The sequence below is a fragment of the Pseudophryne corroboree genome, chromosome 1 (genome assembly GCF_028390025.1).
Source record: "Pseudophryne corroboree isolate aPseCor3 chromosome 1, aPseCor3.hap2, whole genome shotgun sequence".
Taxonomy (NCBI): domain Eukaryota; kingdom Metazoa; phylum Chordata; class Amphibia; order Anura; family Myobatrachidae; genus Pseudophryne; species Pseudophryne corroboree.
In genome coordinates, this window is record NC_086444.1 from 754,079,581 (window position 1) to 754,151,669 (window position 72,089).

The 72,089-nt window shown below is 44.8% G+C and overlaps 1 protein-coding gene across 1 annotated transcript; it reads left to right on the forward strand.

The window, feature by feature from the left end:
* The first annotated feature begins 38,872 nt into the window (after nucleotides 1–38,872).
* Nucleotides 38,873–47,468, forward strand: SPP1 (secreted phosphoprotein 1). The gene is made up of 7 exons (XM_063932679.1): nucleotides 38,873–38,959; nucleotides 39,061–39,128; nucleotides 39,969–39,995; nucleotides 40,335–40,505; nucleotides 43,412–43,432; nucleotides 44,845–45,003; nucleotides 45,979–47,468. The coding sequence occupies exons 2-7, from the start codon at nucleotides 39,075–39,077 to the stop codon at nucleotides 46,183–46,185; spliced, it is 639 nt and encodes a 212-aa protein (XP_063788749.1). The 5' UTR covers nucleotides 38,873–38,959; nucleotides 39,061–39,074; the 3' UTR covers nucleotides 46,186–47,468.
* Nucleotides 47,469–72,089: the final 24,621 nt, after the last annotated feature.

The window sequence follows — 72,089 nt, forward strand, 5'->3', positions numbered from 1 at the left end:
TACTGGCTGCTTTATTTTTACACCGCAATTTAGATTTCAGTTTGAACACACCCCACCCAAATCTAACTCTCTCTGCACATGTTATATCTGTCCACCCTGCAGTGCACATGGGGGCTAATTCAGGCCTGATCGGTGCTGTGCGTTTTCACACAGCAGTGATCAGGTCTGAACTGCGCATGCGCCGGATTTTTACTCTGCAATTTAGATTTCAGTTTGAACACACCCCATCCAAATCTAACTCTCTCTGCACATGTTACATCTGCCCCCCCTGCAGTGTGTCATCACACCGATCACATGTCAGCGCTGATTCAATGTGCACCCCATCACCATGGCAACACAACGCTGGAACATGAAAGAAATTAGAAAACAATAACAGTACAAGCCAAATACATACATACAGCAAGTATCATATATCAACTCAATAAAGGTTACAGCTGGGATGAATACGATTCTAACCATAATCAAAAAATATTAAAATGTAGCTGCCCAAGCGGTGAATCCATTTGGATTCACATTGCAATAATTTAAGAGACCTATTCCCCCCGCATAACCTCTCTGGAATCTGGTCAAGCGATATTTAAGGGATAAAAGTGACTTGGCTACAATCAGTGGTGCAAGTATGTGGGTACGCTCGGATACAGCCTACCCTTATGAATTCGGCAGCAGGTAAGCAGTACCACCAGTATCACACGCCACACACTTTGCACCCATGACCGCCATTGCGACAGTTATAATGCGCCACCGAACAACAAGATCATGGTGCTTGGCAGCATGATGGAGCCTCCCACTTTGTCAGGGTTACTGGGAGCACGACGGTGACGTCATGATGTTACATCAGGCTTCCTCCTCTGGCGGCTGTGGCTGGCGTGAAGAGAGATGTCTGATTGCACTTTCCCGCGGCGTCCCTTGCAGGGAGCAGCAGTGCAACTGTTTCCATTCACTCGGCTTATGTGACGCATCGGCACTGAGCGGCTTCTGTTCTTCACAGGCTGGGCTGCCGGGCATGTCTCTGGCTTCACTGTGTGGGGTCATTAATTTCTAATATAATGTGGACACTACTATATATTTCTATTATTATGAGGGAAATACTATATATTTCTATTGTAATGTGGATACTACTATATATTTCTATTATACCAGGGGCACTACTACAGTATATATTCCTGTTATAATGGAGACATTACTATATAATGTTATTAAATTGGGGGCATTACCATATATATTTATTATACTGGGGGTATTACTATATATTTCTATTATACTGGAGGCATTACTATATATTTCTAGCCTTGCTTCCAGAGTGCAAAGAAAAGGGGCTGTGTCATGTGATCACGCCGCTAGTGTCATGTAGTCACTCCCCCAAGTGTCACATGACCATGCCCCCACACAACACATGACCACACCCATTTTTCGGCACTAAGTACCACTAAGAAAATATTTCTACTTGCACCCCATAACAGCTAAGGCTAGCCGTCGGGAAGGACAGTCAGTTCGGTAGTAGTTACAGCAACAGCCCCACATTAGTAGAATTGTACTGGCCCAGTGGGCAGGTGGCACCCTGCCCCTCGGCCCAGTCTGCCACTGATCAGCGGTCATAGGGGGTTATTCAGAGATGAACGCAGATCGTTGCATACGCAGCCAGATCTATGTTCATCTCTGCACATGCTGTGGGCCGCCCAGCATGTGTGAGGCCGCCTTTAATTGTGGACATATAGGAACTAAGGTTGACCCCTGCCAGCGTAGCCTGACTGCGCTGTCAGGTGGTCGGCGGACATTGTTTTCAGAGCGACTGCGTGTGACATCACACAGCCGGCCGAAAAAACCCCTCCCAACATGTCCCACCACCCAACACCGCAAAAAAGAAACCCCAGTGGTCGCCACTGTTAATCCTTCCTGAATGCGGCCGCAATGTGTAGGGTTGTGCACGCACACAATGCCTGATGCACGTGCGCAGACCACATGAATGCGGCCACTGCAAGTGACTGCACGGCTGCGTCCAGGTCTGAATCAGGCTCATAATACCCAAATAATCAGCAGGGCAGCAGAACCCAAGGGTTTGGTGCTGTTGTAGACAGTGGGGAGGAGATGATGTGTAAGTGAAGGAAATAAAAGTATATGAGGGAAGAGGGCCCTGCTTGTGACTCATGAGTGCTTACTGTACAATGGGCCTAATTCAGGTTGGATTGAAAAATTTGTGATTCGCAATCTGGGCGACTACTTCCAGCCTCTTTTTTAGCAAAAATTGTGGACAACCTTGCCTGCCGCAGATAGGAAAAATCTATGATATTCCGGTAATTGGGTATGATTTTGAGATCAGTCCGCATATTGCGATGCATTCACAAATTTTATGATGGGCGTTTTTCCTCTAGTTCTGGGCAGCAACTTTAATTTAATTTAATCGCAGAAACTGCTTTTTAGCAGAAACTGCCATCCTTACTGACTCAGGCCCAATATTTTTATAAAATATATATCACAGGAATATTATTGCACTTTAGATAATTGCAGTCTGTTTTCATTTGTATTCATGCTTTTATGGTCTTTATTATTGTGTAGCAGGGTTGGGGGGGGGGAATGTTGTTTTTTACAAAAGAACACAACAAAAAAAACTTTTTTTGGTTTAAACCATTTTCGTTTTTGTTTTTTAAACCAGTTTCTTTTACATTAATGTTTTAATGAAAACAAAAAATTAATCATGTATTAGAAACCGTGAGCAATCATGTTTTAGTGCTTTTTACCATTAATAATGATTTGATTTATTTTTCCTATTTTAATAAAACCAATTTTTTTACAGCTTATTATTCCTATTACATATATGTAGATAGACTAAACACAGAACACTCAGAAATAGATGACATTGAAAATTAAAACAACATGTTAATGTTAAGCATTAGTCCAACGTATTACTTTTTATAACTAAATAAATCTGAATATATAAAAGCACTTTTCAGAGAAACACACACAAAAGTAGGAGTTAAGCATTAGCACTGGGCATGCCACTGGCATTAAAAAAATTTTTTATAAAAACAACTATTTTTTAGTATAATAGGCTTTTTTTTTAGAAGTCACAGCACCGTGACTGTAGTCACAGCATAATAAAAAAGAGATAAGAAAACATTTGTTTTAAACCAGCCAACCCGGTTGTGTAGTGTTGAGATAAAAGCAGTTACAAATTTATATTTGTGATAACGTTGAATGTGAGGAGTAAAAAGGAGAATCAACATTTGGGGCATGCCTAAATAGTAGTATAGATGGCAGATAGGAAGGAGGCCCCCAAATCGCTGTCTTGCCAAGGTCTTAATCATAATCCAGCTATGCAGTAACTTGTTACCATGTTGCTCACTGTACTGTGTGCTTCCTCTTTGTCTAAAGGGGGGTATACACGGGAGAGATGTGTGCTGAGCGAACCGCTCAGCACACATCTCTCCCGCCACTCAGCACAGCGCGATGTGTGCTGAGCGATGCGGGGGGAGGACGCGGGCCGCTCACTTCACCCAGCGGGTGAAGTGAGCGACCCGCTAGATTGGCCTAGCAGCGGCGATAGCGATGTGCGGGGCCGCGCATCGCTATCGCTGTGGGGGTACACACGAGTGATCTGTGCTTAAATTCTAAGCAATCTAGTCAGATTGCTTAGATTTTAAGCATGGATCTCTCCGTGAGTACCCCCCTTAACAATATCATTAATGCTGATGCATATGTAGACCCATCAGTGTTGGACTGACCCACAGGGGTACAGGGGAATCAGGAATCCGGCTCCAGACCGGTGTTGGACTGTGGCGTGTAGGGCCCACCGGGGGAATGCAGTGGTAGGGGCCTATGTTAGGGGTGTGGTCAGTCTGCGGAGGGAGTGTTGGTTTTGACTAACCATTAGAGAGACATTGGTTTGACTAACCATTAGAGAGTGCAACGTCTGGACCCCTTCATAAATATATACAGTAAATTCAGCTGCTGCATGCATGATAATGTACCAGATTAATAACAGATTAATAACAGTAATGCACTGTATAAAATACACCATAGTCCAGTATAGGGTAACATATGTATAATGCATACTTGCCTACCTGACCCTCTCCATGAGGGAGAAAATGCTCTGTTCCTGGACTTTCCTGGTAATGTATGATTGCCATCACCTGTGGTGAAACACCTTTCTTATCAATTAACTAGCTCACCACAGGTGATGGCAATCATACATTACCAGGAAAGTCCAGGAACAGAGCATTTTCTCCCTCATGGAGAGGGTCAGGTAGGCAAGTATGGTATAATGTATAATTCAAGTGCACAGTCTGGAACCTGATCCTTAGAGCAGAAGGTGGGGCCCCAGGCAGTAGGGCCCACCAGTGGTTTCCCATGTACCCCTGTGGGCCAGTCCAAGCCTGTTCCAGACTGTGAATTAGACATTATATCCACTTCTTGGTCCTGTCCGACACTGACCCCCATCATCACCTGTTTCTTCTCTTTGTCCCCATTTACATTTAAAAATCAAGAAAAACTGATTATGGAAAAAAAAACTAAAATATCTGCAAACCTATCAGCATTATGAGTGAATTCATAATCATCCAATCAAAATCAGGTAGCTTGTGCTGGCAAATAGCATCATCGTCAGCCTTTATTTGCACCAGACCTCAGACACCTGCCATTGATAAGGTTCTGACAGGTGTATATATGTCTTTGTATCTGGTCACAATTACCATAGCTGAACAGGACCTTGCTTAGGCATGCACGGTACAAATATAGGTATTTTACACCACACAAACTGATGTACAGTACAGTTTCTCTTAATTTATGATTGCCATCACCTTTTTTGAACAGGTTAATGGATAAGAAAGGTGTTTCAGCACAGGTAATGGAAATTGTAAATTAAGAGGGAAGTCCAGGAGCAGAGCTTTCTGTCCCTCCTGGAGAGGGTCATGTTGGGAGGTATGCACAACAGTATGTAAGGGACCTTTAAACAGGTAGTAGTGGGTTTGTAATAATATCATACTTGCCTACCTGACCCTCTCCATGAGGGAGAAAATGCTCTGTTCCTGGACTTTCCTGGTAATGTATCATTGCCATCACCTGTGGTGAGCTAGTTAATTGGTAAGAAAGGTGTTTCACCACAGGTGAGGGCAATCATACATTACCAGGAAAGTCCAGGAACAGAGCATTTTCTCCCTCATGGAGAGGGTCAGGTAGGCAAGAATGAATAATATATAAACTGTATATTTACTATACACAATCTGATAGTACTTTATAGTGTTATTATATGAAAAAGTCTGTATTATTTATTTACAATAGTTGTATATATTGAATATTTAAAATAACATTATATACATTAGTCCTTTTTATCATCTGGATTTCCACCTCCTGCACAATCTGAATTACCTCTAGCACTAGTTAGGGTGTGCTTCCATTTATTGGTTTGTCATGAGTAAAATTCCCCCATGATGATGTGTCTAATTAACTGCAGCTCAAATAAATTAGTAGCTTAGTAACAGGAAACACTTCACATTTTCCAAGTACTTAGTGGCCTGTGAAACCACAGAGAATTTGATAGGAAAGAAACAACAATTCTGATATTCTTTTCATACTAAATCTCTTCTGCAATGAAGTAATAAATTCACAGCGAGTGGGTGCTGCGCCTGGAAATGAACTCATACAGGCAAATAAAGAGCCCACATACTGGATTTGAAAAACTCAGGAATAGTACATGTCAACAACCAGACCTGAGTACATAGCAGCCTCTCTCTGCACTTCGTGGCCGACCACACACAAACTTGTTCTGTAGTATACATGTTACCAAATGCCGTTGTTTACAATACACCTCAGACTGAGAATTTGCAGTTGTCCATGATATCTGTAGCAGACTTCAGATCAGGTACAACTGTATACATAAAAGTAAAATATGAACCTTTTATCAAAAGTTAAGAAATTGCTAAATATTAGGATTATGATAAATACTTACAGTGGACCTTGAAATTTGTGATTTTCACACATGTTTTAAAAGTATATAATACCCCTTTCAGACTGACAAAAATTTCCCGGGTTATTGCACATAAACGCGCATCAACCTGGGAAATTGGTCAGTGTGAAAGGGCACAGGAACAATATCCCGGGACGATCGTCCCGGTATTTCATCCCAGGTCTCGACCTGGGTTGAATCCGGGATCGTCCCCGGATGCGGTGCAGTGTGAACGGGTATGCCGGGTCAAGCCACCCCGGCACCCGTTCTCTGCATAAGAGGAGGCGGTGCTTGGAGATGATTATCTCCAAGCACAGCCTCCGGTAACGTCAGCGGTGACGTCACCAACCCGGCAATATGCCGCGTCGGGCCGCAAGTCTGAAGGGGTCTCAAGCCGGTTCGCACGTGGGAAGCACCCGTGTACACATTCCCGAGTGCGACCCTGCTCTTGTCAGTCTGAAAGGGGTATAAGTGAACCAGATGAAACAAATGAGACACAAAAAATTATACATACTCATTTTTTTATTGAGGAAAATGTTCCAAGATCACAAATCTGTGAGTGTCAAAAGTATGTGAACCTTAGCTTTCAGTATCTGGTATGATCCCCTTGTACAGCAATAACTGCATGTAATCGTTTTTGGTAAATGTTGATTAGTCCTGAACATTTATTTACAGTTTCTTACATAGCGCAGCATATTCTGTTGCGCTTTACAATTGGAATCAACAGTTAAAACAAACTGGGTAATAACCGACAGACATAGAGGTAGGAAGGTCCTGCTCGCAAGTTTACAATCTATAGGGAAAACACCGGCTTGGAGGAATTTAACCCCATTCCTCCGTACAAAACAGCTTCAACTCAGTTATGTTGGTGGGTTTCCTCCCATGAACTGCTCACTTCAGGTCCATCCACAACATTTTGATTGGATTAAGGTCAGGACTTTGACTTGGACATTCCAAAACTTTAATTTTTTTCTTCTTTAACCATTCTTTAGTCGAATGACTTGTGTGCTTTGGGTCATTGTCTTGCTGCATGACCCACGTTCTCTTGAGATGCAGCTCATGGACAGATGTCCTTATATTTTCCTTTAGAATTTTCTGGTATAAATCAGAATTCATTGTCCCATTAATGATGGCAAGACATCCTGAGCCAAATGCAGCAAAACAGGCCAAACCATGATACCACCAGCACCGTGTTTCACAGATGATATGAGGTTTTTATGCTGGAATGCAGTGTTCTCCTTTCTCCAAACATAACGCTTCTCAGTTAAACCACAAAGCTCTATTTTGGACTCATCTGTCCACAAAACATTGTTCCAATAGCCTTCTGGCTTGTCCAGGTGATCTTTAGCCAACTGCAGATAGGCAGCCATGTTCTTATTGAAGAACAGCGGCATTCTCCTTGCAATCCTGCCATGCACACCATTGTTGTTCAGTATCCTCCCTTGCTCCACCATCTTTCTCTCTCCCTCTCTTGACACCCTCTTTGTTTCTCACTTCCCCCACTCTCTCTCCTGGCAAAGTTGTGACAGCAGTGGAGTTCAGCGTAAATTTTATTGGTGGGGCCCCCCACACCTTTGTTGCCCGGGGGCCCCCACTAGCCTTAATCCGGCACCTGATAGAAGGAGTATGGAATATAGTAATCTAGACCTACTGTATTTGATCAAAGGACGTGTAATGCAATGGCAGTGCCGTAACTAGACATTTTAGTGCTGTGTGCAAGATAGGGCATCGGCGCACCCCCCCCCCTATGTAAAAAAGGGTCTGTGCGCACCATAGGCGCGCGCAAAATATATAGGGGCGTGGCTTCATGGGGAAGTGTTGTGGCCACAAAATAATACCAATTCATATTAAATATTATAGTAGTCTCCATTATTCAAATTATGCCGCACAGTAGCGCCACTGCACCAGGTACAGCCCCTCATACACATTACGGCGGACAGATTCCCCTTTTTACACATTACGGCAGACAGCGTCCCATTTTACACATTACGGCGGACAGATTCCCCTTTTACACATTACAGCAGACAGCATCCCCTTTTTACACATTATGGCAGACTGCGTCCCCCTTTTTACACATTACGGCAGACAGCGTACCCTTTTTACACATTATGGCAGACAGCGTCCCCCTTTTTACACATTATGGCAGACAGCGTCCCCTTTTTACACATTACGGCAGACAGTCCCCCTTTTTACACATTACGGCAGATAGTCCACTTTTTTACACATTACGGCAGAAAGTGTCCCCCTTTTACACATTATAGCAGACAGCCTCCCCTTTTTACACATTACGGCAGACTGCGTCCCCCTTTTTACACATTACGGCAGACAGCGTCCCCTTTTTACACATTACAGCAGATAGCCCCCCTTTTTTACACATTACGGCAGACAGCGTCCCCCTTTTACACATTGGGTAGACAGAACGATAGATAGACAGACAGACAGACAGATAGAATAGATGATACTTACCATCTCTCCGCTGGCTCAGGCAGTCAGGCTCCTCGGTGCTGGCAGATCCCGGGCAGGGGAGAAGGAAGAGGAGGGAGGGGGAGGAGGGAGCCGCAGCAGCGCAGTGTAATTGCCGCCGCTGGGATGAGGGAAGCGCATCAACAACTCTTCTTCTGAACTCCTTAGAAATATCCTTTGTTTGTGCCCTGATACACTTCCACAAACATGTGGTGTATATGGTGGACAATCCTGGGATCGGGATCAGCGGGATCCCGGGATTTAGGGCCAAAAACGTCCGGGAATCAATCCCGGGATCGGAAGCTCCAACCCCGGGATTGAGGGATCAGCATTGAGCATCCACAGGACGCTCAGATGATGCCCGGCTTACTTCTTCTGGCTCCCCAGCGCAGTGTGAGAGCTCACGCTGCACCGTCACACGCCGCTGGGAGACACCAGGAGAGCGGAGGATGTTCCCCACCCGCTCGCACCCAGTATATGGTGAGTTATGTGTGCGGGGCGGGGTGAGGGGGTGGCCACAAATTTTAAAGCCAATCCCAGGAATCCCGGGATTGGCCATTTTTCAATCCCGATTGAAAAAATGGCCCGGGATTGGCTTCTCTAGTGATGTGGACATCAGAATTTTATAGAGCCCTGTTCTATTAAAAAGACAGGTTGTCCACTCACACCTGATTGTCATCCCATAGATTGAAAATACCTGAGTCTAATTTCCCCTTCAAAATATCTGCTAAGACTAAAGGTTCACATACTTTTGCCACTCACAGATATGTTATATTGCAGGGGTGGGGAACCTCCGGCCCGCGGGCCGTATAAGGCCCGCAAAGCCGTTTGGTCCGGCCCACCCGCTCCTCTCAGTGAGACACGCCGCCGCACAGTCCGGCGGCAGCGTGTCTCAGCTGTCACCACACGGAGGAGAGCGCGGCTATTGTCGGGCGGCGGCGGCGTGTAGGACTTGAAACCAGCCGCCGGTTCGTGAGCCAATCAGAGCTCGCGGACCGGCAGCCAATCAGGAGCTGCGGCTGCCGGTCCACGAGCTCTGATTGGCTCTCGAACCGGCGGCTGGTTTCAAGTCTTACACGCCGCCGCCCAACATAACCGCGCTCTCCTCCGTGTACCCGCCGAAAGGAACGGTAAGCGGGACGGGGGGGGGAGACGGGGGGGGGGGGGGGGCATCTGTATACCTGACACTGTGGGGGTCATCTGTATACCTGGCACTGTGGGGGCATCTTTATACCTGGCACTGTGGGGACATCTGTATACCTGGCACTGTGGGGTCATCTGTATACCTGGCACTGTGGGGGCATCTGTATACCTGGCACTGTGAGGGGCATTTGTATACCTGGCACTGTGGGGACATCTGTATACCTGGCACTGTGAGGGGCATTTGTATACCTGGCACTGTGGGGGCATCTGTATACCTGGCACTGTGGGGACATCTGTATACCTGGCACTGTGAGGGGCATTTGTATACCTGGCACTGTGGGGGCATCTGTATACCTGGCACTGTGAGGGGCATTTGTATACCTGGCACTGTGGGGACATCTGTATACCTGGCACTGAGGGGCATTTGTATACCTGGCACTGTGGGGGCATCTGTATACCTGGCACTGTGGGGACATCTGTATACCTGGCACTGTGGGGGCATCTGTATACCTGGCACTGTGAGGGGCATTTGTATACCTGGCACTGTGGGGGCATCTGTATACCTGGCACTGTGGGGACATCTGTATACCTGGCACTGTGAGGGGCATTTGTATACCTGGCACTGTGGGGCATCTGTATACCTGGCACTGTGAGGGGCATTTGTATACCTGGCACTGTGGGGACATCTGTATACCTGGCACTGTGAGGGGCATTTGTATACCTGGCACTGTGGGGGCAATTGTGGATCTGGCACTGCACTATTGGGGGCATATGTGTATCACGTCCCATTTTAACTGGCCACACCCATTTTTTTGGCGCGCGCGCGCGGGGGCAGACTTGTATGGCCCCCGAAGGATTTTATAAATATCCAAATGGCCCTCGGTAGAAAAAAGGTTCCCCACCCCTGTTATATTGGATCATTTTTCTCAATAAATAAATGAGCATGTCTATTTTTTTTCTCTCATTTGTATGATTGGTTCTCTTCATATACTTTTAGGACTTGTGTGAAAATCTGAGGTAGTTTTAGGCCAAATTTCAGCATAAATAGAGAAAATTCTGAAGGATTTACAAACTTTCAAGCACCACGTTATGTAGGCTGTGACATTTAAATAATGCACAAATGATATTAAGGGCCTAATATGTCACCACCACCAGCCTGTCCCATTGATACATGGCAGAATGGATTCAGGGCTGGCCCGAGCCCACATATTTTACTAAGCAAATGGCGTCCCCCAAAGCAAGTACGCTTGTGCACGCGAACCTGAAATAATGAAGGGGGCATGTTCTCATGGAAAAAGCCCAGTTGTAGTGCCTCTTACACATTATGCCCACCGCAGTAGTGCCCATTAAATATTATGCCCACAGTAGTAGTTGCCCATACATATTATGCCAACAGTAGTAGTGCCCAATACCCATTATGCCCAGTTATAGTGCCCCTTACACATTATGCCTACCATTGTAGTGCCCCTTAAACATTATGCCCACAATAGTCTACACACTTAGTGACTTAAACAGTAATGCAGGTTTATTTAGTGAACACAGGTGACTCAGATGTAACACTGCTAGCAGTAATCAGGAGCCCATATATCACACCAGGTAACAGTATTAGGTAGCAGTCCTTATCAGGAGGAGAATTAAGGTTAAAAAAGGGTTGAGATTGCCTAAAAGGATAAAATAAAAAAGGGGCAGACTAGATGGGCCAAGTGGTTCTTATCTGCCGTCAAATTCTATGTTTCTATGTTTCTATGTCTGTGGTGGTGTAGCATGGAGGACTGCACAGCCGTGCAGTGTGACTTCCTGCTGAAGAGAAGATGATGCGGTGCCCGGCTCAGCATCAGCTCTGGAGCTGGGATGCATGCACTGGAAATGCTATGAGTCTCTGTAGCTGAGATCCGCTCCCAGTCTCAGCTCTGCACACTTGTACACACAGGACTCTGTCTCTCAGTCTCTCTGTGTATGTCACACTCTCCTCACTCTCTCAGAGATGGAGGAACAGGAACTACATCATATAACTCCGCCTCCGAGTGACTCCTGGCACTAGAGGTCTAACACTAGGGGATGCACCCATAGACTGGTACACAGAAGGAGACAGGCACAGAGTGCACCATATCCTAACAATATGCCCCCTGTGCAGCGCCTGTCCAGCAGAAAGGGCTTCTGGGAGTGGTAGTTTCTTTTGCATTTTCTGTAGTGGGGTGCACTGCCTGTAATGGGGTCTCTGGGCAGACACTGCACAGGGGGCATATCAGATAGGGGCAGGTTTGATGTATGTTGCTGGCGCAGCTGAACCAGGGTGCCCTCCTCTATGCTGCGCCCTACTCAGCTGCGTACCCAGCATATGCGTAAAACCGGCCCTGGATGAATGTTGTTTTCTGACTCTACCATCTGCATGTCAATGAAATTGAAATTTGTCAGTCTAGGTCGAGTTTGGCCAAGCTGTGGCTCTCCAGCTGTTGTGGTACTACACATGCCATCATGCCCTGTCACAGTTACAACATTCCCTATGGCATAACTGTGGCAGGGCATGCTGGGACTTGTAGTTTCACAACAGTTGGAGAGCCACAGGTTGACTAGGCCTTGTCTAGATGTTTTTTTTTAATCTTAAACAGTCCAGTTTGGTGAGCCTGTGTTGACTGTAGCCAAAGGTTCCTGTTTTTAGTAGTCAGTGCGGACTTCTGCTGCTTTAGCCCATGCACGGCAAGTTTTTGGGTCCCATTTATCATTGTATATTTGTGGTTATATCCCCAAACTTAGCCGCAAATATTAAGTATCCCCCGAATGTAAGAAGACCTGCTGCAATCCCTCCATTTCCGCAACATCCGGAACCCCTATAGGTTTCTACGGGAGATGCAATGCTGCCCGATTTACCAATATCCGGAATGCAATGCACTCCTGATAATGGCCCCAGCAGCTACCGCCATCATCATTTTCCACACACCTTCACTGGATTGTGCAATTTAGTGTGTTTTTCATGCTTTAATTGGATCATTAATTTTTCGTTTTCATGTTTTATTATTAAATGTATTACGCTATGTACGTATTTCTTCTCTTTTCTACAACATATTATGTTGATGATGCCTGGTTAAGTTCCCTCTTTTTTTGTGCCAGCTATAGCCTTTTCAGTTGCAGGTGGCTTAAGGGGGGTACACACGGAGAGATTCGTGCTTAAATTCTAAGCAATCTTACTAGATTGCTTAGAAGTTAAGCACGGAGCTCTCCGTGTGTTTGCCCCACAACGTCGCTATCGCCGGTACTAGATTGGTACAATCGAGTACATCGCTTATTTCACCGCTGGGTGAAATGAGCGTCTCCCCCGTCCTCTCTGCCCCTCGCTCAGCACACATCGCGCTGTGTGCTGAACGGGGGAGACGGGGTACGCTGATAACGAATGTTGTCATCAGCACAAGCTAGTCATCTCTGATTGGCTGATTACAAATTCACCTCTAAAGCCGATATGTGTTTACTTCATTATTTGTCAATATACTGTAGATATATTTATATATAGAGTTGTGTGTGCGTGTGTGTGTGTGTGTGTGTGTGTGTGTGTGTGTGTGTATATATATATATATACAGGTTGAGTATACCTTATCCAAAATGATTGGGACCAGAAGTATTTTGGATATTGGATTTTTCCATATTTTGGAATAATTGCATACCATAATGAGATATCATGGTGATGGGACCCAAGTCTAAGCACAGAATGCATTTATGTTTCATATACACCTTATACACACAGCCTGAAGGTCATTTAATAGAATATTTTTAATAACTTTGTGCATTAAACAAAGTATGTGTACATACACACAATTCATTTATGTTTCATATACACCTTATACACACAGCCTGAATGTCATTTAATACAATTTTTTTAATAACTTTGTGCATTAAACAAAGTTTGTGTACATTGAGCCATCAGAAAACAAAGGTGTCACTATCTCAGTCTCACTCAAAAAATTCCGTATTTCGGAATATTCCGTATTTCGGAATATTTGGATATGGGATACTCAACCTGTGTGTATATATATATATATATATATATATATATATATCTCAATCATTATATATACATTGTATATTACATGAATTGATTACTATTTTAGAGCACAACTGATGTCATTTTGTTATGTGCTTTATCACTAAGATTTATGATGTGTATATTTTGTGTAACAATTTCTCAATTTGAGTTGCTATAAACTAGAGATGAGCGGGTTCGGTTCTCAGAGAACCGAACCCTACTGGACTTAGCCTTCCGAGTTCGGTTCCGAGCCAGGCTCGGGTTTTCCCGCCTGACTCGGAAACCCCGAACGCGGCAAAACGTCATCATCCCGCTGTCATATCCTCGCGGGATTTGGATTCCATATAAGGCGCCGGGTGTCGCGGGCATTTTCACTCCAGTCACGGAGAGTGTATAGAGAGGACGTGTCCTCAGTGTTCAGTGACTGTGTGTTGGGGCGGGAAAGTGGGGTGGCAAGTGTTGTCCAGTCCAGTGTAGTCACTCAGTATATTGTGCTGCATCAGTCCAGCCAGTCACAGTGTTGGTGTCCTCTGCTGCCATATATCCAGTGTAGCTGTATAAAGTGGTGTTGTGTTGTGCTGCATCAGACCAGTGGTAGTGTCCTGTCTCATCAGTCATTCCAGTGACGAGTCAGTCACAGTGGTATACGCTGCTGCTATATGTCCACTGCTGCCGTAGAATATAATTATAACAACCACAAGTCCCTTACAGTGTTGTTGTGTTGTGCTGCATCAGACCAGTGGTAGTGTCCTGGTCATCAGTCATTCCAGTGACGAGGCAGTCAAAGTGGTATACGCTGCTGCTTACGACAGTGTGAAGAGCGCCCGTAGGGCGGGATGAATCACCTAGTATTATTATAATAGCTCCAAATAAAAAGGTTATTATCCAAATAAATTTTACATCTGGGCAAATTCCAGCACGTTTGTTTGTGCCGCACACTTGTGTCGCTTAGCTTAGTCATACAGCTACCTCATTGCACCTCTTTTTCTTCTTTGCATCATGTGCTGTTTAGGGACTAGTTTTTGAATAGTGCCATCTTGTCTGCAACTGCAGTGCCACTCCTAGATGGGCCAGGTGTTTGTGCCGCACACTTGTGTCGCTTAGCTTATATACTGGACTGTTTTAGCTTCATACAGCCACCTTGGTGCAACTTTTAGGCCTAAAAACAATACTGTGAGGTGTGAGGGGTTCAGAATAGACTGGAAATGAGTGGAAATGAATGTTATTGCGGTTAATAATACCTTAGGATCAAAATTACCACCAAATTCTGTGATTTTAGCTGTTTTTACGTTTTTTTTAAAAAAAACATCCAGATCCAAAACCAAAACTAAATCACGAAAGGGTAGTTTTGGCAAACCAAGCCAAAACCAAAACCAAAACACAAAAGTGGAATTAGAACCAAAACACAAAACACGAAAAGTGACACTTTTCTTACTAAGAAGCACAGTTTTTTCAGTTTGGATTTGTTCGTTATTCAATCAGACTGCAACTACTGATTATATTACATGTATAATCATAATATAGTACACAAGTAACTTTCTTTTGTGCATATATTATATGATTTTTTGATTGTGTATTTTTCAAAACTGTATATTATTGCCACTGTAATTTATACATGAGAGGGGAAAATGGGCAGAGTAACACACAAGCCCATGTTGTGGATGGATTTTGTCATTTCTGCATTGCGTATACTCCTTAGCTGGTGTAGAGTTGGTGTTACTGCATGCTGATATGAAACATCCCTTCCACCCTGCGTATATATATATAAAGCAGCAGCTATCCTGGTTATTACACACACTCAATACAAAACATATTTTTTTTATCGATTATAGGCCCTCATTCCGAGCTGTTCGCTCGCTAGCTGATTTTAGCAGCATTGCACACACTAGGCCGCCGCCCTCTGGGAGTGTATCTTAGCATAGCAGAATTGCGAACGAAAGATTAGCAGAATTGCAAATAAATAATTCTTAGCAGTTTCTGAGTAGCTCGAGACTTACTCCTACACTGCGATCAGCTCAGCCCGTTTCGTTCCTGGATTGACATCACAAACACGCCCTGCGTTCGGCCAGCCACTCCCCCGTTTCTCCAGACACTCCCGCGTTTTTCCCTGACACGCCTGTGCTTTTTAGCCAACGTCGGGAAAACGCTGAGTTGCCTCCCAGAAACGCCCCTTTCCTATCAATCATTTACCGAACACCAGTGCGACTGAAAAGCGCAGCAGATGCTACAGCAAAACAGCAAAGTTTTTAGTAAAATAACTAAGCGCATGCGCTCTGCGTACCATGCGCATGCGCAGTAAGCGACTAATCGCAGTATAGCGAAAATCGGCAACGAGCGAACAACTCGGAATGACCCCCATAGTGTGATCACCTTTTTGCTCCACAATTTTCCGTAATAAATGCCAAATGATGCCTGATTATCTCTATTACACATAGGGGTATATTTACTAAAGTGCAGGTTTACTATTCGGTGTAAGTCCTGTTGGTTAGGTGCCCCTTAGAATACAGAATAAGATCAGCTAACTGCTGGCCTCAGGTTTCAGAGACTCACGATATACACATCCGGTTTTGTGTTCTGCGGTGGAACATAAACCAGAAGTGAGATATAGCCGTTCTATTTGCTGTTTGCTTAGTACAATCTTAGGCTGCAGATTGTTTTGGGAAGGGAGTTAGCACTTAATACTGCAAATAGTTTTACCACTTGTTAGGTCCCAACCCTAGTGGCAATTAGTGGACACTTCTGGCTCCACATAATTTTGTGGGCACTTCTGGTTTTGGTTTTGTGTTCAACAGTGGGACGCTGTTTTATCTATAGTAACAGCATAAATAATATACCACCCTCCTAAGTAACATTAAAACATTTTCACACCATCACGATGCTTACCTGCCCAAAAGGAGGATCCGTCTGGTGGTCCCTGCAGAGTTCCAGAGTAGATAAAAGCAATACAGAGAGATTGACTATAGAAGAGGAAGGGCGAGGTCTCAGGCAGGGTAGGAGGGAGTATCAGGATAGACAAACAAGGTAGAGGGTGAGGGTGCGGGGTCTTGGGCAGGTAGACAGACAGGTAAAGGACAGGAGGGTCACAGGCAGGGAAAGGAGGGAGTATTTGGGAATCTGCAGCACAGCACAGCACAGGAAACTGGTTCTAATGGTGCCCATACACTTGTGCGATTGCCTTCGACGCGATATCGACCCCGATTTCCCTTGAAGCTCACCTTAAGACAACTCGCATCAAAAGTGCATTTTTTGTGCATTTGATGCACATACAATCCTTCAATTTATCTCATGCCCTTTACGACCAGAAATCGGGTGGTATCGGATGCTCGAATGTGAGCGCATCGCATGCTGAACAAAAGCACACCAGATTTATCTGCCAGATTTATACAAATAAATAAATAGAGGGCTGGCCTATCTGGGGGATATATAAACAAGCAGCCATTTATAGTCTGTGCACTTCTGTCTGCTCTGTGGCTAGAGAAGTTTGGTTTATACCTGCTGCTCATTCTACATTGCCAGCTACCGTGCACTGGAGGGAGAGATCTTGCTGGACCAAGGAGTGGCTGCTTAAGTGGCCTACTCACTCCAACATGCCCCTCCTGGATGAGATCAGGGAGAACAACCCGGATGACAACCGCAACTTCCTGCGCATGAATGATGACACCTTCCAGGAGTTGCTGCGTCTGGTGACCCTCCTCATACAGAAGCGGGATACCAAATGGCGGGTTCCTATCCCTGCTTTGGAGAGGCTCGTGGATACCCTGCAGTTCCTTGCTACTGGAGAGTCGTTTGAGGAGCTGAAGTGGGACCCGTATCTCTGCGCATGCTTTGGGACACATCATACCTGAAACCTCCAAGGCTATTATCAAAGTGCTTCAGTAGAAGTACTGCAAGGTAAGAAAATTACACCACACATTGCTTGCCATGTAACAAAATGTTTTATTTTTCAAACTGAAATTGCGTAGAAAAAAATGTGTTTTGTATTTCAAGACAAAATTGTATATGCAGCCAACATGGCTGAACTTTTTCAAAGAGTATCAAGTTTTCATGATGCAGCACATCTGCATCATTACATTTATGACGTAACAAAAATGCTATATATAGCAACAAATGTGGTGCATTTTGATACTACACCATTGAGTGGCACCGCAGCCAGGGGCACAATGCACACATACAACTTGTGGTAGGAAGATGGGTCCCCGGTTCCATCAACCTGCACCAAGTTGCATGTGTGCATTGTGCCCCTGGCTGCGGTGCCACTCAATGCCGTAGTATCAAAATGCACCACATCTGTTGCAATATATAAGTGCAGTATGATATACGTATACCTCCCAACTTTTCATCTCTTCAAAGAGGGACACACGCGTGGCGAAGCCAAGCGCGCTCCTGAAAAGGGGCATGGCCTACGAAAAGGGGGCATGGCTTTGCGGAGGCATGGCTTTGCGAGCCACTCCCCCGTTTTCGTCACTGAGGGGGCATGCCCAGCGCTCTGTGAGCCGCTGGCATACCCCCTCTCCCTCTGACTCCAGTGAATAGACGCTCTGCGCATGCGCACAGTGTCTATTCACCACTGCTCTGCTAAGCAGGGCAGCGAGAGACAGAGACTCCCAACTGCCCCCCCCCCCCCACCGTGGGACACTGTGGCCCGCGGGTGGGACAGCGGGACAGTCCTCAAAAAACGGGACTGTCCCGCGAAAATCGGGACAGTTGCGAGGTATTTATACGGTGCAGTATGATATACAGTGTTTTTTGAGTGGCAGCGCTTTCAGGGGCTCAATGCACACATGCAGGTAGGCCCGGCTTCAGGCTCCCCGGCACCATCAACTGGACCCAAGCTGCATGTGTTCATTGTCAACCTGAAACCTAAAACGCAGTATATCATAGTGCACCAGATCTATCATAGTATATACCAGGGCAGCAGGAATGTTATATATACCAAAAGATATGGTGCATTCTGATGCTGCGGTGTTGAGTGTCACCGGTGCCAGGGGCACAATGCACACATGCAGCTAGGGGCAGGAAGATGGGTCCCCGGTAACACCAACCCATCCCTAGCAGCATGTGTGCATTGTCCGCCTGAAAGCATTGACACTCACCGTAGTATCAGACTGCACCCCATCTGTTGGTATGGGCACCAGTAATTGAGATTCACCCTACATTTGAAAGAGACTTGTCTCCTCCTCCTCCTCTTGTCCCCCCTGTGACATCAAGGAGGTCAAAATTGGGGAGGAGATGGTGTATGTGTAGCTGCCTTGGGAAGGGTGGCTGGTTTGAGGAGGAGATTGGAAAGTGGGGGAAGGGTGGGTGGATGGGGGTGGGGGTTGACGAAAATAGGGAGGGTGGCTGGTTTGATGAGGAGGGGTTTGAGGAGGATGGAAAGTGGAAGAAGGGTAGTTGGATGGGGCCTGCGGTTGTGGATAACCGGATTGGTAGCTGGGATGCGGAGTAGTAGATGTAGGCTAGGTGGGTGGTGGTGAACTGAAGGTCAATGGGAGATGAGGAGCAGGTGCTTGAGGTTCTGGCCCATGAACGTTCCACTCTGGTGTCAGTTGTCCTGAGAGTGTTTGGTACAAAACCTGTGACACCAGGCGCTGGCACTCTACTTCCTGCTGCGCAGAAACAGTCCGCATAGTTTTGCTTACATATGATGCAAAGTCATCAAATTCATCTGGTTTCTGGAGCAGCTGTGAATAGGCCTCCAATAGTAGAGGGTCTTCTACAAATTTTTGTTTTCCGTGACTTCCTCCTGGCAGCCTGTCGCTGTGGAGAGGTTGGTTCCTCTGGTGAGGTGTTGATAAGGGCAGGGGTACGGCTGAGGTCTTCTTCAGGTGTCTGTAGGGTAAAGAGAAACATATTTAGTGGATAGTCAAACTTTTTTTTTCTTTTACAGTTCCCTACAAGCGTGGCAGAATGGCAAGCTATTGCAAAGGTCTTTGACAGGCGCTGGAATTACCCAAACTTTGGTGGTGCAATAGACGGGAACATGTGCGCATCACCAAACCCACCAACAGCGGGTGGGACTACTTCAATTATAAAGGCTACTTTAGCATTGTTCTCATGGCTGTGGTCAATGCAAACTATGAGTTTATTTTCCTGGATGTTGGGAAAAATGGTCGTAGCTCGGATGGTGGATCGTTGAAAAATATGCACTTCTATGATAGGCTCACCACCAACTACATTCATCTGCCGCCTGTGGAGCAAACAAAGAATGGACTGGGATTTGTGTTCGTGGCAGATGAGGCCTTCGCACTTCATGAACACATAATGAAGCCCTACCCGCAAAGAGTCCTGAACCACGATAAGCGCATTTTTAACTACCGCCTTTCTAGGACCCGCAGGGTTGTTGAGAATGCATTTGGCATTCTCAGCAACCGGTTCAGGATCTTCCACAAATCCATTAACATGAGGCTGGACAAAATTGACTATGTAGTAACAGCATGTTGTATACTACACATCATGATCCGTTGCAAGGCCATGAGGCAAATGCCTTTGCTCCCAGCAGGACCGGAAGATCCCAACCAGCCAGTGGTGATAGCGCCGATTTTCTCGGTGGGACCACCTGCAGCAACTCTACGTGGCACTGCAATGGCAAAAGAGGTCAGGGAAAAATATAATGCCTTCTTCAATGGGGAAGGAGCTGTGGCATGGCAGGAGGAATGTATTATGTAAAAAAAATTAAAAGCAACTTACCCCTTTGGCCTCCTCCACGTCCAGACTTCCCTCCTCGGACTCTGCCATCACCACTAGGGACTCCTTAGCCGACCTTTAGTCCAGGAGGAAGTTGAGATCTTTGTAGTACCACAGCTGCGGCACATACACCTTGTCTGCAGCGGCTCCTGACCTCTTGGACTCCTCCACCTTGCGGTTCTCTTTGACAAAGACTGTCTGTAGATTGGCGATGTTCTTCCAGACCCAGGCCACCGAGGCAGCAGAGTAGATGGGCTTGGAGTACTCCACCATGCGGGTATAAGCAGCCTCCCTCTTCTGCTTGTTGCTGTAGTCTGGTGAGGACATCAGCCACAGACACTGCTCCTCACGGTACAGGCTGATGAAGCCAGAAAGAAAACTGCGGTTCTCATAGGACATCTGCAGAATGCAAAAAAAGGAAAATAAATAAACATGAATAAAGTTCCATTATTCTGGTTAAATAAAGTTTGTTTTCTAGTTACTGGTGTGAGCTACCTGAAATATGTAGTGAGAATACATTGGTGTGCAGGGTGCAGCAACATAATGGTGGGATGTGGGTTGCAGTGGCACAGTATAATGGCGTTTAGGGCGCGGCTGCCTGGGGCTTGCAGTGGTGCAGCATTTTGGGCAGGGGCCCAGTATAATGGTGGGTGCAGCAGCATAATGGTGGGCAGTGGTGGTTAAAAAGAATAATAGTAATTGGTGTGCAGTGGCGCAGTATAATGGTGTTTAGGGCGCAGACGCATGGGGTTTGCAGTGGCGCAGCATTTTGGGCAGGGGGCCTGTATAATCGTGGGCAGAGCATCATAAACGGTGGGCAGTGTTGGTAAAAAAGAATAATAGTCATTGGTGGCCAGTGGCGCAGTATATTGCGTTTAGGGCGCAGCCGCATGGGGCTTGCAGTGGTGCAGCATTTTGGGCAGGGGGCCTGTATAATCGTGGGTAGAGCAGCATAATGGTTGGCAGTGTTGGTGTGCAGGGTGCAGCAACATAATGGTGGGATGTGGGTTGCAGTGGCGCAGTATAATGGCGTTTAGGGCGCGGCTGCCTGGGGCTTGCAGTGGTGCAGCATTGTGGGCAGGGGCCCAGTATAATGGTGGGTGCAGCAGCATAATGGTGGGCAGTGGTGGTAAAACAGCATAATAGTCATTGGTGGCCAGTGGCACAGTATAATGGCGTATAGGGCACGACTGCCTGGGGCTTGCAGTGGTGCAGCATTTTGGGCATGGGGCCAGTATAATGGTGGGTGCAGCAGCATAATGGTGGGCAGTGGTGGTTAAAAAGAATAATAGTAATTGGTGGCCAGTGGCGCAGTATACTGGCATTTAGGGCACAGACGCATGGGGTTTGCAGTGGCGCAGCATTTCGGGCAGGGGGCCTGTATAATCGTGGGTAGAGCAGCATAATGGTGGGCAGTGTGGGTAAAAAAGAATAATAGTCATTGGTGGCCAGTGATATAGCCTGCCTACCTTGTGCGGTGTTTGGGAGCTCAGCAGCGTGCTTGCAGACTCCTCTCCAGACATGTGCGCAGTTAGGGGAAGAGGAGTGTCCAGGAAGTCGGCTCCTGTCTGCACATATCGCGGTGTGATAAATCAAAAGTGGTAAACACCAGCATACGATCACGCCGCGATTCGATAAAAATTAAGTGCAGCACATACTATCTTGTGATGCGAGATTCTACAGGCGTGCCCAAGCATCGCATCGAAAGGTACCTAAAATGTGCATACAATCCTCCGATTTTCTCACAGATCCAGTCGAAATCGAAGGTTAGCACCGATTATCCTCACAAGTGTATGGGCACCATAAGTGGCAAGCAACCATCTGCCACTAATTAATAAGTTCACCAGGCAAGTGCTAAAGAAAGTGATTTGATTTACTTCAATAATATATGGTGCTTGGAGTTGTGATACATATCTATCCTTATGTATATATACTGCTGTATGCATGCATAAATTAGCAAACGTCAGTCAAGAGAAATATACCACAAAGAGTCATTAATAAAATTCTGTAATATCGTTACTTAATACCCAGGTTATAGTTTGTTATGTAAGTTATTTCTTATTTGCTGATTGCATTGTTAGAAACCAAAGGTGCTTCTTTATAGTATGTTTAGATATCATAGAGTGTAATAATAAAAAAAAAATCATTGCATGGTATATTAGACCTTAGGGTGAAGTGCCACAGCCTCATAGTGCAAGGTGGGAAATTTGTGTCAAATTGTAGGATGCTGATTGCCAATAAAGAGGAATTCAATTAGCCCCGACCACTAGCAGTATCATGGATTTTTTTTCACCTGCCCGATCCATGAGAAAAATAATCTGTGATAATAGACCCGTTTTCTCGACCGTGATCGCAAAACCACATGGATCTGGAACAGGTCAGTTTCCCCGCAAAAAAACCAGGCCGCAATTGAATTGAGCGATACCGCCATTGCAGTAAAGTCTCATTTTTCGCTGGAGACTGTAACGCAGGCATACCTAATGCTGAGATTTATGTTCAGTTAAACTTTAACATCAGGACCTGTGTAATATCGTGTATCAGACAGAGGCAGAACTCTGGGAGGCAACGGAGTCAGCTGCCGCCGGGCTCCTGCTTTGAAGGGGGCACCTCTCCTCCTGTTCCGCGTGTTCAGCGACATTAATCAATTCAGTTAATTGACAGCAGCCGGTATCTCTTCCGTAGCCGACTTCCCCACTAGTCACTACACCTTACAAATCACACCCTCTTTATTATAGATACACTGGAAGCAGACACCTTACTGATGAAGCTATTTGCTCCTATAAAGGAAGCATGAGAATTCTAACTGTATGAAGTTATTTCTCACGTAACTTACAGTTACAGTTATTTACATGTAACTTCATATAGTTAGAATTCTCACACTTCCTGTGCAAGAGCAGATATCTCCATCAGTAAGGTGCATGCTTCCAGTGTAAAAGCTTGTGGGTTCTAATCCTGGATATGACACTTGCAAATTAATTGTCATAGAAATAATCGGCATTGTGAGTGACTGAGCAGATCTATGTAGTGTGTGGCTGGACCCCTACATAGACCTGCCTAGTTGCAACGGTTTAGTAGTAGCTTCATATAGTTAGAATTAGAGAGATGAGCGGGTTCGGTTTTACTCGGATCTCAAAATGGCATCTTATTGGCTCACGGATGATATATGGGGGGAGGGGAGGCACCAATATTTTTCTTGCCTCCGGGCAACTGGGATAAACATTAACGCCACTGGTATCAGAACCTCATGTAGAAATTTGATATAAAATTGTGTTTATATAGCAAGATTATCGTATCTTGTTACATTTTAAAACCAAATGACAAAAGGACATTAGTCTTACTCTTAATATGTGTGACTGCATTGCTTGCTTCTGTCACACCGTGACTATGGGTCATTTGGTTGACAAGATTTAGGTCGACAGTCATTAGGTCAACCACTATTGCTCAACATGCACTAGGTCAACATGGTGACTAGGTCGACGTGGTCATTAGGTCGACATGAACAAGGTCGACATGGAAAAAGGTCAACATTCAACTGCAGCTGGTGCACAAATGCCACACTTACAATAGTTTTCAGATTGATTATTTTTTATTAGGTTCCTTATAGGGCTGTGAACAAAGAGACATAATTTTGGGGTGACATAGACAAAATGTGCTGTTCTTTTGGTGCTATTTCTGTGCCATTTGGCAGATCGTGGGTATCATCACAAATGAATCAACCCCAAAGATTTCACTTAAAAATTAGAGCAGGAACAATTTTATATATTAATGTGCTTAGTAAGATGACATCAGGGCAGTCAAACATCTGCAAGTTGGTATGATAATATAAGTATTTGTCATCAGCTGTTTGCCCAACCACAATGCCTAAAATATATATTTCCATTCACAACAACAGAATCATGTGATAGTATAGGAAATATAGCTATTTTAAGTTTAAAGTACAGTTTTATATATATATATATATATATATATATATATATATATATATATATATATATATATATATACTTCCTAGTGGCAAACAAGGAGCTTTATATCCTCATACATTGCAGTTTAAAGTGATTTTCTACATAAATATTTATTAGTCACACACTGTCAAAAAGCACGTGTAATATTATTTCACCTATGATTCTATGAAAAGCAGTATAAGAGTTTTTGGGGTATATTTACTAAAAATCGTGTTTGTGCTGATTTGATGGGAGTTTAATCTCAAATTTTATTGGTTGTATTTTACTGCAACTTTTTGAATTCATGTACGCAAATGTACTAAGCTGCCGAGTTTTCTATGTTCGTATTTTCCAATGTCGATGTGAATCGTATTGTCGGGCAGTGTTTTACAGGAGTGAATAGTAAAACACTGCCGGACATGACACATTGAAGCCAGGCCGGATCAGTGAGATCCGTACAGGGCTTCATTGTGTACTTGAGGAGGTGTTTAAACAGTTAAAAATGTAAAAAAAAAATTGCGTGGGGTCACCCCTCCTAAGCATAACCAGCCTCTGGCTCTTTGAGCCAGTCCTGGTTGTAAAAATACAGGGGAAAAATTGCTCAGGGTCCCCTCATATTTAAACAACCAGCACCGGGCTCTGCGTCCGGTCCTGGTTCAAAAACTACGGGAGGGGGAAAAGATGTAGGGGTCCCCCGTATTTTTCAAACCAGTACCAGGCTCCACTAGCCAGAGAGATAATGCCACAGCCGGGGGACACTTTTATATAGGTCCCTGCGGCCGTGGCATTACCCTCCCAACTAGTCACCCCTGACCGGAGTACCCTGGAAGAGTGGGGACCCCTTAAATCAAGGGGTCCCCCCCTCCAGCTACCCAAGGGTGAAGCCCGAGGCTGTCTTCCCCATCCGTGGGCAGTGGATGGGAGGCTGATAGTCTTTATGTAAAAAATAGAATATTGTTTTTTGTAGGAGAACTACAAGTCCCAGCAAGCCTCCCTCGCAAGCTAGTACTCGGAGAACCACAAGTACCAGCATGCGGGGGGGAAACGGGCCCGTTGGTACCTGTAGTTCTACTACAAACCCCCCCCCAAAAAAAAAAAACACACACACCGTGACAGTAAAGCTTTAGTTTACGTACATGCACACTTACATACTGACATACTTACCTCTAATCCAACAGAGCACCTCGGTCCCCTTGTCCCGTAGAATCCACCGTGGACCTGTGAAAAGATGCCCAAAATACTCACCTATTATCCGGTGAAGTCCTCTTCAGTCCATGTAGCATCCAGGGGGTTAAAAAAAAAAAAAAAACGCTAAAACCCGAACCCACGCACTAAAGGGTTTCCATGTTTACACATGAAACCCCTTTTTCCGACTGCTGTCACTGAAGGTCCCGCCAGCCAATCAGGGATGCCACGTCATGGCGCTCTCCTGATTTGCTGTGTGCTCCTTTCCTGTCAATCAGGCTCAGCGCAGCGGCTAGAATGGAGGATCGCGGTCATCCATTATAGCCCATGATGGGAACTTTGCGGTCTGCGGTTAACCGCAAAGTTAATTGGGGTCACCCACAATACACATTTGTAGTCATGGCCCAAACTGTGTGGAGTTTGTATATTCTCCCCGTGCTTGCGTGGGTTTCTTCCGGGTTCTCCGGTTTCCTCCCACATTCCAAAAATATACTGGTAGGTTAATTGGCTCCCAACAAAATTAACCCTAGTGTGAATGTGTGTGCATGTACATGTGGTAGGGAATATAGATTGTAAGCTCTACTGGGGCAGGGACTGATGTGAATGGGCAAATATTCTCTGTAAAGCGCTGCAGAATATGTGTGCACTATATAAATAACTAGTAATAATTAAATAAATAAATAATAGTCAATTTCTGAAGTTTCGCATCACTTGGTAGGTCATTTCCAGTGTTATCACTGCACTTTCATTTGTATGGCTATATTAACAAGCAACATTTTAATTATTTGGTGGTGGAAAACAATCCTCATAAGCTTCATGAAAGGCCTCTCCACAGCCAATGGGGTCATCTGACGGGTGTAGTACTGCTGACCGGCGGTCAGGAGACCGCCGGTCAGCTTACCGACGCCGGGATCCCGGCAGCATACCGACGCCGGGATCCCGGCGGGGAGGGGCGAGTGCAGCAAGCTTCTTGCGGGCTCGCTGCGCTCACCACGCTGCGGGCTCGGTGGCGACCTGCGGTGGCCACGGGTTCTATTCCCACTCTATGGGTGTCGTGGACACCCACGAGTGGAAATAGTCCCTGTTGGTCGGCATGCCAACCATCGGGATAGTGAGCCGTCGGTCTCGTGGAGGAGGTCATGTGACTGTCGGTCAGCTGACCGGCGGTCACATGAATACCACCCCATCTGAAAGCTGAGGTCTACAAACATCAACCAAGAACCATTAATGAACTATAGGCTGCTATACGGCAATAAATGACAATATCATATTCAAAACCAATTGAAAGTAAATGGATTCCATGCACTTTTAGATTATGTACTAAAATTTTCAATAGCATTTACTATGCCTTTTTTGTTAACTTTTATACTCTGGGAGTTTTTTTTTTTATCACCCTGTATTTGGCTATATTCCACCACTCTTTGTATCCAGAGACCTGGATTAAGGGGGAAAGGGGGACACAGTGGGCATGTACGGGCGATATGTCTGTGAACTCCGTCGTTCCCAGACATATTGCATTGGCCCCACAGCACAGCCGGCGGCCAACATATCTACCGATATATTGGCGCGTCGCTGTGTGTGTATGGGCGACCAGCCGGCCGCCCGTACACATGCTGCGGCGACCGGCGGTGATTGTCAGCTGAACTGGGCGGGCATGTGTACACGCCCTCCCAGTTCATAACGTCAGTCCCCGACGGATCGGGCAGTGTGTATGCTCAACACACTGCCCGATCCGTCCATAGATATATCTGCCGATCAATTGCTCAGCAGGAGGCGGGGCAGGGCAGAGGCTGGGCGGAGGTGGGGGTGTGGTTGCTGTATCGCGCCATGTAAGCCACGCCCCCACTGTGTAATGCCGATATTACCAGCTTAATACTGCAGGGGGCGTGGCTATGGCAGGGCCGAAACTAGGATTTTTGCCACCCGGGGCAAGGTAGTCATTTGGCGCCCCCCCCCCCATCCCCACCACCACCACCACCACCACCACCACCACACACACACGAACAAAAAAATTTTTTGAAATATTTATATCTATCTCAGAACTTTTTTTACCTGAAAAATTGCCTTTTCTAACATAAATTTCATATCCATCCCCCTAGCCTTCCATACTTAATCAAGGGGCAGCATGTTCCGAAGGCCGCACCATAGTACCCCAATTCAAATTGTACCCCTACAGCAGCCTCTACTCTCACCACTTGTACCTCTGCAGCAGCCTCTACCTCCCCTTCCCCATGCAGCCTCACCCCTCTCTTTACCCACTTGTGCCTCTGCAGCAGCCCTCCAATCCCCTCCACCCCGTGCCTCTGCAGCAGCGCTCCACACACACCGATCCTCGTCTCTGCAGCAGCCCTACTTTCCCTTCCCAATGTCCTGTACCTCTGAAGCAGCCGATCCCTCTCATGTACTGGCGGCAGGCAGGCAGCAGCTGGCTCCGCAGTGTACACTATTCTCCAGAGCGCTAACGTCATGACGTCAAGCGCATGGCAAAAAAAAAACTTTATTGTGCTGGGTGATCTACAGTCCTCCGTGCGTTCTGCTTATCCCAGTAGCGCAGGGCAAGCATGGGGAGGTCACAATAGAGGGGACATCAGCAGCCAGCCGGCTCTGCTTCAGAGGAGAAAGAGAGAGACTTCCTGCTTCTCCGCGCACAGCACACTGCACACAGGAAATTGAAAGTAAACTACAGCTCCCGAGGGCTGCTGGGAGCTGTAGTTTATTTTCAGTTTAATCACAGAACTGCGGCAGCTCCGACGGCTCTAAGCTGCTACCGTTGGTGCATAGGGAGAGGGTGTTAGGGGGTCTCGGCGCCACCTCCAATCCAGCGCCCAGGTCGCCTGCCCCCCAAGCCCCCCCCAGTTGCGGCCCTGGCTATGGTGATGTGATTCAACAAGAATCGCGTCATCGACTGCCCGGACCGCCCACTTTACTCACTAAGTGGGCGGCCGGGCAGGGGGGACCACAGAAATTGGGAGATTTGCCTGCTTTTCCGGGGGGCCGGGAGGGTCACCCGATTTTCAGGAGCCCCCCGGCCATTCCGGGAGAGTAGGCAAGTATGGTGTGTGTTTTTGTGTGTGTGTATAAATACAGTACAGTATTGTGTCTGACTGTGTGTGTGTATATATTAGTGTGTGACTATACTGTATGTGTCTGTGTGTGAATGTGTGTTTGTGTGTGTGTATTAGTTTGTGACTATGTGTGTGTTTAAGTGTCTGTATGTATGTATGTATGCATGTGACTATGTATGTATGTATGTATGTATGTATGTATGTACAGTATGTATGTAGGTATGTATGTTTGTGACTGCATGAATATATGTGTGTGACTATGTGTAAATGTGTATGATTCTGGGCAGTATGTACTAATGGCAAAATGCGATTTGACTGCATTCCCCATATGTATCAAGCTATGGAAAGGACATTTTTCTGGAGCTTGTACTCGATAGGCATTGCCTTCTATAGATGGGGTTGTCTACAGAAGCCTATGGGCTTCTGTCCGCATAAATCCCCAGTGTCCCCTAAGGAGGTACATGCACAGTAGGACTCCTGGGTCATAAATCTGAAAGTCCTCAAATCGCAAAGGACAGATCTTATGAGAAGAGCTGTCTATTACATAAATACTCACAAATCTTCATGCATACAGCGTTAATAAACACCACTATGCATTCAGTAGGTGGCAGGATGTATCGCATTAAAAAAAATACAATATATGATACATCCCGTCCTATGTATGTTTGGATGTATGCATACCACCACGATTTTGGCGGAACTATCCTGCAGTTTGGGGGACAAGTGAGGGAGGAACTTTCTCATCTGCTGTGCACGGCTAGGTAAGAGATTTACACTCCTCCAGTGTGATATCAAATGGAGACATGATGTGTGCGCATGCCCCCTTTTCCTGTGTGCACCAAAGGCTTGCGCAAGATAACCCTATCCCTGGGTCCCAAATTATGCACTTTAGGGCTCCCCAGTCTTAAGTACCCCGAGACCCACAAAGCCTTAATCCAGCTCTGTCTGTAGCTGGTCTTAACTCCTTCTCCTAGGATGGCATCTCAGTACCTCAAAACCTCTCCAACAATGGCCTCTTTTGCCGCCCTTTACAAACTTTCTTTCACGACCAATATCTCTTGCTCCTCTCCTCCAGAGCTCCTCTCTCCACAAGCCTAGTGACAGTCTGATTCCTCCTGCCATTTTCCAAGGATTTTTGCACTCATCCACACCCTTAAATTAATACTTGTACATTTGCAAGGTATCACAGGGATCCCGTGAGTAGGGACATTGATTACCCAGGGGTGTTCACAACAAAGAACATGCTCAGCTCAATTCCTCTGATTAAAAATCTTAAACTTATAAACAAAAATTGACATAGTAAGCACCGCTGGATGTTTCCACAAAGTGAATTGTCTTGCTCTCATTCCCCTAATAAAGGCATTCAGTCCTGTACTGTCTAGCCTGAGACTAGTTATAGGTAGTACAGTGTGTACCCCATGCTGCTGTTTTTAATAGCGCGGAGGTAGGTATAGAATTTCCATGAGCGCCACAATGACCATTTATTAAGATCACTTATAAAATGGGTTATGCAGTGTTTTTGTATTAAATAAGGACCTTCATTAGGTCTGGCACAGTATACAGTACACAGACCCCATCACAATGCCATGCTAAGATCGCACAATGCAATTGTATTGCTACTCCAGAGTACTATTTGTGCTGTGGTGGGACATTTAAGAATAACAAGCACACTGGGTGAAACATACTGTGTGTGTGTGTGTGTGTGTGTGTGTGTGTGTGTGTGTGTGTGTGTGTGTGTGTGTGTGTGTGTGTTATAATATTTGTGTTTAAAATAATAATCAGAAAGGGTAGAACTATATAAAACAATATAAAATTTATTGAGTACAATTTTAAAACATAAAAATTGAATTAAGATAAATTTGAGCATAAAAAACTTTTTTTAAAAATTGGGATAAAAACAATATACACAATACAATATAACACCAGTTTAAAAGATATAAAGATTTTGCTTAACTTGGTATGAGGTCACTGCCAGGTTGTCCAACGCGTTTCGTCATTCAGACTTCATCAAGGGGTATATATAGATATATATATATAGATATATATAGTAAGAATAGGGCTTTCTTCCTCTGCCTACACTGCTCCAAAGAGGCACCAATGTTACCTGTGCCACTTTAACAGCACCCACCAGTGACTGTACTGCCCTCGCTCTACACCCTTTAGTGTAAATTTACAATCTACAACCATCCTATACATAAAAGTGAGTGGAATACTGTATTGCAATGTTTTGTAGTTTGTTTTTTCAAAGAAGTGAAGCTCAACATTCATTTTTATGTGGCACTGTCTTATTAAGGAAACAAAAAATGCTGTTTGCAAGGCACTGTATTTACTATCATCTCTGTTACTCCATATAAGACTTATATGCTACTGCTACACTTGTGCAGAAATGTCAGTTTTACGTTCACAATAACATTCACATACACTGTAAAGTGAGTCTTGCAGGTACTGAATAGTCCAGTGGTTTTCAAACTGTGTACCCTGGCACGCTGAGGTACCTCAAGGCCAGTGGCGAATTTCCAATTAGTCACATGCCTAGGGGCGGCACTTGTTGTGGGGCGGCACTGAGATGCTTGTTTTGATACTGTCAGCCTGAAATGTACCAGTAACTGCAAAATATTTCCACTGTACTGTACCACATGCCATCTTGAATTGGCTGTGAACCTGTAGGACCTGCACATACTGCCACTGCCCTTGTAAACTGTAAATATCTATACATAATCAAAAAAAGAATGGCTCTCTTTTATTGTTCTATTAAACTGGCAATCATCAAATGAGGGCTTATAATCAATTAATGAAAATTATAAAATTATGTGTACGTGTGGCCATTACTGTTGTGCCTAGGGGCGCCCTCACCCCTAAATTCACCCCTGCTCAAGGCAATTGCAGGGGTGCCTTGGATTGGAGGTCCAGGACCAATTCACATTATTTATGGTCAATGTAATAGGCAAAATCAGTGTTGGCGGCCAGGGGTGTATTTAGGGGTCCAAGTGCCCCTGGCAAAGTAAAGGACTGGTGCCCCCCCCCCCCCCTCCCCATATTTGAAATAGGGAAGGCACATGTGCCAAAAAAGGGGCATGGCCACTCAATAGTACCCCAATTAAAATTACACCACAGTAGTGTTTCTTACTCACATTACACAGCACAGTAATGTACATTATTCACGTTATGCTACACAGTAGTACCCCTTATACACATTATGCCATACAGTAGTGCCTATATATATATATATATATATATATATATGGGAAGGCGTGCATGCTCCTGGGAAAGTGGGTGTGGCCTCACAATTTTATATTATGATATCAAACTAGAAATATATAATCACACCCGACACATGCACACACACAATTAGCACACAATTACACACAATACCCACAGTAGCTCTCCTTACACATAATGTCCCCAGTATAGTGTCAGATGCACATAATGTCCCCCAGTATAGTGCCAGATACACATAATGTCTACAGTATAGTGCCAGTTACACATAATGACCCCAGTAGCAGAGGGCCAGATACACATAATGCCTCCGAGTTTAGTGCCTCATACACATATGCCCCTTCAGTGCCAGATACACATATGCCCCCTCAGTGCCAGACATTCGTATGTCCCTACAGGGCTGGACACTCAAATGCTCCCACAGTGCCAGACACATGTATACCCCCACAGTGCCAGATACACGTATGCCCCCACAGTGCCAGATACACGTATGCCCCCACAGTGCCAGATATACGTATGCCCCCACAGTGCCAGATACACGTATGCCCCCACAGTGCCAGATACACGTATGACCCCACAGGGACAGGCACACATATTCCCCATGTTGATTTTACTATTAAAGGCAGCACTTTTAGGTAGATTCAGTATTAGAGGCGGCAGCTATCCCCCCACCCCGCGTAGTTCTTCAACATCAGGGATGCCCATTAATGATCAATGAATGCAGCAGCAGCCACTGTAATTGGCGCCGGGGTCCAGCACCGCACCACAATACAGACAAGAAACTCTACATAAACTACACCCCCAGCAGCCACTGCTGCATACTGTGATCATTACTGGGCATCCCTGCTGGTGAGGAACTACACGGAGGTGGGGAGATAGCTGCTGCCACTAAAAATGAATCTACCTACTGCCCGCGGGTGGCACCTCTGGACGGCGGCCCTCCTCAGCTGGCGCCCCTGGCGAGTGCCATCCTGGCCAATAGGAAGATACACCCCTGCTGGCGGCTGCCAATCATAAAACATGGGAACAAACAGAAGCAAATTCTGTCCCTCACCACACAATTGAACCTAAGAAAGATTTATAAACACAGTTTACATAATTTAATGTTTCTTTCTCAATTTGTCAATAAGAAACATTTGGCCTGGGGGTGCCGTGAAAAATTTCTGATCAAAACATTCAGCTCAGATGGGTTTTCCATATTGTTGCATCTAACAGTGGGTCTGATTCAGAAGTGGTTGTTCTTGCTACTGCTGTTGCTATCCTTGGCCGTATGAAACTGCTATTATCAGGGCTGTTTCTAGCCAATTTGGCTCCCAGTGCGAGATTTGAAAATGCGCCCCCCCCCCATGACATAAAAAAATGTGCCCCCCCCAAACACACACACACAGACACACACACCTAGATGGAAAATAAACAAACTTGCGCGCGCACCCGGCAAGGGGCGTGGCCTCATCTAAATGGGTGTGGCCTCATTTAAATGGGCATGGCCTCCTCTGAAAAGACTACCTCACAATCCAGTTTTTGACCCTGCTCCAACAGATCACGACCACCACAGGAAAAAAAAATTCTACCATATTAAGCCCCACACAGTAATCCCCCTGCACCATATTATGCCACACACCGCAATGCCCTTGATACATTAAATCCCCACACTACGGCAGGCAAGAGTCCCCATTTCACACATTACGGCAGGTGTCCCCATTTTACACATTGAGGGAGAGAGAGAGAGAGACTACTTAGAGGCGATTACCGCTCTTCGGCCCGCCTCACCAGTCGCTCCTCGCGCCGGCCTTTCCCTCTTCCTAACTTGGATCCCCCTCTGTACTCCGCTTGGCGGGGGGGAGTTTCGCGGAGTGACGGGGTTGCGTCGTGACGTAACGACGCAACCGCGTCATTCCATGAAACTCCGCCCCCCGAGCGGGTTACTCGGGGAGAAATAGGAGGGGGAAGCAGGGAGCCACAGTTAGTGCCGCGGCGGGCGCCCAGTGCGGTTGCACTGCTTGCCTGCCCCAAGAAACGGCCCTGGCTATTATAAAGTAACATGGGAAGAAGCTAACCTAAGTATAGTGACACCCTCTGCAGTCGCATTATTTCTGTCTGACAGTGTATAATTGCTGATACATCGGTACCATCGTCACAAATCGGGTCATATTGCAGAGTCTGAGTGCCTCTGTAGACATGCAGGCTGAGCTGCTCTCCTGGGACGCAGAGGGCTCTGCAGTAGCAAGTAAGATCATAACTGCTAATTTATGCACACCCAGAAAACGCCGTCTGAATGGTCATGACGCGTCTGTATTTACCCGACCACTTCCCTTTCCGACCGCATATGAATTAGGCCATATGCGGTCGGAATGAATTAGGCCATATGACTTCTGGTCCTGCTTGACGTATTACATAGACTGCACTTTGTATGAGGCAGACTAGCTAATTATGTCCTCATCATGGGCTGTCCACGCTTGCTGTAAAGCATTTGGAAACCCCCCTCTTGAATTCCTGTATTTGCCCCTCAGATGTATGTGAATTTTTATTCAGTGTCTGCATTTTAACAAACAACTGTAAATTAGGCACCACTGTATGTGAGACAAACTCAAAACACGAGGTTTCACCAATGAGATCCACAATTAAACATCTTTGTGTCCAGTTTTCCGTGCATTGTAAACCACTGCTTGTTCGTATGGATACCAGTTCACAAAATCAGCACTGCCATTTTGCAATAAGCCAATTTGAAAAAAATGCAGGTATTGTAGATGCACAAAAATTGGATTTTAAATATTTGTTATTAATTATTATTATTATTTTTTTTTGGGGGGGGGGGAATGCCCTTTGTTACATTCCCTTCCCTCCTCATGTCCTATAGATCAAGAAAATGAGAAAATTCCAGAGCATAGTTTATTTGTCAAATATATTTACTGCATATATTTTACTACATTGCTGTACTTATAATGTACAGTAGTTTTCTCTTAAGGATTGCACATTACTTAATCAGGCATTTCCAAAGGAACACCATCATTGTCACCTTTTATATTTGTTCAATATAGCAAAATCGAATACCTATGCCCTTAGCCTGTCCTCCCGATCAGAAATCACAACGTTTTATTGCAGCAGACATCTTGTTATACAAATGAATGGAAGGATTTTTATAGCGACACCCACAGACTCCAAATGCTGACTTAAATTGCCATTTCCATATTGATGCGGATCTGCTTCCTATACGACTCTTAAATTAGCAATTTTTATTTGTATAAATGTTGCACTAATCCCAGAAAGTGTAGATATGTGAGAACAATATCAATATCAGATTTCTATTATCGGAATACATACCATTTACCGGCGGACGGGATGCCGGCTGTCAAGATACCGACAGCGGCATCCCATCCGCCAGAATCCCGGCAGCGGGGCGAGCACTAGGAGTCCCCTTGCGGGTTCGGTGGCTCACTGCATTCACCACAGGATCTATACCCACTCTATGGGTGTTATGAACACCCACGAGTGGGAATAGCCCTGGTGGGTTGGGATTCCGGCTGTCGGCATTGCTGGAATTTTAACTCTATATGATAATGTACTAAGTTCTGTCCTGCGGCTGTCATGTGCAGTGGGAGTTCCCCCTGGTGCGATGGATGGCACAGAATATAGCATAGGGTAAGTAAGTTCAAAACTTACCAGTATGTAAATATTATCTTAAAGAGTTCCTAAAACATATATGTGCGCTTGAATAACATAGAAAAATAAAACATCTCCTATAGATTGTACACTTGTGAGCAGGGCCCTCTTAATGTAATGGAATGTGATTTGGACAAAGGTTTAGCGCTAAACTTACACATTTTGTCCATCTCACAAATATAATGGGTTGCAGGAGCATGCAAAATCGCATGTTTCCTGCAGTCCCAAAACTGGCAATGGCAAAACTCGCATCCAGATGTTTTGCCATTGCAAAAATACAACTTGGGCAATATAATAGGATGTGAGTTTACAACACACACCTGAAACATTACCAAAATCTGTCCTAAAAATAGACCAGCTTTTGGCTGGCGAGTTTGACAGAAACATGCACAGATCAGTGAGAACTGTGAATGCTTCTGTCTGTAAAAGTGTTTAAACGGTTTAAAAAAAAGATGTGCAAAGCATAGCCAGAGTTGGTCCTGGTTGCTAAAATCCAGGGAAAAAAATGTGTACGGGTTCTCCGTATTTTAACAACCAGCACCGGGCTCTTGGACCAGTCCTAGTTCCAAAAATATAGGGTAAAAAGAACTTTACTAGTCCCCCGTATTTTTTAAACCAGCACCATGCTCCACTAGTGAAGGAGATAATGCCACAGCCGGGGGACACATTTATACAGGTCTCTGCAGCCATCGCGTTTCCCCCCCCAACTAGTTAGTCCTGGCTGAGGTTCCCTGGAGGAGTGGAGACCCACCCAATAAAAGGGTCCCTCCCCTCCAGACACCCAATGAATTGGGATGTAGCCTGGGGCTGTCCCTGGCATTCCTGGATGGTGAATGCTGGGCTGACAGCCCAAGTGTAGAAATAGAAATTAAATATTGTCTTTTACCTGTGGAACTACAGGTCCCAGCAAGCCTCCCCTGCATGCTGGTGCTTGGAGAACCACAAGTACCAGCATGCAGGGCATTACAGGGCTCGCTGGTACCTGTAGTTCCACCTGTAAAATAAATATTAAAATAAAGACAAGACACACACACACACACATACACCGTGACAGTATAGCTTTAATTAAACATACATGCAGACTCACATTTACATATACTTAACTACATTCTACATAGCCGATCACTTATCCATGTAGAAAGCCATAGGATAACTGTAAAAAATATATATACTCACCTATTTCCAGTGTAGAGCTGTCCTCTTCGTTCCATGTAGGCATCCACGGGGTTAAAAATAAACCACAAAAAACCCGCATCACTGGACATAAGGGGATCCATGTGTACACATGGATCCCCTTTTCCTGAGTGTCGGGCCTTCTCGTGACTTTTGTTACTTGGAGACCTGCCAGCCAATCAGGGAGCACCACATCATAACGCTATCCTGATTAGCTGTGCGCTCCTAGCCTGCCACTCAAGCGGAGCCCATAGACTATAATAGGGGGGAAAAATCCCCATTACAGTCTATGGGTGGAAAACTGTGGTCTACAGCAGACTGCAAGGTTAATTGAGGTCACTCTAGTGGGGGGTCCGGTGTGTCAGGAGTCCAGTGTCAGAATTTCATCCACTGCGGGATTCGGACTGCTGGCATCCCGACCGCCAGCATCCTGACCACATCCCATCAAAAGTACACCTGTGGGTAACTCGTAAGCAGCTTCCTTCTACAGAGGTTATATCTTTACTTGAATTAATTGGAGTCCTTACAGTGTGGGAGGGTATGTCTGTAGGGCACTGGTGCATACTTGCCTACTCTCCCGGAATGGCCGGGATGCTCCCGAAAATCGGGTGACCCTCCCGGCCCCACGGAAGAGCAGACAAGTCTCCCGACTTTTCACTTCCCTCCTGCCTGGCCGCCCACTTTGAGAGTAAAGTGGGTGGTCCGGACACTCGATGACGCGATTCAACAAGAATCGCGTCATCGTAGTCACGCCCCCTGATGGAAAATGCCGGTTATAGCGGCATTACAGAGTGGGGGCGTGGCTTAAACGTGTTGTCGCTGTAACCCCGCCTTCGTACCGCCTCCGACCTGCCTCCACCACGCCCCATTCCGCCTCCTCCCCGCCCCCTCCTCTCATCATCGTCCCGGACAGCCCCTCCACTGAGCCGACCTGGCAGCTCTCTCCCGGAGAGGGCTGCCAGAAAGTAGGTAACTATGCACTGGTGTTTCTATAATGGGTGCAGTGTGTGCGGTGCACACAGGTCCCGGAGTGCAGAGGGGGCCCCCACTGCACACGCTGCACCCATTTTTAAAATACTCACCCCTCCGGAGTCCAGCACCGACATCCACAGCGCTGTTAAAACACAGTAAAAATGGCTCAGTGGCCATTTTCACGGAGTTCCGCGCATGCGCAGTAGAGAAATCTAAGGGACAATGGCCGCCGCGCCAGTTTCCCGAATATCTGTGCATGCGTAGTAGAGTCTGAGCCTCTAGTGCTCAGACTCTCAGCGCTGCCAGCAGAGAGTAGGGGGCCCGAACGGAGGAGGCTGAACACGGGCCTCCTCTTCTCTTAAAATGCCCCTGCTGTAGGGAATACATACGTTTTACCGGCTGTCATGATCTGCCCACCAGTATGCCGGCAGCGGGGTGAGCACTATAAAGCCCCTTGCGGGCTCGCAACGCTGCAGGCACGGAGGCTTGCTGCGCTCGCCACAGGTTATATTCTCCTTCTGTGGGTGCTCTGGACACCCATAGAGGAAGAAAAGCCTGTGGTGCCGGTATTCCGGTGGCATTTCACCACCTGTTTCTGGTGTCGACATTGTGACCGCCAGGATCCCAACAGGCGGTCTTGTGATTGCCTCCCGTCTGTAGTAGTGGTAGTGGTAGTGTTGGACCTGATTTGACTGATAGGATTAAAATCCTAATAAGAATGCAGACAAAATAAAATAAGGATAAATGTAGTTAAAAATATAAATAAAATAAAAAAATAGATACATAGAAATAAGAAATAGATGTCTGTTTGTTATTACCCAGTCTCATCTTATTACTGTTTGGTTGCCAATTGTAAAGCACAACAAAATATGCTGGGGCTACACAGTATAAATAACTGTTAGTAAATAATTAACGCAATTCGAATCACTTCATGTTTTTTAACCCCCTGATATGTCTATATAAGTTTCAATAAATTAGTGTTAACTGCTGAAAAATATTAATGATAAACCTGACCTTACATACCAGAATGTTAAACTGTATTACTCATCACAAGTCCATCCAGAATCATTTCCTTCCAAAAGAATGGAGACAGGTAAATGCATTGACCACAGTGTAATCTCTTCTCAAAAAAACACAATCAAATCACTGTCTAAACTTCCTACATATTGCTAAATAGTATGCATCTGAATAAGACGAGTTAATTATAATTACACAGTAGTGTTATTGCAGAAGCCTTCGTGTTCTGTTGACAGAAATACCACAAAACCAAAGGGAAGTGTGGGTGAGTGTAGGCAGGTCAGGCGGTCAGAAACCTCACTGTGTCACAACCATAGCCTGAGTGTGATTGGGTGCTTGTGTCTATGGGCACAGTTTAAATTCTGCGAAATCTGGGCAATTCCACAGCAAAACATCGCATCTGCCTGTCACACACTCCACTGCTGAATATTGGAGAAGAGCTTCCAGTGCTGTACAGTATTCTCTCGATTGCAGACAAGTTGAGGTACTGCACAGCAAGACCTGCTCTGTTCATATTGATAATCTATGATTTTGTAGCAAAAAAACAAGGCTATGTCAATTATTATTTACCTTTTTATTTTGCAGATATCGCGTTGAAAATGAAAAGTGCTGTGTTCATCATTTGCCTCATAGGCATGACCTGTGCAAATCCTGTAAGTATATCTAGTGCAGTGGTTCTCAAACTCGGTCCTCAGGACCCCACACAGTGCATGTTTTGCAGGTAACCCAGCAAGTGCACAGGTGTATTAATTACTCACTGACACATTGTAAAAGGTCCACAGATGGAGCTAATTATTTCACTTGCGATTCTGTGAGGAGACCTGCAAAACATGCACTGTGTGGGGTCCTGAGGACCGAGTTTGAGAACCTGTGATCTAGTGGATGGCTTTTTCATTATGCTTTCTGTACTTTATAAACCATGTAGTTATTATAGTATAAAATGAGAGACATGGCATAATTCCAATTAGTTTGATTGTCATTGATAGTGAATGGTCCTGAGTTATTGGTCAAGCTTCTCAGTTTACCATTATAAATATTGTGATATTGCCATCAGCGCATTACAATGGCCATGTAAGGTCTTACTATTATGTAGGTAAGTGAAAGTACTCCATCTTGAGAAATGATAGAGAATTGCTATTCTTCCACCTCTGGTTAGGTCTGCCTCTATTCATGGCAGTATTATCATGCAATGCTGAATTTTATCCTGTATTGCTCTGTGCTGCAGTGAGTATAAATACTAACTCGATGGACAGGGAGGGGTAAATTGATTAGTGAAATACATTTTGTTCAAATAATCTCAAAAGCACTTTACATAAATGTCAGCCACCAATTGGGGTTTTTGTTCTTATGATGGATCATATTTCATAATGTTGACTGTTCAAAGCTTAGTTTATACAGTGCTGATAGTTTGCTACACAATCATGTAGGTGCCTTATTTATTTCTTATACTGGATGTGAAAATGGAGACTAAGTGACATCTTTATGACTTTCAGGTTTCAGACTCAGATTCTTCACACCAGGTTAGTATCAATTTAATTCATATTCCCTTGTGCAAGAAACTTCACATTCTGATTCTTTTGTACGAGAAACTTCATGATATCTCATTATGGTATGCAATTATTCCAAAATACGGAAAAATCCGATATCCAAAATACTTCTGGTCCCAAGCATTTTGGATAAGGGATGCTCAACCCGTATTTAATTTAAGTCATTAAAATTGTTGTCTATTGGATATTCCAAGCACTTATGGCAGTCCACCTCCACCACCTACAACACATTGGACTGAATTTTAAATGGTGAAATATTGGCTGTTTGCAGTATATACAGGATTATTTCATTATAATTTGCATTTCTTTCAGGATTCAAGTGAAAGTCACAGTATATCTAAATCAGATTCACATTCAGACTCTTCATCAGAAGAAGTCAGCATTGCCCCTTCTCCAAATGAGACAACGCCAGGTCAGGATATCGTGACTAAAGAATATGTAGCAAGAGGTGATAGTCTGCGCCGTAGACGTGCTGCAGGACAGGTACAATGCTTCAGGCTGCAAACTGTGTTGTAAACTGGTTATGAAATTATTGTATTAATAGCTTCTACCCACACAACTCATGTGCCACCTATACACAACTCTCAATCCACCTATGTACTGTGTTTCAAGTGAATGCGGCCCAAAGCACCTCTAACCCCACCCATTATTGGCCGCGTGCATGGTGCCACACCTGACTTTTGCATTGATGATACCAATACATTTTTGTTTTTGCTATTGCTCAGCTTTAACTTAACAGATCGAGATGAAACAAAGTGCAGATTATTTATAGGAGTTTTCACTAAAAATGCAGGTTAATGGAAATCGGTTCAGAAGTTAGTTCAGCAGTTTTAGTGCCAACTTGGAACAGACAGACACAACATTATTAGACTATTAGTATATAGGTGAAATAAGTTGTATTGTGTTACATTCACATTCTGGACTTGTAGACCAATTCACACTCAGGCCATGATGTACTAAAGGGAAAATGCGGTATAACCCCACATTTTCATATGGCCGCCACGTTTTTGCCCCTGAGGGTATCGCCATCTTTTGATCCGTTCCGCCACCGCATTGCGATGTGAATCACATATGTTAGTACATATGCGATTAGCATCGCAGTGGTGGGCGGCGAGGGGTGGCGATGTATGTTAATACATCCCGCCCTCAAACTTGTTCTTTTTCATCTATTTAAATATATAAATGTATATATATATATATATATATATATATATATATATATATATATGGAAAAAAATAGAGAATAGCGCCTAGGATGATCCCAATATAAACAACTGTGTATAATGAATATGTGGCTCTAGTAAAATTAAAACAACCCCCAACTCTTAGTGGGTGGCAGCTCCTGCCCAGAGGTGAGTTTAAGATATACAAAAATGAAGTGCAAAGGAGCGCCTAATGGTGTTTAGAGCGAAAGGTGATAAATTACCCTGTGGAACGTGACAAAGTGTAGAATTACAAAGTATAACTTATCTCTTTACACGTCTTCAATTCTGATGACACTTTGATGCATGTAAAAACAGAAAGAGAAACATAGTGTGTACTGTATAAAACCAGTAACTCTTAATTAGGAACCTAGCTGGTCCCAATAACCGAATAAGAGTATGTTGACATAAAAACATATATAGATTTAATATACAGTCCTGAAGCAAATGCAGGTAACAAACGTACAGGATAAATGGATAAAATCAGCTTATCAGTCCACTCTGGGACCATTCATGGTTAAGCAGTAAATTCCAGTTTCATAACATTATGGCGAATAAGTAAAATTCCTGACGCAAATGCAGGTAACAAACGTACAGGATAATAGAATAAAAACAGCTTATCTGTCCACTCTGGGAAGTTCAGGGTTAAGCAGCAAGTCCCAATTCCAACGCGTTTCGTCCTATGGCAAAGGACTTCATCAAGGGGATTGATGAAGTCCTTTGCCATAGGACGAAACGCGTTGGGATTGGGACTTGCTGCTTAACCCTGAACTTCCCAGAGTGGACAGATAAGCTGTTTTTATTCTATTATCCTGTACGTTTGTTACCTGCATTTGCGTCAGGAATTTTACTTATTCGACATAATGTTATGAAACTGGAATTTACTGCTTAACCATGAATGGTCCCAGAGTGGACTGATAAGCTGATTTTATCCATTTATCCTGTACGTTTGTTACCTGCATTTGCTTCAGGACTGTATATTAAATCTATATATGTTTTTATGTCAACATACTCTTATTCGGTTATTGGGACCAGCTAGGTTCCTAATTAAGAGTTACTGGTTTTATACAGTACACACTATGTTTCTCTTTCTGTTTTTACATGCATCAAAGTGTCATCAGAATTGAAGACGTGTAAAGAGATAAGTTATACTTTGTAATTCTACACTTTGTCACGTTCCACAGGGTGATTTATCACCTTTCGCTCTAAACACCATTAGGCGCTCCTTTGCACTTCATTTTTGTATATATATATATATATATATATATATATATATAAATGTTTTATTCAATCCAATATAATAAAAGACTAAAGGCCCGTACACACTGGTCGATGTATCGGCCGTTCTCTTGAACGGCCGATACATCGCGGGACCGTCGGCCAGTGTGTACGGGCGATACGTCTGTGAACTCCGTCATTCACAGAAGTATCGCGTCGGCCGTGCAGCACAGCCGACGGCCAATATATCTAACGATATATTGGCGCGTCGCTGTGTGTGTACGGGGCGGTCGTCCGACCGCCCGTACACATGCTGCGGCGGCCGGCGGTGATTGACAGGTGAACTGGGCGGGCGGGCGCTCGCGCCCGCCCAGTTCATGACGTCAGTCCCCCGACGGATCGGGCAGTGTGTATGCACAGCACACTGCCCGATCCGTACATAGATATATCTGCAGATCAATTGATCTGCAGATATATCTAAAAGTGTGTACCCACCTTTACGCTGCTGCTCCTCACCTCTTTGTGGGGGAATTCAAGTGTTTTTCGCGCTGGCTGGTGGCCACTAAATGGTGCCCGATGGAGTAATTCAAGTTTTGCCGGAAGCTGGAATTTATAACAGGAATTATTTTACTTGTGACTTTCCGACTTACGATCATCCTATAATACAGAACACACACTTTTATGTCAACACATTAAATTTGTGTGTCATGGTAGCAAGTATAATAAAACCAGTTTGGCTATGGCTCAGGGTTTCTCAACTGTTTATTTTGCAAGATCCACCAGTTTTACAGCAACTTAATTCCTAAATCTGCAGAACTAATTCCAGCTGCTAGTTATGCACTATACAGTATATACAGATGTGTTCTCATACATCTTAATGATGTTAATATAGAGCATATGTAATCCATTTATTTGGTATTCTTGATTTTCAAACATTGACTGAACTTATTTTCTTCTTTTTTTGTTTAGTATTCAGATTCCTCAGACCAGGTTAGTATATTATTATACTGGCCTTGCATTTTGTATTTAAAAAGCACTGCTAGTATGTACATTTTCTCTCTCTTCTCCATCTCCATCTGGTCCTCTCAGCTTTCTTGCTATGAACCCACACCAGGCCGCATACCGGGATTCAGCTCACATTGGGCCCTAGGCAAGATGCCAGTCTGGGGCTCCCTCCTTACATATAGAGACACGCAGGAGCACTGACAGCTTTGCTGATCCCTGGTACTGGGATTGGGTATGGCCAATGGGGGTTGCCCCTGATCTTAAAGAGAATTACAAGAAGGTGCGGCTGCAAAAACAGACTTGTGCTGAATGAAGGGGAAGTGGTGGGGGGGGGGGGATTCTATCAAACGGGATGTAGGATTGCTTCCCCACTCTGGGAAAGATAGGACTGACTACTGCTGCAGCTGTCCATTCTCTCTCTCCCTTTAATGAAGTGTGGCTCTCTGCAACAGGGGAGGGGCGTTGCCAGGGCCGGTGCAAGGTCTCTCTGCACCCTAGGCAAAGCTTCAGCCTAGCGCCACCTAACCTACAATCACCACCTCCGCCACCTCTCGGAGGGGAGATGCAGGTGGGCTGGGGTGAATTGCATCATTATACATATGATTAGACCTGCAGCAGCAACCAGCGCAGTGTAAAAAGAGAAGGCTGCATACAGATACATCCTTCAGATTTTTGCTAGATTAATTCAATGGCGCCCCCCAGAGGCCGGCGCCCCTAGGCAGCCGCCTAAAGCTGCCTAATGGTAGAGCCGGCCCTGGGCGTTGCAAGACCTGGGCCTCCCACTCGGTGCCACTGGAGTCACATATAGGGAACACATGTGCTGAGCTCCTCCAATCAGGGCTCAGCACACTCACCTCTGCCCTACTGGGTGTCTCACATCACCATAACACAGCCACTAGCTGGGAGTAGCAGTAGTTTATCCCCACCATTACGCCTTCCATAATGTAATGCCTTCATAATTATGAGAATCGTATGCCCCACAAAACTGGACAAGGCAGTGACAGATTTTGACAGATCTTGATAGAAAAAATAAATAAAACAAGGATGGCAGATAGCCAACACCTAGTACCACTTTATGAATAATCTTACTCTGATTGGCCCTCTACTGAATGTCCTAGTGAACTTCAGAAGGTTGTAGTCACATGCCTTCTCAATCCTGCTGTGTTGGATCAAACCTCAGAGCATTAGTATGTTGCAAACTAGAGCAATTATTTATTTATTATGTGTTTCATATTTAATTGTTGTGTTACCATTCACTAGCACTAAGTGATAGACATGGGGAAGTGTGGCCAAAAGCAATACCCCACTAACAAAATCACACACAGAGCTCAATCTGAATAGAGTTTATGTATGGTCATTTGTTAGCTATGTTTATTTAATCCTATATTTTTTCACAGGATACAACTTCAAGTGAAAGTCACAGTCACAGTGTATCCAAGTCAGATTCACACTCAGACTCTTCATCGGAAGAGGTCAGCACTGCCCCTATGCCTGAAGATACAACAGCTGTGGAGAGAAGAGGTGACAGTTTGCGCAAAAGACGCGATGCTGAACAGGTAACATGCCGAATGCACAGTAACTCTTCACCTGTCATTTCATTTATAAGTGAGCCACACAGTGTTATAGCCATCTTACTTATCACATGGTGGCATGGTTGACATGTTATGCTGATACATTCAACTTGCCTGATCATACTATTATCTTGTGCACTTTGGGACACATGTAATAGGGTGAAATTCCTGAGATTTAAGCAAGTTATACCCCTTTCACCACGCACACATAACCCAGTATGGACCCGGTATATTGCTGGGTCAACACGAGTCACTGTGCGGTGTGAAAGGTCACTGATGAATTTCCAGGTCGCTTGACCCAGTAATTCAACCCTGGAATAAAGAAGGGTTATTCTTGGGTTATTACTGGGTCAGGTGCAGTGTGAATGGGTTGCCGGGTCGATGTGGCCCAAAACCCGTTCACAGCATAGGCAGAGACGGCGTGGAGATGATTTCATCGTCCAGAGCCACCACCGCACCCACCTCCGATGCCTGCTCTACCCCGTTAGCAATGGCAAAACTCAACCTGGCATATTGCCTGGTCGGGTAGCCAATGTGAAAGTGTCCAATGCCAGGTCATACCCGGGAAGGACCCGTTTCCAATACCCAGGTGCGACCCGGCATTGCCATGTGAAAGCGGTATTAGCAGATACATTTTAAAAAGCAGTGCCTAGTAAGGCAAAACTCGGTCGGTTTTTCGTTACTAAACATTACAGCTTCAAATTCACATTTTAACTAGTAAAAAATCTCGGGACTTCCAGAATCCTGCACCCTATTACCCTTTTACATTTGACCCTTTTAATCCCCTTGATATCACTGATTATTTGGCTCAATATTCATTATTAATAATTAAATCGACACAAATTGTCCTCTGATAGGATACAGATTTTTCTTGTGACTTTACATTAGATCTCAAAGATGCTTTAATGGAATATGTGTCATTGAATTTGAGCAAGCCTATTTTGTTTCCATGTTGAACAGAATGCACATAGCAGCTCCTCACAGCAGACTGACGAGAGTGTGACCACTGAGAGCACAAGCAGAACTGAGAGCTCAGAGGAAGATAGTGATGAGCGCACCACTAAGCAGAACCTAGTGCAAGGCATCCTGGGAACAACAGCTGCGCCAGATACGTCTGAAGAGAGCTCAGAGGAGAGAACAGTGAATGCACCTATATTTGAGCCCTGAACACGACAGCCTAAATGGCGTTTACTTCTATCCTCTGTCTTTCTATATGTGTGAATGGTTTATTGTATCTGCTCATCTTGACTTTGTACATATGTTTGAGCCAACATCTGACATGCCTTACTGTTACCAAACAGAATGCTAAGAAATCTTAAGATGACTTACAAAGCTCACAGTAAACACACTGGTAAACCGTCTATTCATCAACAAAGCAAGTACAGTTTTATCCATCATTGTTATTAATGCTTTCTTCAGCATCAGTCTGCTGCCTGAGCACTGCATAGTAGCAGGAATCCCGGACACAGGCTCAAACCTCTGTGTGTAAAGCCTCTAGCTGCTATAAACATATCAATGGAGAGCTGTGGTGGTTTACCAATATTAGTTAAGCACAAGCTTATCTTATTTATCTAGAAATGTGAGCATAATTTGCAGCAAATGTCATCATTTGTGGACAGTCGGACAGGCGCACAGGGGAACAGGGGAAACCACCGGTAGGCCCCACTACCTGTAGGCCCTCCTCCACCTCTAGGGATCAGGTTAAAGTCTCTATCCTAGTGCACATGAATTATGCATTATACATATGTTACATTATACTTCATAAGAACATGGTTTATTATATATTTACCAAGGGGCACAGAACATGTACTCTGTAATGCTTAGCCAAACCTCTGTGGTGGCTGGCCACACCCTTAAGCATGGGCCCCTACAACAGCATTCCCCCGGTGGGCCCTTCATTACCCAGTCCGACACTGTTTGTGGGTTAAAGGCTTGTCATGCTGTGATCTTTGACCAGTCTTAAGTCAGGTATAATGTATCACAGTAGGTCTATGTAAGGCATATAACAGACCAGTGACTCCATCTTGTGTATAGATGCTGCTGTTTACACTGCCAGAACATTTTCATGGTGCCACTACCACACCTCCAGAACCAATGTAACAAGTAAATGTGTATGATTAGCATGTCACAATGCTTTATTACTGTACTAGCTCCAACATCACCTGCTATAATAACTTATGGATCTGAATGTTTAGTGTACCTGCTGCTGATGTTTACTTATCACTTCATTTAGAGACTACTTCCATAACACTAGGGACATGTATGCAATCTCCAGTTCTGGTGCAATGCAGAAATATACGTTTCTAATGCATGCATCAATACTTGACTGTGTAGAAACAAACTACCTATAAGTTTCACGTGCCTTTCCGGACACTATCTCCTAATCTCCTATGTATAAGAATCACAATTGTGTTATTTTAAATATGTGGTTAATAAATATTCAAACTAAATTGTTATCTTCCGTGTCTACTTGGCAAGACTTTAATACGGTAATTTTGTCAGGTCTAATTGTGTACATCCTGTTCTATCTGAAGGTGTTGAATAATATTGAATAATTAAAAAATAGTAGAACAAGAAACTTTTTTATTTGTTGGGGCACTCTTTACTGTTATTCAAATTTAACTGAACTAAAACTTAGGGGTCTATTCAATTGATGTCGGATCCTTTCCGATGGAAAGGATGCGACAGTTCAGTATTCCATTTGAGGCCAAATTCGACAGCTTTCGGCCGTTTCTGACAATGTCAATCCGACATTTTTTAAACAGAATTGCCTACAAGTCGGTAAAACGGCAGCCCCATTTAATAGGTCGAATCATGAAACTGCTGTCTCTCCGACTAGAATTGAGTAGACCCCTTAATTGAAAAGAACTCACAAAACAAACAAAACACTTAGGTGCAGCTGTATTAAGTCTGGAGCAGTGATAAAGCAGTGATAAGTGAAAGGTGATAACGCACCAGCCAATAAGCTCCTAACTGTAATTTCTCAAACCTGTAATGATTGGTTGTTGCATTATCACCTTCAACTTATCACTGCTTTATCACTTCTCCAGGCTTAATACATCTGCCCCTTAGGGGTCTCTTTACTAAGCATTGGATGGAGATAAAGTGGACGGAGATAAAGTACCAGCCAATCAGCGTGTAACTACCATGTCACAGGCTGGGCTCGAAAATGACAGTTAGGAGCTGATTGGTTGGTACTTTATCTCCGTGTACTTTATCTCCATCCAAGGCTTAGTAAATAGACCCCTAAAATACATAAACAGTAACCAATAGATTCTAGGTTAGTATAATTCAAACCAAAAAGCAGAACTCTCTTTACCACACTAATCATGAGGCACAACGTTGGTTAATACGATTAATTAGTTCACCAAATTTACATATAAAAATGTTTACATTGAGTGTAGGAAAAAGGGAAAGCTTGTAACATCATGCTACATGCAGGTTGTACGAAAACAAACTGCATGTCGAGCCAATGTTATTTATTATTGTTTGTTTCTGTTATATTGTATTTATACAGTTTATGTAACACAATTAAATCATAGCTTTGAAACGAACTATATAGAGCTCACACTTCACACCATTCTTACAGTGAGCCTATAGGACAGTGGGAAGGAAGCACACATATAGAGAGTACCAGGTTTCTGCTGTTGTCTGTTATATCCAGTGACATTGAACGGATTCAATAAAAGGACCCTAGAGGTAGGCATCTGTATGTGCAAAAGTATCACTGCATCTGCTTTTAACCAAATTAGGGGGGAATTCAATTGTGCCTGAAAAATGTTCGGGTGAAATAAACGGGCTGTACCTCAATTTTTTTGGCCAATATTTTTTGGGGCGCAATTCAATAGCAGCTAGTTTTTTTCACCCAAAAAATAAAACAAAAATGTTTTCAAGCAAAAACACATAGGATCCGAGTCAGAAGGATAGAAACATAGAAACATAGAATTTGACGGCAGATAAGAACCACTTGGCCCATCTAGTCTGCCCATTTTTTTTATCCTTTAGGTAATCGCAACCCTTTTTGAACCTTAATTCTTTGTAAGGATATTCATATGCCTATCCCAAGCATGTTTAAATTGCTCTACAGTCTTAGCCTCTACCACCTCTGATGGGAGGCTATTCCACTTATCCACTACCCTTTCTGTGAAATAATTTTTCCTTAGATTTCCCCTGAACCTGGCTCCCTCCAGTTTCAGTGTATGTCCTCGAGTTCTAATACTTCTCTTCCTTTGAAAAATGTTTCCCTCCTGAACTTTGTTAAAACCTTTGGTATATTTGAAGGTTTCCATCATGTCTCCCCTTTCCCTTCTCTCCTCCATACTATACATGTTAAGATCTTTTAGCCTTTCCGGGTAAGTTTTGTGACGTAGGCCATGCACCATTTTAGTTGCCCTTCTTTGTACAATCTCTAATGTATTTATATCCTTCTGGAGATATGGTAACCAGAACTGGACACAGTATTCCAGATGAGGCCGCAACAATGACCTATACAGTGGCATTATTACTTCTCTTTTCCTGCTACTGATTCCTCTCCCTATGCAACCAAGCATCTGACTTGCCTTTCTCATTGCTTTGTTGCATTGCTTTCCTGCCTTTAAGTCACTTGAAATAGTGACTCCTAAATCCCTTTCCTCCTCAGTAGTTTCCATTATAGTACCCTTGATACTATATTTAGCCTTTGGGTTTTTGAGACCCAAGTGCATGATTTTGCATTTCTTAGCATTAAACTGTAGTTGCCATGTTCTTGACCATTTTTCAAGCCTAGCTAGGTCATCAATCATTTGTTTTACCTCTCCTGGTGTGTCTACCCTGTTGCATATCTTTGTATCATCTGCAAAAAGGCATACTTTCCCTTCAATACCATTTGCAATGTCACCAACAAAGATATTAAAGAGAACTGGTCCGAGTACAGATCCCTGGGGTACTCCACTGGTAACATTTCCCTCCATAGATTGCACTCCATTTACTACAACTGTCTGTTTGCTATCCTGCAACCAGGTTCTTATCCATTTAACTGTTCTATAATCCACCCCCACACTTTCAAGTTTATTTAGCAGTCTGCGATGTGGGACAGTGTCAAATGCCTTACTAAAGTCTAGATATGCCACATCTACAGCTCCCCCTTTATCTATTATTTTCATCACAGAGTCAAAAAAGTCAATAAGATTTGTTTGGCATGATCTCCCACCAGTAAATCCATGCTGTTTTGGATCCTGTAAGTTGTTTGATTTAAGATATTCCACAACTCTTTCTTTTCATAGTTTTTCCATTACTTTCCCTACTACTGATGTAAGGCTTACTGGTCTGTAGTTACTTGCTTCTTCCTTGCTTCCACTTTTGTACAATGGAACTACATTTGCTCTTTTCCAGTCCTCTGGAATGGCACCTGTATTTAGTGACTGGTTAAATAATTCTGTTAATGGTGCCACCAGCACATCTTTTAGCTCTTTTAGTATCCTTGGGTGTATCCCATCTGGCCCCATTGATTTATTCACTTTTAGTGTTGAAAGTTCAGTTAGGACCTTCTCCTCTGTAAATGTACTTTCATCTACCTTATTTTTATGAATGTCCTTGCAACATAACTGGGGCCCCTTCCCTTCTTCTGTAGTAAATACTGAGCAAAAATAATTATTTAGGTGATCTGCTATTGCCTTGTCTCCCTCCACCAAATTCTCACTCTCTGTCTTAAGTCTTAGGATGTACCCCTTATCCATATATTCTGTCCCATCATACCCTAAAGGCATCAGATAATTGTTCACCTAAGTCCTGTAACCTTTGTGTTCACAAGTTTTATTAACTATACGTCTATTGAAGGTCAACACCTACGTGTTGGTCCTATATCATTCGCTGGACTCAATTAATTCTACCTAGTGGAGCATTTACACCTCATATAATAGCTTGAAAAAGTTATTGACCCTTTCCAGATTTATTCTATTTTGCATATTTGTCACACTTAATTGTTCCAGTTCTTCAAATAAAAGTGAATATAAGACCAAGAGCAAAAACAAAAAACTGTTTTTAAATGATCACTTCATTTATTGAAGGAAAATGTTATCAAAACCCATGTGAAAAATAAATTGCCCCCTGAAACTTAATAACTGATTGTCAGGGCCGGCGACAGGGGGGGGTCAAAGGTGACACCTGTACCGGGCCCCAAGGATCAGAGGGGCCCCAAGAACACGCAGCTTAGTGCCCGGAAGGGATGTAAGCCATCTTGCCCAAGTAAGGCAGCGAGCTGTAGGCGATGTGAGTGCGGTCTCAGAGTGACAGGAGCCTCTCACACATACTAACTGTGCGGCACAAGTGTGCATCCACTCTTCCGTGTCCAGCTTTGTTGCAGGCATTTATGGGACATGGCAGAAGCTCCGCTGCCAGGACTCCTGTGCCCTGCGCCGGCCTCTTCTGGTGGGGTGTGAGTGCCGTATGGTACCTGCTATGCGGTGTGAGGATCTGGATACTGAAGACTGCAGCGCAGGTGTGGCCTGATGAGGGGATACAGGGCTTTGGGATGGGGTGGGGATGTTGTGATTGCAGCATGGAGTAATTGAGAGAGACAGACTTTGGGGTGTGTGGGAGGAAGGAGGGAGACAGACTGTGGTGTGTGTGGAGGAGGAAGCAGAGATATACATATTTGTATATGTGTATAAGTAAATAAATAAATACATATTTATTTATTAAGTTTCTTTGATAGCGCAACAAATTTAGAATTCAGTATATATATATATATATATATATATATATACATACATCCAACCCGGCACTCAATGGGGCAGCGTCACCATTCAGTAGCTTCCTGGGGTGCCCTCCACGAGATAGGGAGTCTCGAATGTATAGCGGACAAAAAGAGGTGGCACTCCCAGTATTTTAAAGTAGAAACATTTTTTTAGTCAGGAACGACGTTTCGGGGGGTCTCACCCCGTCATCAGGATGATGACGGGGTGAGACCCCCCGAAACATCGTTCCTGACTAAAAAAAAATTCTACTTTAAAATACTGGGAGTGCCGCCTCTTTTTGTCCGCTATATATATATATATATATTGTGACAAGAACACTGGAATAGTGTTTGAGGGCAGGTATGTTTGTCCCAGGTTCTTGTCTTACATGTATTAGGAAAATGTTTTGTTTTGTCAGAACCTTTTCAGTTTATTGGAAAAGATGGATAAGGGCCCTGAAAGAGAGATAGGGCAAGTTCCAGACATTGGGCCCAGTTTGGGTCCTTGTCCTCACAGAGGGCTAATCAGGGTTTCAGCTGTGTAAGTGGGTTATAGGGCTGCTAGCCTGATTAGTGTGTGCAGACTGCCTGGGAAGACTGCAGGATCTCTGTGAGAGAAATACGCTTCCTTACACAAGTGAGCCATACAGTGTTGGTTGGAAAACTCTGTTTTGTTTAGAGACAGTTAGGAACGTCTTATGTTTAGTTAGTGCCGGACAGGCAAGGTATTTTCTTTTGATGTTTGTTTTGTATTCTGTTTAATAAAACTGGTCGTGGCCAGTTGCACCACACACTGGACTTGTGTGATTCCTCAGCTGCTGCATAGCTGCCATTTACCCCACAAAACGGCACCATGTTCCCTTACAGTGTTACAATATATATATATATATATATATATATATACACTGCTCAAAAAAATAAAGGGAACACTAAAATAACACATCCTAGATCTGAATGAATGAAATATTCTTATTAAATACTTTGTTCTTTACATAGTTGAATGTGCAGACAACAAAATCACAAAAAAATTATCAATGGAAATCAAATTTATTAACCCATGGAGGTCTGGATTTGGAGTCACCCTCAAAATTAAAGTGGAAAAACACACTACAGGCTGATCCAACTTTGATGTAATGTCCTTAAAACAAGTCAAATTGAGGCTCAGTAGTGTGTGTGGCCTCCACGTGCCTGTATGTCCTCCCTACAATGCCTGCGCATGCTCCTGATGAGGTGGCGGATGGTCTCCTGAGGGATCTCCTCCTAGACCTGAACTAAAGCATCCGCCAACTCCTGGACGGTCTGTGGTGCAACGTGGCATTGGTGGATGGAGTGAGATATGATGTCCCAGATGTGCTCAATTGGATTCAGGTCTGGGGAATGGGCGGGCCAGTCCATAGCATCAATGCCTTCGTCTTGCAGGAACTGCTGACACACTCCAGCCACATGAGGTCTAGCATTGTCTTGCATTAGGAGGAACCCAGGGCCAACCGCACCAGCATATGGTCTCACAAGGGGTCTGAGGATCTCATCTCGGTACCTAATGGCAGTCAGGCTACCTCTGGTGAGCACATGCAGGGCTGTGCAGCCCCCCAAAGAAATGCCACCCCACACCATTACTGACCCACTGCCAAACCGGTCATGCTGGAGGTTGTTGCAGGCAGCAGAATGTTCTCCTTGGCGTCTCCAGACTCTGTCACATGTGCTCAGTGAGAACCTGCTTTCATCTGTGAAGAGCACAGGGCGTCAGTGGCGAATTTGCCAATCTTGGTGTTCTCTGGCAAATGCCAAACGTCCTGCACGGTGTTGGGCTGTAAGCACAACCCCCACCTGTGGGCGTCGGGTCCTCATACCACCCTCATGGAGTCTGTTTTTGATCGGTTGAGTAGACACATGCACATTTGTGGCTTGCTGGAGGTCATTTTGCAGGGCTCTGGCAGTGCTCCTCCTGTTCCTCCTTGCACAAAGGCGGAGGTAGCGGTCCTGCTGTTGGGTTGTTGCTCTCCTACGACCTCCTCCACATCTCCTGTTGTACTGGCCTGTCTCCTGGTAGCGCCTCCATGCTCTGGACACTACGCTGACAGACACAGCAAACCTTCTTGCCACAGCTCGCATTGATGTGCCATCCTGGATGAGCTGCACTGCCTGAGCCACTTGTGTGGGTTGTAGGGAGGTCATACAGGCACGTGGAGGGCACACACACTACTGAGCCTCATTTTGACTTGTTTTAAGGACATTACATCAAAGTTGGATCAGCCTGTAGTGTGTTTTCCCACTGTAATTTTGAGGGTGACTCCAAATCCAGACCTCCATGGGTTAATAAATTTGATTTCCATTGATAATTTTTGTGTGATTTTGTTGTCAGCACATTCAACTATGTAAAGAACAAAGTATTTAATAAGAATATTTCATTCATTCAGATCTAGGATATGTTATTTTAGTGTTCCCTTTATTTTTTTGAGCAGTATATATATATATATATATATATATATGCCCTGATGAAACTGCTGCTGCATTGAAATATTGGCTGGAAGTGGCTATCGTGTGTTTAATTCCTGAGTGCTGCTGTTGAAACTTGTTTATTTATACTGTGTACGCAGTATAGAAAATCTAAGGGGGCTCCAGAGATATCACTGTACCGGGCCCCAAGATTTCTGTTGCCGACCCTGGTTGCAATTACCTCTCTATCTCTCCCTATGTCCCTGCTGCCTCTCTATCTGTCCCTATGCCCCTGCTGCCTCTCTATCTGTCCTTACATCCCTGTTGCCTCTCTATTAGTCCCTAGGTCCCTGCTGCTTCTCTATCTGTCCCTATGTTCCTTCTGCCTCTCTCTGTCACTAAGTCTCTGCTGCCTCTCTATCTGTCTCTATGTCCCTGCTGCCTCTCTCTCTCTCTCTGCTTCTATACCCCTGCTTCCTCTTTCTGTCCCTATATCCCTGCTGCCTATCTCTGTCCCTATGTCTTTGTCGGCACTCTCTCTCTCTCTCTCTCTCTCTGCGTTCCTGCTGCCACTCTCTCTGTCTCTATGTTCCTGTTGCCTCTATTTATTTCTACATCCCTGCTGCCTCTCACTTTGTCCCAACTGTATCTCACTAAATCCCTGCTGACCATCTATCTGTCTCTATGTCCGGAACTGAATAGTCTGAAGTGATCGCAAGCGCTGAGTAGGTTTTGAGCTACTCTGAAACTACACAAAAAAAATTTGCAGGCGCACTGCGATACATCCGTTCACACTTCTGCTAAGCTAAAATACACTCCCAATGGGCAGTGGCATAGTGTTTGCTCGGCTGCTAAAAACTGCTAGCGAGCGATCAACTCAGAATGACCCCATTATCCTATACTGTGAATTTCTTACCCTGTTTCCAAGACAAAGACATTGTCAATTATTAAGTTAACTTAATTAAATGAAAGGGAGACATGATATTTGATGATATTTTTTCTGGAGATGTATCAAGCCACGGAAAGAGATAAAGTTGGGTATTTTCTCAAAGCAAATGATGCTTCTAACTACAGATATCATTTCATGCACTGTGCTGGATAAGTGACAGAAGATGATTGGTTGCTTTGGACACGCCTACTTTATCTCTCTCCAAGGCTTGATACATCTCCCCAAGAGTGCTGTATATAAAATATATGTCTAACTGCTATACGGCAGGTCAGGAACACCAGCAGGACAGGACAGTATCAGTCATATCAGTAATAATTTGCGGACCCTGTGAAATTTTCATGCAATAAAGAATGGAGACTCAGTAAATTAATACATAAAACATTTTTAGTTGATGCTAAAATGTAGAAAATGTATTATGAAGAATATTTAACAAATAATATTTGCGAGACATCTCAGAAAACAGTCGGTTTTGGAGGCTGCCAACAAATATTAAACAGCCCCTGAATGTATGTATTGGGGGCTGCAATAGATATTGAAGATATCTGCTGCATTCCTCCTATTGTGATTGCAAAGCAGCCACCAAAAGTTTCTACGTCAGTTGGTAAACTGCGAAACGCACCAAGCTCCAGAATGTGAAGCATTTCTGAGCTTAGCCCAGCATTTCTAAATGGAATTTGTATCCCGTGGGATACATTATGCAATTATTCCCAGGAGAAGGATCCTTGTGATCCCTCTGCATTACTGTCTGCTCTCACATACGCAGTCTGACGAATGCACATGTGAAGTACCGCAGCCGGGGTCTAAACCCAGAAGTAAAGTGATCACATTAGCGATTATTTTACTTCTTATACATTGCAGGGACGGGCATGAGATTGATACTCATTATGGCATAAAAGCTACACCTCTGGACTCACAAAGAGTCATCCTTCAGCACTCAGCAGAGGAAAAGCACCCTTGGGGGGAAACCTCTGGGGAACCATGGTCTCAGGATTTCCCTTCCCTCTGGGCATTAAGAGGTGTACTAATAGGGGGATCAGTATGATATCCAGGCACACGGGATCCTATTGGTCGTAATACCGACACCGGGATGGCAGTGCAAAAAAGGCCGACAGGGGTGAGTAAGAGGTGTTGTCCCCTCTCCCCACCCCCTTAACCCTCCCTGTCCGCAGCACCCTTTGTCATACCTCCCAACTGTCCCGATTTTCGCGGGACAGTCCCGTTTTTTGGGGACTGTCCCGCTGTCCCACCCGCGGGCCGCAGTGTCCCGCGGTGGGGGAGGGGCAGTTGGGAGGCTCCTGCACGCGCTGCTCTGCTTAGCAGAGCAGCGATGAATAGACACTGTGCGCATGCGCACAGCGTCTATTCAGTGCAGACAGAGGGAGAGAGGGCATGCCAGCAGCTCACGGAGCGCTGGGCATGCCCCCTCAATGACGAAATCGGGGGCGTGGCTCGCGATCGCGGGTCCTCCCGCGAGGCCACGCCCCCTTTCCCATAGACCACACCCCTTTTTCGGGAGCGCGCACGGCTTCGCCGCGCATGTGTCCCTCTTTGCAAGCGGCTAAAGTTGGGAGGTATGCCTTTGTGCCTAACTCTAACCCTCCCGCCGAGGTGCCTAATCCTAACCTCTGTTCCGACTGCCTAACCCTAACCCACCCTACCCGCAGCCTAACCTTAACCTCTCCCCACCCACAGCCTAAATCTAATCCCACTGGGAGCTATGGCTAATAGGAGGGGTAGAACAGGGGTGTAGCGAGGGTGGCTCCAGTGGAGCACGAGCTCCGGGCGCCAAAAAAGTTAGAGGGCGCAGATGGGGCACATACTGACTCGGACTCAGAGACTAGGACTAGTTGGGGAACAGGTCAGGCCAGTGGTGACAGCAGGAGACACTGACATCCAGCACATGCCGTAGCTCTGCCCACCCTTTTTACATGTCTCACTGTCTGCTTGTAGCTGTGCAGCCGGCTTACTTTTGTCCTGCAGCTTTCACTGCTGCAGCACCTCTTTCTGCCCAAGCTGCAGCAGCAACTCTCTCTGCCCCAGATGCTGTAGCACCTCCCTCTGCCTCGGCTGCTGCAGCACCTCTCTCTGCCCCGGCTGCTGCAGCACCTCTTTCTGCCTTGGCTGCTGCAGACCTCTCTCTGCCCCAGCTGTTGCAGCACCCCTCTCTGCGTCGGCTGCTACAGCATCTCTCTCTACATTGATGCTGCAGCATCTCACTGTGCCCCAGCTGCTGCTGCTGCAGCAGCAGCACCTTTATCTGCATTATCTATGTATTTGTTGCGTGTCTGGGGATGCACTATCTCTGTTTTATACTTTATGTGGGGGGAAGGGGGGAACTTGCCCAGGTGAAACTTTCACCCTGAGCTCTACGAGGTCTAGAACCGGCCCTGTGACCGATTTAGAATTTTTTTCATATTTTTTCTTTTCAAATATAACATGCCACCACATGTTGAGCAGGTCCCCAATTCAGTACAGGGGAGGGGGCGCCGAAACATACTCTTGCTCCGGGCACCATGGCACCTAGCTACACCTCTGCGGTAGAATACTTACCTATACCTGCCTATACTTGCCAAAGGTCAACTGCTGTGTAGACTAAGAGGAAAAGATGATAAAACATTGTTAGTGGATGAACAAGCAGAGAGACAAACTGCAAACAGTGGTGTGGTTGTATGGAGAGACAAACCTCTCCATGTAAATATGTTACTCTAACTATTGAGGACATGGAAAACGCCTAAATTAAGGACAATTAACCCAAAGGGCCAGTTGTATTTATATAGTACACAACACATTGGGGGGGAGGGAGGATAAGTTCTTTCTTAAAGTAATAAGTGGGTACCTTCAGAATAGAAATTTAGCCAGTAAATTATAAAAGCTATAATATGTTAAAATTTAGGGGTCAATCCAATTAGGTACAAGTTGCCATTGCTGCAATGTTTCAACATCGGCAACGGCACCTAAACTCGCACTCCTTGTGGCCAGATAGGGCTGCGGACACTTATGAGCGAGTTTAGGCTGCCGGAAAGTGCGGCTGTTGTAAGACAAACTCGCACCTAATTAAATTGACCCCTTAGTTGTTAAATGTGATAAAATAGTAAAATATAATAGTGTAATTGTGAGCCTGATTCAGTTGTGGTTGTTAAAGCGATCGTTGCTGTAATCTTTTGCCATTCGCAATTGCATCACAGTCCACCCTGAGTGAATCTGAGCAGTCACAGGCTGAGCAAGTCTCCTAGACACTGAGGGCTCTCCAGCATCAACACAGGTCACAATGGGTAATTTATACACATGCACGGTGTTTGAACAGAAATGACATACCTGTGTACAGTTAGCCACCCCTGTTACCACCCCAAATGACAATTTCGAAGTCAAAAATATTACATAGAAAGAACATACAAACTACACACATTATGAGTCGCTATACTTGCAAATACGCGCAGCAAGCACAGCAATATATGGTAACACACGCATTTACACGGACATGCCACAGAGATGGATTCAACACTTATTTCATGCAGTACATAATTATAATAATATCAAGCGCCAGACATCATGATGATTTAAAATTATATAATGAAGTAATGTCATGTATGTGTATTATTTGAACGAAGCAAGATAGACCGGTTATTTTTACTATTAAAGCAACCAGATTAATGTGTAGATTCATTTGATACTTGTTATAAAGTTGTAGGACATTGCAACAAATAATTATGATTAAATGTATGTAAGCTAAAATAACTTTTATTAGAACAATAGATATTCCAAACAGGTAGTGGACAGGAAGCTCAGGCCAGCCCCTTTGGACGTCCCCCAAGGCTGAACCTGTTTAGCATATACAAAGAGACTAGGACTCATCATGAATGAGTAAATTCCCTCCCCCAAAAACTAGATAACACATTGCTGATCACACAGGAGCTCAGTTGCTGTTTGGTCTGAGACGATGATGGAGTTATTGCCAGATCAGTTCCTGTATTTATTTGCTGAGAGAGAGATATTAAGAGGAGGATGCATTGAAATATATGGTAATTGTATCGCTGGCCTGTAACTGTAACTGTATGTAACTGTAACTGTATGTAACTGTATGTAACTGTAACTGTATGTATTAACTGCTTACTGTATGAGTTGTAACTATAGGTATACTGTACATTGTAATATATTGAATCCATATCCTTTTAATAACAAATATATACATCAATGAGCTTTGGAACTCAGATAATGTGTGGGTGTATTGTTTTCTCTTATGGGATGCAGTGTATTGCGATGACAACATGGTGACAGGGAGGCAATGACAACATGGTGACTTTTATTACGAAGTATAACAGCCAGTATAAGGGACTTGAACATATTGTAAGGAAGAATTGGGGACTGCTTCTTCAAGACCCTATACTGAAACAGTACATACCAAATAAGTCACGATTTATATATCGGAAGGCAGATAATTTACGGAAACAACTAGTAAAAAGCACATTGGAAGCTCCTAAGAAAACCACTGCAATTAAGAGCAAAGGCTTTTATAGATGTGGTTCATGCCAAATGTGCCGTAACTGCAAAAGCAGTACATCAGTCGTAACCAGCTACACATCCACCAGAAATATGATATTAGACAATTTATAACGTGCAACAGTAAAAATGTAGTTTACATTGTACAATGTAAATGCAATAAACAATACATGGGCAGAACAACTAGAAAATTGAAAGAAAGAATGAGCGAGCACCTTAGAAATATAAAGAAAGGTCTCCCAACACATGGAATCTCCGCCCACTTTAAGGAACACCACGACTGTAAACCATCGGAAATAGCCTTCTTCTGCGGCATCCAAACTGTATCAGCGAATTGGAGAAAAGGCGATGTGGAAGAAAGACTGGCACAAACCGAAATGAGGAGCATTTTTAAACCGAAGGGTCTTAATTTAGAATTTGAAACCAAATGGTTCCTCTGATGATTCTGTACCATTATTAGTTGCTTCTGCTCCATCATTCCCTTTCCCTACACTTTTTGTTTTTTATGTTTTTTCTTCATGACCAATGTAATTCATACTTTTTCATTATCTCATTCTTTACCATTATTATCTTTGAGAGTCGCATGTGCATTATCATTAACATATGATAGATATACATATTCAGCTTACATTTGTAGTTGGCAGATTAGTGTGATGTTCATTGTTTTATTCATTGTTTTATTTATGGATTTATGCATTTTATAATTTTTTTATGTTGTCTGCCTCTCTGTGTATAAATCATATCCATGAGAGTCTATATTGAGGGTGTATTACCCCCCTCCTTCCAATATACTGCAGGCACTTTCCTATTGGCCAATGGAACGCATGATCATTACTTTTATGACCTGCGTTCCACAGCCATACCCACACTTGAAAACTCCTGTTATGTGGAGCGCACACGTCCACTCCCCGCACTTCCGGGATCATGTGCACTCCAACAGCACTAGTTGGAATGCACAGCCGCTTCCGACCTACTGTGCGCTCCACCTACAGGATATGGATGGCCATTTCCGCTTCTGGAACGCATGACCGCTACTTCCGGGTCATGCGTTCCACTGTATGAGTAGCGGGGCGGACGGTCTCCTCTATTTTGGTTAGTGTGGGGACGTCCTCCTCCCCCGCTACTTAAGGAATTGAAAAGCGCCGGGCAACCTCACTCTCCTATTAAGGAGAGTTTTGTCATTTTCCCAATACACTATTCGCGCGTCACTTCCGGTACCATGTGCGTTCCAAATACCGGAAGTGACGCGTTAGACATTTGTTAAGCGCTGGACAACACCTAAAAAGATGTTTATTGTGTGTTTTTTTACCTTTACAGGTTTTATCTATCCTTGCCTACTGATATACTTGGCCATGTATAAGGCCCTATGCATTTTTTATATTATTTTAACTACAACTCTGTGTATCTGTAACCACACCCCCCATCACATGATTTCCTGTAGGGGGTAAAGATATTGGTACTGGTGCCCTCACTACACACCTTGAAAAAGACTTTCTATGTCGAAACGCGTTGGTTTGAGGGCCAGGACCATTAGGGACTGATTGGGACGGTATCCACTAAGGTGAGAGAAATCCAGACTTTAACATCTTACACTCATCTGTGTATACCCCCCATTCCTTACCTGGGGTCCTTTGGCAGCTTTTTTATGTTGTTTTAGAAGTTCCTTTAATACATTTTTTTGTATGTGTGTCACCACTTCGCCTCCTTATTTTTTGGCACCTTGTTTTTTTACACGCATTACGTGAGAGGAGTGGATTTTTTGACCAGGAGCCGTGCGGACTATTCCAAAGATACCTTTATATACAAGTCTTCGCATCATTAAGTGTGAGTTGGGTATGCCTATTACTCTTTCTATCTGTTTTACCTGTGTGAAAGTGGCCCTGTATGAGAATATCAGGATTAAGACACAGAGAAGAGGACCAAAGATACCTTTATATGAGAAACACATCACGTTTTAACGTGAGTACGGTACGCACCGAGTTATCTTCACCCTTCTTTGGAGTAAGGCCACTTTAAAAGATAACTTTATCCATGCACTTCTTTATGTGAGCTGGGTATGCTTATCATTCTCCTTCACCGGTTTGTGTACAGTATAATTCCCAGAATAACTTCTAGAAGCTAAGGATATTGATTACGAAGTACATACTACACTATTAGTCGTATTCCTGTTCTTTTTATTTCCTCGTCTGAGAATAAGAATCACTCAAGCCATCACCATTTCCCAAGACATACTTCATACCCCTGTCCCTACTGACCCGGCCTTTTGGTTGCTTTCCCACTCTTCTATATCACTGGCTCAGCATAAAACATCATTACTCCGCCACCTGTCTAATGCAGCACGGGCAGTTATTCCCACTCTATGGAGGTCTCCATCTCCACCCACAAGGAAAATATGGTTCACTAGAATCAATTATTACATGAATATGGAGAACATCCTCCTGGTTTCCAGAGATAAACTCCTAGAGTTCATGACCACTTGGTTACCTTGGATAGAATATACGTCCTCCTAAGAATATAAAGACTACATTTGCGCCACCAAATGATTTAGTTCTGCAATTGATCGATTAAAGAGATTGCATTACCCTTCCCCCTCAGTCCGAGGGCCCCCAGGCTTGGTCACACTATGTTTTTCTTCTATCCTTTCCTTCATTTCATACTTCACTTTTTTCTATAGCTTTTCTATTGCGTTACTTATGTTATTTTGATTACACTCTCTGTTTAGATAAATAGCGAGTAGGTATTGCGATGATTCCATTGATCACCCTACTAATGTCTGCATTTGCACCGACCTCCAGTGTCTAGGGTGGTAAGCTATCCTGCTCCTTATGGCTATACTGCAATTGACTTTAATTATGTGTCTTGAAGCTCTTTTGTCTAATGAGATGTAATCTTCATATTTTCCTAAATAAAAACAGATTATACAAAAAAAAAAAAGAATCACTCAAGCGTCCCGTTTGGAGGAATAGGAGGAAACACAGAGAAGGGATACCAAAGATACCTTTATATGAAAGGCACATCACGCTTCAACGTGAGTACGGTACGCACCTAGCTATCTCTACCATAATCCTTGGGATTAGGACCACCATAAAGATACCTCTACGTACAGGTCCACGCACTATTCTGTGTGAGTTGGGTACGCCCATCATTTTCATCACCGATATACTTATAGTATAACCCCCTGAGTCATCTTTAGAAGTCAAGGACACTTCTCCTCCTGCATATTAATGTAAAAGCACATACCCCCTCATTTAGAAAAAAAAGGGAACAGAAACTATACACCTTTTTACGAACTTACTGCACTATCAGTTGCCTCTCCCCTTTTTACTCCCGAGGATACGAATCCCTATTTGGAGAAACAGGAGAAAAAGACTGGAAGGAAGTTCTAAAGATACCTTTATAGGAGAGACACACTACGTATCAACGTGAGTACGGTACACGCCAAGTCAACGTGCACATTTCTATGAAAACCAACTGAGAAAAAGAACTGAGTGTCTATCAAAGACTGTGTATTGCAAATCTACTTCTTTATTTTGTTACATCATTTGAAGAGCGCAGACGTGATCTCTCATTTTTGTAGTATATTCACGTTGCAGACACCTGCAGACATGACCACTGCTGCTCTCTGGGGCGCAGCAGTCCTCTATAATCCATATTTAGGATTTTTTCACAGTTTGGCCTTACGCCTGCTCATTACGATCCGTATGCATGCGCAGTCGTTCGATAGTCAGACAGCGATCAGGTCTGAATTAGACCCATAGTGCATACACACTGGCCCTCATTCCGAGTTGTTCGCTCGTTAGCTGCTTTTAGCAGCAGTGCAAACGCTAAGCCGCCGCCCTCTTGGTGTGTATCTTAGCTTAGCAGAAGTGCAACCGAAAGGATCGCAGCATTGCTACAAAAAAAGATTGTGCAGTTTCAGAGTAGCTCGAGACTTACTCCTAGCTAGCGATCACTTCAGACTGTTTAGTTTCTGTTTTGACGTCACAAACACGCCCTGCGTTCGGCCGGCCACTCCCCAGTTTCCCCAGCCACTCCTGCGTTTTTTTCGGGCACGTCTGCATTTTTACAGACACTCCCCGAAAACGGTAGTGATGAGCGGGTTCGGTTCCGAGAAACCGAACCCCCCCCCAACTTTACCCTTTTTACACGGGTCCGAGCCATACTCGGATTCTCCCGTATGGCTCGGTTAACCCGAGCGCGCCCGAACGTCATCATCCCGCTGTCGGATTCTCGCGAGATTCGGATTCTATATAAGCAGCCGTGCGTCGCCGCATTGGAGAGGACGTGGCTGGCGTCCTCTCCGTTTATTGTAGAACACAGTTGACTTGATTGGTTGTTTTTTATTGCTTAATTGTGGGGAGGATTGGGGAGCAGCTGTTAGGAGTACAGTGCAGAGTTTTGCTGATAAGTGACCACCAGTTTTTTTAATCCGTTCTCTGCCTGAAAAAAACGCTCCATACCATATCTGTGCTCAGTGTGCTGCATGATATATCTGTGCTGAGTGCTCACACTGCTTAATTGTGGGGACTAGGGAGCAGCTATAGCAGGAGTACAGTGCAGAGTTTTGCTGACAGTGACCACCAGTATACGTTGTCTGCCTGAAAAACACTCCATATCTGTGCTCACAGTGTGCTGCTTTATTGTGGGGACCACCAGTATAATTAATATTATATAGGAGGAGAACAGTACGGTAGGCCACTGCTGTACCTACCTCTGTGTCGTCACTCGTCATCCATTAAGTATACTATCCATCTACATTGTATACCGGTGGTGCATTTTAGACTAGTTTAGCAGTTTGCTGACAGTGTCCACCAGTATACTATATATAGCAGTACGGTAGGCCACTGCTGTACCTACCTCTGTGTCGTCACTCGTCATCCATTAAGTATACTATCCATCTACATTGTATACCTGTGGTGCATTTTAGACTAGTTTAGCAGTTTGCTGACAGTGTCCACCAGTATACTATATATAGCAGTACGGTAGGCCACTGCTGTACCTACCTCTGTGTCGTCACTTGTCATCCATTAAGTATACTATCCATCTACATTGTATACCTGTGGTGCATTTTAGACTAGTTTAGCAGTTTGCTGACAGTGTCCACCAGTATACTATATATAGCAGTACGGTAGGCCACTGCTGTACCTACCTCTGTGTCGTCACTCGTCATCCATTAAGTATACTATCCATCTACATTGTATACCTGTGGTGCATTTTAGACTAGTTTAGCAGTTTGCTGACAGTGTCCACCAGTATACTATATATAGCAGTACGGTAGGCCACTGCTGTACCTACCTCTGTGTCGTCACTCGTCATCCATTAAGTATACTATCCATCTACATTGTATACCTGTGGTGCATTTTAGTTGTGCGCAGTATATATAGTAGTAGGCCATTGCTATTGATACTGGCATATAATTCCACACATTAAAATATGGAGAACAAAAATGTGGAGGTTAAAAAAATAGGGAAAGATCAAGATCCACTTCCACCTCCTGCTGAAGCTGCTGCCACTAGTCATGGCCGAGACGATGAAATGCCATCAACGTCGTCTGCCAAGGCCGATGCCCAATGTCATAGTAGAGAGCATGTAAAATCCAAAACACAAAAGTTCAGTAAAATGACCCAAAAATCAAAATTAAAAGCGTCTGAAGAGAAGCGTAAACTTGCCAATATGCCAATTATGACACGGAGTGGCAAGGAACGGCTGAGGCCCTGGCCTATGTTCATGGCTAGTGGTTCAGCTTCAAATGAGGATGGAAGCACTCATCCTCTCGCTAGAAAAAAGAAAAGACTTAAGCTGGCAAAAGCACAGCAAAGAACTGTGCGTTCTTCGAAATCACAAATCCCCAAGGAGAGTCCAATTGTGTCGGTTGCGATGCCTGACCTTCCCAACACTGGACGGGAAGAGCTTGCGCCTTCCACCATTTGCACGCCCCCTTCAAGTGCTGGAAGGAGCACCCGCAGTCCAGTTCCTGATAGTCAAATTGAAGATGTCAGTGTTGAAGTACACCAGGATGAGGATATGGGTGTTGCTGGCGCTGGGGAGGAAATTGACAAGGAGGATTCTGATGGTGAGGTGGTTTGTTTAAGTCAGGCACCCGGGGAGACACCTGTTGTCCGTGGGACGAATATGGCCATTGACATGCTTGGTCAAAATACAAAAAAAATCAGCTCTTCGGTGTGGAATTATTTCAACACAAATGCGGACAACAGGTGTCAAGCCGTGTGTTGCCTTTGTCAAGCTGTAATAAGTAAGGGTAAGGACGTTAACCACCTCGGAACATCTTCCCTTATACGTCACCTGCAGCGCATTCATCATAAGTCAGTGACAAGTTCAAAAACTTTGGGTGACAGCGGAAGCAGTCCACTGACCACTAAATCCCTTCCTCTTGTAACCAAGCTCCTGCAAACCACACCACCAACTCCCTCAGTGTCAATTTCCTCCTTACCCAGGAAAGCCAATAATCCTGCAGGCCATGTCACTGGCAAGTCTGCCGAGTCCTCTCCTGCCTGGGATTCCTCCGATGCATCCTTGAGTGTAACGCCCACTGCTGCTGGCGCTGCCGTTGTTGCTGCAGGGAGTCGATCGGCATCCCAGAGGGGAAGTCGGAAGACCACTTGTACTACTTCCAGTAAGCAATTGACTGTACAACAGTCGTTTGCGAGGAAGATGAAATATCACAGCAGTCATCCTGCTGCAAAGCGGATAACTGAGGCCTTGGCAGCCTGGGCAGTGAGAAACGTGGTTCCGGTATCCATCGTTAATTCAGAGCCAACTATAGACTTGATTGAGGTACTGTGTCCCCGGTACCAAATACCATCTAGGTTCCATTTCTCTAGGCAGGCGATACCAAAAATGTACACAGACCTCAGAAAAAGACTCACCAGTGTCCTAAAAAATGCAGTTGTACTCAATGTCCACTTAACCACGGACATGTGGACAAGTGGAGCAGGGCAGACTCAGGACTATATGACTGTGACAGCCCACTGGGTAGATGTTTTGCCTCCCGCTGCAAGAACAGCAGCGGCGGCACCAGTAGCAGCATCTCGCAAACGCCAGCTCGTTCCTAGGCAGGCTACGCTTTTTATCACAGCTTTCCAGAATAGGCACACAGCTGAAAACCTCTTACGGCAACTGAGGAAGATCATCGCAGAATGGCTTACCCCAATTGGACTCTCCTGGGGATTTGTGACATCGGACAACGCCAGCAATATTGTGCGTGCATTACATCTGGGCAAATTCCAGCACGTCCCATGTTTTGCACATACCTTGAATTTGGTGGTGCAGAATTATTTAAAAAACGACAGGGGCGTGCAAGAGATGCTGTCGGTGGCCCGAAGAATTGCGACCCACTTTCGGCATTCATGCACCGCGTACAGAAGACTGGAGCACCACCAAACATTCCTGAACCTGCCCTGCCATCATCTGAAGCAAGAGGTGGTAACGAGGTGGAATTCAACCCTCTATATGCTTCAGAGGATGGAGGAGCAGCAAAAGGCCATTCAAGCCTATACATCTGCCCACGATATAGGCAAAGGAGGGGGAATGCACCTGACTCAAGCGCAGTGGAGAATGATTTCAACGTTGTGCAAGGTTCTGCAACCCTTTGAACTTGCCACACGTGAAGTCAGTTCAGACACTGCCAGCCTGAGTCAGGTCATTCCCCTCATCAGGCTTTTGCAGAAGAAGCTGGAGACATTGAAGGAGGAGCTAAAACAGAGCGATTCCGCTAGGCATGTGGGACTTGTGGATGGAGCCCTTAATTCGCTTAACCAGGATTCACGGGTGGTCAATCTGTTGAAATCAGAGCACTACATTTTGGCCACCGTGCTCGATCCTAGATTTAAAACCTATGTTGTATCTCTCTTTCCGGCAGACACAAGTCTGCAGAGGTTCAAAGACCTGCTGGTGAGAAAATTGTCAAGTCAAGCGGAACGTGACCCGTCAACATCTTCTCCTTCACATTCTCCCGCAACTGGGGGTGCGAGGAAAAGGCTAAGAATTCCGAGCCCACCCGCTGGCGGTGATGCAGAGCAGTCTGGAGCGAGTGCTGACATCTGGTCCGGACTTTAGTGCAGCCGCTCACCTTGTCAGCAATCGGCGTACGAGGTTACTTCCAGAAAATGTGGAGAAGATGATGTTCATTAAAATGAATTATAATCAATTCCTCCGTGGAGACATTCACCAGCAGCAATTGCCTCCACAAAGTACACAGGGACCTGAGATGGTGGATTCCAGTGGGGACGAATTAATAATCTGTGAGGAGGGGGATGTACACAGTGAAAGGGGTGAGGAATCGGAGGATGATGATGAGGTGGACATCTTGCCTCTGTAGAGCCAATTTGTGCAAGGAGAGATTGATTGCTTCTTTTTTTGGTGGGGGCCCAAACCAACCAGTCATTTCAGTCACAGTCGTGTGGCAGACCCTGTAGCTGAAATGATGGGTTCGTTAAAGTGTGCATGTCCTGTTTATACAATATAAGGGTGGGTGGGAGGGCCCAAGGACAATTCCATCTTTCACCTCTTTTTTCTTTCATTTTTCTTTGCATCATGTGCTGTTTGGGGAGTATTTTTTTGAAGGGCCATCCTGCCTGACACTGCAGTGCCACTCCTAGATGGGCCAGGTGTTTGTGTCGGCCACTTGTGTCGCTTAGCTTAGTCACACAGCGACCTTGGTGCGCCTCTTTTTTTCTTTGCATCATGTGCTGTTTGGGGAGTATTTTTTTGAAGGGCAATCCTGCCTGACACTGCAGTGCCACTCCTAGATGGGCCAGGTGTTTGTGTCGGCCACTTGGGTCACTAAGCTTAGTCACACAGCTACCTCATTGCGCCTCTTTTTTTCTTTGCATCATGTGCTGTTTGGGGAGTATTTTTTTGAAGGGCCATCCTGCCTGACACTGCAGTGCCACTCCTAGATGGGCCAGGTGTTTGTGTCGGCCACTTGTGTCGCTTAGCTTAGTCACACAGCAACCTTGGTGCGCCTCTTTTTTTCTTTGCATCATGTGCTGTTTGGGGAGTATTTTTTTGAAGGGCCATCCTGCCTGACACTGCAGTGCCACTCCTAGATGGGCCAGGTGTTTGTGTCGGCCACTTGGGTCGCTTAGCTTAGTCACACAGCTACCTCATTGCGCCTCTTTTTTTCTTTGCATCATGTGCTGTTTGGGGAGTATTTTTTTGAAGGGCCATCCTGTCTGACACTGCAGTGCCACTCCTAGATGGGCCAGGTGTTTGTGTCGGCCACTTGTGTCGCTTAGCTTAGTCACACAGCGACCTTGGTGCGCCTCTTTTTTTCTTTGCATCATGTGCTGTTTGGGGACTATTTTTTTGAAGTGCCATCCTGTCTGACACTGCAGTGCCACTCCTAGATGGGCCAGGTGTTTGTGTTGGCCACTTGTGTCGCTTAGCTTAGCCATCCAGCGACCTCGGTGAAAATTTTAGGACTAAAAATAATATTGTGAGGTGTGAGGTGTTCAGAATAGACTGAAAATGAGTGGAAATTATGGTTATTGAGGTTAATAATACTATGGGTTCAAAATGACCCCCAAATTCTATGATTTAAGCTGTTTTTTAGGGTTTTTTGAAAAAAACACCCGAATCCAAAACACACCCGAATCCGACAAAAAAAATTCGGTGAGGTTTTGCCAAAACGCGTCCGAATCCAAAACACGGCCGCGGAACCGAACCCAAAACCAAAACACAAAACCCGAAAAATTTCCGGTGCACATCACTAGAAAACGGTCAGTTTCCGCCCAGAAACACCCACTTCCTGTTAATCACTCACCAATCAGCAGTGCGACTGAAAAGCGTCGCTAGACCTTGTGTGAAACTGCATAGTTTTGTGTGAAAGTATTTCGCGCGTGCGCACTGCGCACCATACGCATGCGCAGAAATGCCGCTTTTTGACCTAATCGCCGCGCTGCGACCGAAAACAGCTAGCGAACAACTCGGAATGACCCCTACTATACGATGTGAACAAGTTATCGTTACGAATCGCCTCATAACAATAAACTGTCTATAAGATCGCATAGTGTGTACCCAGCTTTAGAAAGTGTATGAGCTGGGGTTCTTCAAGAAAAGGAATTGTGATCCCACTCTAACAGCCATTTTATACAGCATAGTGCTATACAGTATAATGCAATACAGTTTGAGTAGGAGTTCCTATGTTTTATTTAAGCACTTTAAGAAAAAGACACAGAACTCACACTGTGATTCACTAATGTCTGCCCCAGCCTGCTCCTCACTATCCACTGGCCTGGAAGGTTCTGCTGCGTTGTTCTGATGGGGATGGATGGGGCTGTGCGGCGCTGGCAGGAACTCTCAGCTCCACTACAGTGTGCAGACTCCGGTCTCCTAGTGCGGGCCAGTCCAGCGTGTGACTTCAAGACATGGCAGTCGTCATGAAGCGGCATGATGTCCCCTCCCCCCCGCAGGGCTCCTCTGGGAATGGAGCCCGGAAAAGAAGTAAGATTCCGCTGCCCGGCTGAGGCCCTCACCCTCCGTGCCTGCAGCCGCCTGGTAAGTCAATAGCTGATGACTGCCTGGCTGCGGTAAAGAGCGGAAAACAATAACTGCCTGGCCGTGGTCGTCCGATAGGCCCCTCAAACAACAGTGGGATGACTATAAACCATCGGTACCCCGGCAGGCCAGTACGAGCCTGGCTGCGAGTGAGTCCTTGTCCACCCCGAAACTACCCAATCACAGTGACAGGGGTGTGATTTCATATGGACTGAAAGCACGCCCCTGTCAAAGAGGCACTTATACCAGGGTTCTTTTGAATGGGATTTTACTGCCCGATGCTTGGTTCCGTCCCCTCTTCTAGCCCTTTCACATCGACAGCGGGAGGCACCGAGAGCGGTACCACCTAAACACTTTTATAACAGTTTTTTACAGGGTACAAATTATTAAAATAATTTAAGGGTTAAAGCATATACTTATGACACAGAATAGGTGTCATAAGTATCTTTTTTGTATTATTTTAATCAGTAATGACAGGGGAGGCACTGCCTCCCCTGACTGCACGTCCTTGGTGGGCATTATGTGTATAAGTGGCATTACTACTGTGCGCATCATGTGTATAAGAGGCATTACTACTGTTGACATTATACATATAAGGGGCACTACTGTGGACATAATGTGTATAAGCAGTACTACTACTGTGGGCATTATTTGTAAGGGGCATTACAGCTGTGGACATTATGTATATGGGGCACTACTACTGTGGGCAATATGTGTCTATAAGGGGGCACTATTACTGTGGGGATTATACATATAAGGGGCTCTACTACTGTGGACATTAGGCATATAAGCAGCACTACTACTGTAGGCATTATGTGTATAAGTGGCACTACTACTGTGCGCATCATGTGTATAAGGGGCATTACTACTGTTGACATTATGCATATAAGGGGCACAACTGTGGGTATAATGTGTATACTCAGCACTACTACTGTGAGCATTATTTGTAAGGAGCATTACTACTGTGGGCATTATGTATATAATGGGCAGTTGGGCACTACTGTGTAGCATAACGTGGCTAGGGGGTGCTACTGTGTGATGTAATGTGAATAAGGGACACTACTATGTGGCGTACTATGAATCAGGGGCACTACGTGTGGTGTAATGTAAATAAGATTGTGATTTTGTGACGTAATTTGAATTTGGAGTACTATTGTGTGGTGATGCCCCTTCTTTGTGAGACCACACTTTTTTTTCCCAGCCAGCTAGTTGTCACTTTATAGGAGGGCTCAAATGTATAATTTGCAGGGGGGGCGCCAAACACCTTAACACCTGAGCTGCCCCCTTCTGCATGATTTGTATTGTCCAATCTCCCCCATAGTCTCTGTTTTGTACTGTGCTCTCAATACCCCCCACCACACACACACACACACACACACACACACACACACACACACACACAATTACCTCCTGCATGTTATCCTCCAGTCCTTACTGCCTCTGCGACCCCTCCCGTCATCTTCAACTGACACTTTGCAGATCTCTTTGCCGGTCACCCGACACTCTGCAAATCTCGTTACCAGAACATTGCCAGATGATAAAAAACACAAAAGACTATCCATAAGCATAGTACTAGTATAAGTACAATAAAATGTCCATGAGTCAACCACTTTCCCAATTTTCCTTAAACCAAACAACATAGTTTCAAATTTATCAATTTGCCATTTATCTATTTTATTTACTTTTCCATCCCAAAGCAAGATCCTGCCTCATAGAGACTTATCTGCATCCACTGCCCTCTTTATTTCTGTAACGCTACATTTGTATTCTTAAATATGTAATTCCTTCTTATGCTTCTCCTAATGTGCGCTTGTACCTATATTCCAGTGGCGTGCGGTGAGGTCAGTAGCTGGTGAGGCACTGCAGTCATAATGTTCGCTGATGCAGCAGCTTGTGCAGGTGAGGGATCTTTTCAGATCCCTCCCCGCTATTTCCCCCGCAAGGTCCCTGTCAGGTGGG

Excerpts from the sequence above, each read along its gene's own strand:
- SPP1 (XM_063932679.1), top strand. The coding sequence starts at position 39,075 with ATGAAAAGTGCTGTGTTCATCATTTGCCTCATAGGCATGACCTGTGCA. Across the intron at positions 40,506-43,411 it reads GTAGACGTGCTGCAGGACAG|TATTCAGATTCCTCAGACCA; the intron begins GTACAATGCTTC and ends TTTTTTGTTTAG. Across the intron at positions 45,004-45,978 it reads AAAGACGCGATGCTGAACAG|AATGCACATAGCAGCTCCTC; the intron begins GTAACATGCCGA and ends CATGTTGAACAG.